This window comes from Indicator indicator, chromosome Z (genome assembly GCF_027791375.1).
Source record: "Indicator indicator isolate 239-I01 chromosome Z, UM_Iind_1.1, whole genome shotgun sequence".
NCBI lineage: Eukaryota > Metazoa > Chordata > Aves > Piciformes > Indicatoridae > Indicator > Indicator indicator.
The window spans coordinates 61,096,289-61,168,377 of record NC_072053.1 but is presented as its reverse complement, the minus strand read 5'-3'; the positions used below and the strand labels follow the sequence as shown (position 1 = coordinate 61,168,377).

The following is a 72,089-nucleotide window of genomic DNA, read 5'->3' as shown; positions in this document are numbered from 1 at the left end:
TGATGCAGCCCAGGATCTGGTTGACTTTCTGGGCTGCAAGTGCACAATGCTGGCTAATGTTGAGCTTCTCATCCACGAGCACCCCCAAGTCCCTCTCTTCAGGGCTGCTTTCCAGCCAGTCCCTGCCCAGTCTGTATTTGTGCTTGGGATTGCCTCGACCCAGATGCAGGACCTTGCACTTGGCCTTGTTGAACCTCATGAGATTGGCTTGTGCCGACCTCTCCAGCCTGTCAAGGTCCCTCTGGATGGCATCCCTTCCATCCAGCATATCTGCTGCACCACACAGCTTGGTGTCATCAGCAAACTTGCTGAGGGTGCACTCAATGCCACTGTCCATGTCACCAACAAAGGTGTTGAAGAAGACTAGTCCTAGGACTGATCCTTGAGGGACTCCACTTGTCACTGGCCTCCACCGGGACCTGTACCCATCAACAGCCACTCTTTGGGTGAGCCCATTAAGCCAGTTCTTTATCCATCTAGTGGTCCACCCATCAAACCCATGTTTCACCAGTTTGGAGACCAGGATGTGGTGTGGGACGGTGTTGAAGGTCCAGGTAAATGACATCAGTTGCTCACCCCTCATCCATTAGAGTTGTCACCTGTTCATAGAAGGCCACCGGGTTTGTCAGGCAGGATTTGCCCTTGGTAAACCCATGCTGACTGTACCCAGTCACCTCTTCACTATTCTTATGTCTCAATAGTGCCTCCACGAGGATCTGCTTCATGGTCTTACTGGGCACAGGTGAGACTTACTGGCCTGTAGTTTCCTGGTTCTTCCTTCTTACCCTTTTTGAAAATCGGGGTTATGTTTTCTCTTTTCCAGACTGTAGGGATTTGACCAGGCTGCCAGGACTTTTGGAACATAATAGAGAGAGGTTTAGCAACCTCATCTGCCAGTTTTCTCAGTACCCCTGGGTGTATCCCATTAGGTCCCATGGACTTGAACACTTTTAGGTTCTTCAGGTGATCACAAATCTGATCTTCACTCACAATGGGCAGTTCTTCCTTCCGGTCCCTGCCATTTTCTTCCATGACTCCAGGACTGTGGCTGCAGTGAAGACTGAGGTAAAGAAGTCATTGAGAACCTCAGCCTTCTCCCTGGCACCTGTCACCAGTTCACCTGTTTCCTTTCTGAGGGGGCCCACACCTTCTCTAGTCTTCTTTTTACCATTAATATACCTGTAGAATTTCTTGGTGTTCCCTTTGACCTCCCTGGCTAGATTCAATTCAAACTGTGCCTTGGCTTTCCTAACCAGATCTCTTGCTGCTCGGGCAGCTTCCTTATATACCCCATTCTAGATGTCCTTTCTTCCACTCCTTGTAGAGTTTCCTTTTAAGTGATAGTGTGTCCAGCAGCTCCTTCCTCATCCAGGCAGGCCTCCTAGCATTCTTCCCTGCTTTACTCTTTGGTGATATATGCTGCTCCTGGACACAGAGGAGTTGATCCTTGAATACTGACCAGCTGTCTTGGGCCCCTCTTCCTTCTAGGGCTTCATCCCATGATACTTTGGCCAGCAGATCCCTGAAGCAATCAAAGTCTGCACGCCTAAAGTCCAGGGTCATAAGCTTAGAATACATCCTCCTGGTTGCCCTGAGGATCTTAAATTCAACTGCTTCATGGTCACTGCAGCCAAGGCTGTCCCTGAACCTCACACTGGTCAGCAGCCTTTCCCTGTTGGTGAGAACAAGGTCCAGCACAGCACCTTTTCTTCTTGGTTCCTCTATAATTTGGAGGAGGAAGTTGTCATCTATACAATTCAGGAACATCCTGGATTGCTGATGCCTTGCTCTGTTGTCTAGGTTATAAAAACAAAAAAAGGGGGAATGTAGGTATTATGTACAAGAAATAATAGCTAAAGCATGTGATGTTCTCAAGTTTTCATTTTATATGTGGTTTTTAGTGTGGTTTAAAGAAATTTATGGAGGATTAAAAATTTTGGAGGCTTTACTTGGGAGAAATTTGAAAGAAGAAAACAAACTTAACATTAGGCCAAGGGTAGGAACAATAAGACTCAGTATCTTTTCTTAGGAGAAACAAATCATCAAGAGCTCAGTATGTTAGGATCAGCAAAATGGATTATTATGTTATGTTTAATTTTACATTGGGCAGAACTATGAATGTTCAGGGTGTCATCTCCGGCAGGGAGGGAATACAGAAACTACAGTGCATGGTGTAATCAGACTGAATTCACACTAGGGAGTCTTCTCACCCTTGCTGTCTGCTTACAGGTATTTTCCTTATTTGTGGAGATAGGGCCTGGCCAGCCTTACCCTCATAGATCAATTCTATGAACTTTAACCATCTTAGGAAAAATCATGCATTTGAAGCAGACTGTAAAGACAATGCTGAAGATTGGGTTTGATGTATTTGTAGGTCTTTTTATCTTAATCCCTGTGTACAATGTCTGCTTTTAGAAATAACACCATGTGGTGTAAGATCACTTTTAGGAAAGGAAAAGGTAAGGGACTGCAAATTATTAACAGGCCTAGATGATTACCCTCAGCAATTTTTCTTCTTGTGAGGATGATATGGATTTGTAGAACAATGGAGAAATAATAGACCAGACCTTTATTTTTGGACTAGAGAACTTCTTTGATGGATGGGGCTTACCAGGGTGGATAAAATCTCTTATCAAAACTGGATTATTGATTTTATTGATTGTTTTTTTTTTATATATTGTTAATTGTGCCTTGCTTGCTTTTATGTATGCAAAAAAATGTGTGGTTTTATTAGAAAAAGAAAAAGGGGGAGATATAGGGGGGTGGTGTATTTTTGAGCAACTTTGAGGAGGTTGTGTTCTGTCTAGGAATGTACACCTTACCAGGAACTGAGAAAGACCAGACAGGATTTGGCTGGCTGTGTTGAGAAATGTTTTAATAGTGTGTTTGTTAGTGTTAACCAATTGTATGCCTTGCTTGAGTGCATGTTAGTAGAAAGGCAATCAATTAGAGTGTGACAACACTGCATTAGAAACATATATAAGTTAACTATGTAACGCCATAAATGTGTTCGCTTGGAACTGTGTTGCAGAGACCATGCCTGTGTCACCACATCGAGGTGCCCAAAACTGGACATGATACTCAAGGTGTAGCCTCACCAGAGCTGAGTACAAAGGGACAGTCACCTCTGTGCTTCTGCTGGACACAGCATTTCTAATCCCAAACAGGATGCCATTTGTTTTCTTAGCCACCTGGGCTCACTGCTGCCTCATATACAGTTGCTTATCCCTGTGTCCCTTTCTGCCAGACAGCTTTCCAGCCACACTTCCCCAAGCCTGTAGCATTGTTACCCAAGCGCAGGACCTGGCATTTGGCCTTGTTGAAGCTTATCTTGTTAATGCTGTCCCATCTATCCAATGCTGAGAAATAGTTTTTCTAAAGGAAGCAGGCATTTCCTTTCTTTCATTCATGATATGAGTTAATTTTAGAATGTTGTGACTGGTTGATTTATTTTTCACCGACAGTTTCCACAGTAGATTATTCTGAGCACAGGTTTGTGAATAAAAGCCTGTATCTCAGATCCTGACCTGCTCATATCCAATATTCAAGCATCTTTTTAGTCCCATCAGTACCACTTTCTTGTCTGTTGGAAAATATTTAATGTTAACTGGTGACTTACACACTGTCCAGATATGTGCTATTCCAGCTAGCAAGGTCTGCTTGGACTTCTCCCACAAAAGTCATCATCCAGCTGTGCTATCACAGAACCATACTGACCTTTTTCTTATTCCTCTGTATGCTAGAGAACTTCTATCCTGTTCTGTGGAGAATGGTTTTTACTCTACATCATGATTGTTACAAATACGTTAGCCAAAAAAATGTCTTTTAAAATTTTATTGGGAATAAAAGCAAGCAAACAGTATGCAGATGGGCTGAGAGGGGACAAAATCACAGCAGCGACTACAAAAGCTTCTACAGTCTTATATAGCTACCTTATCCACATAACAAGCTTATGCTAAATAGAAGGCATGGATATGATAATGAGCTGTCGGAATGGGGTGCTCCTGCACATTCTACTTGGCAGAAGTCTTGGGGGGAGGAAGTGGAGGGTCGAGGAAGAAATCTACCTCACAGTGTCTGATGAATAACCTCCCACCTTAAGCATGCATCGTTCCCAAGGTTTCTTATCTGAAAGCCACGCATTCCAAGGCAGAGCTAGTACAGCTTTTATCTCTGGTCTGTCTGGTTAAAAAGTCTTTGAGCTTTTCAAAAACAGCTTCTTGCGATCTTTCAAAACAAACTCCTTGAACTTTACTCCTAACTCACCCTTTAACACAAATCACTTATTATATTAATAACAATTATTCACTAAAAATAAATATGAATGTACTATAGGTCTTTTCCAAGGAAGTTACTCCATCATGCAATTCTCTTAACAAGATTATAAAATACTTTTTTTCCCACTCAATGGTTCATTGCCTTTCTTGTAAATATTGAGACAAGAAAAATGGAGTAGTGTAAATGAAGAGTTTATGATAAACCCCTTGAGAATACAAGTTTGAAATTAGGGCCAGAGACAACATGGTGTGTGTGTGTGTGTATAAATATTTGCTGAGACACTTTCCATTTTGAAATCACAGAACTAATCCAAGATAAACTGAGAGAAAAAGCCATTCTGTTGTAATTTTACAGTTTAATGGATATTAAACATAACAAATGAGTCTAGGCTTTGTCAGACTTAGTGCTAACACCAACTACTGTCACCTTCTACTAGAACAAGAATGATATGCTACATTTCTCAGATTCTAGAGATAAGTAGAACTGAGTGAACAAATGGTTGGATTCATACTGATATTGAATTAGTTAATTAAATTTCACAGAGAAAGCAAGCAAGTGAAGAAACGGTTGATGCCAACATCTTTTAATCAAAAAAAATCAGAAATTCACATGCAGTTTAATTTAAAATATCCCTGAAATGTCAGATTAACAGACAGTCAGCAGAGCTGCCAAGACATTTCAGAGTGTAGCTGAGACTATCTCAGCTCTGAAAGCAGCATTGAGATCTCTGCCCTTTCCAGTTTTATGCCTCCGGCAGTCTTGGCTTTTCTACAAGCACAGGGTTTTTTTAGGGCTGCAAGGTTTTCTATGCTGAAAAAGAGTCTCCTGCTCATTGCTCTTAGCACTGTTCATATATTGCATGTGGAGAGATTTATTAACTCTTAGTTATCAGGAAATCACACGCTTATGTTATCACATAAATATGATCATATCTGCACCTCAGTACCTGATAAGGAAATGGAGTGCTAAGGTAGCTCTCAAGGTCTTCAGGCAACCAGGTGACATGATTTTTAAGTGGTGGTAGGTCCCTCATGCATACAGGCTGAGAGAGGAGGAAAGTTGGCATAAGCTACTAGAAAAGACTGTTTTCTTCTGCAATAGAAAAATACTGAAACATGGGAATGCCAGTTTTTCTTAGTTCTGTGTGGGCACAAAAGGCCAACAACATTGTTCTTGAAACTTTAAAGTTAGGATTTTAGGTTTTCACCATGGAATACTCAAATATGAGGCAGCACATTTGTTTCCACACATCTGTTCGCCTTTGGGTTGTAATTCAGCAACCTTCACACATAGTTATTTTGGGTAGTTCCCTCATCTCTAAACAGCATGAGCCACAAAGCTGCAAGAAACCCCAAGTACATTGAAGAACAGAAGAAGCATTCTTTGGGGGATGACTGGAAATTTAATATGACATCAAGAACATTTAAAATGCAGATAAATATTTGCAAAGCACATTAGTTGTAGACAATACCTTAAAAATAAATTCTTATCTTCAGGATCTTTCTCAATCATAAACAGAGTGCACATAGACTCAGAACTCTGGGAGAAACAAACACAAACAAAGAAATTAATGTTTTCCTGAGACTGAACAGTTGTCCCATCTCTCTCAATGCTTTTTAAAGTCTCTCTTACAAAATTTACAGATCACATCTGGAACTGGAAATTTTTTACAAAAGAACAACTGAATAGGTCAAAAATATTGGAGTAATAGCAGTAAACAGGAGGGGCACTTTAGCTGGAGCCCTAAAGTCTGAAGAGAAAAAGAGAAATTAGACATGCTGATTCATGAGAAATGCTGATGAGATTTTAGACTGCTACAAGACCTGTGTTTGAATGCAAGCTTCCAAAGGCATTTTGGTTTTGAAATATTACATGAGAGGTTGTGCTGAAGAATTATTTCCCTGTTTATACTGCCACAGTGCATCTCTGAGATATTCTTGTGAAGAAATGATCTCATACACTCGTTTGCATAATTTCTGCAGTTATGTTTGTAATGGATTTCATGAAGAAAAAGTTTTAAAGAAAGTCTTTCTACAGTAAGACATGAATTTCATAAAGTGTACAGCTCATAGATCTGTTCCAGGAAAAAAAAAAAAACCACCAGCATATTATTTATCCCTTTGGTAAGGAGAATAACATTTGTTCTATGGTAGGAAAAGAGAAAGCTTCAAATATCTTTGTCATACATCTCGTAATAATTTGTGGTGCTGTGATGAGGAGTCCCCTTGGCTGGGATTTCAAAGTAGATCCTTCAGTGTTTAGCTCTTAAACTGACCAAGTATTCTGATGCTTCCAAGCTTGACTTTGCCACAACTCAGGCTAGAGAAAACTGCAATTAGTGATACCTTGGAGTGAGATTAGCTAATAAAAAGGAGGATTTGCAGGTGAATCTTCACACTCACACCCTGGGCCCTTGACAAGCAGATGACTCCTTACTCATCTATCTTCATATCCCACAGGGATTTCTTTCCTTTATCACAGGTTATTACTGCTGCCTCCCATGTTTTCACTGCTTTTCTCTGTTCTTTTGTCTGTGGGACAGCAGTGTGAGGAGCTTCTATGGCTTCTCCTCACCAGATTGTGCTGGTTTGGGCACCTCAGTATGCAAAAGACATTGACATGCTGAAATGGGTACGGAGAAAGGCAATGAAGGTGGTGAACAAGTCTTATGAGGAGCAGCTGAGGGAACAGGGGTTACTTAGTCTGAAGAAAAGGAGGCTTATCACTCTCTACAACTACCTGAATGGAGGTTATAGAGAGGTGGGTGTTGGTCTCTTCTCACAAGTAGGACATGAAGAAATGGCATCAAGTTACGCTTTGCTTTCTTCCAGTCATCAGGCACCTCTCCTGTTCTCCAGGACTTTTCAAAGATGATGGAGAGAGGATCAGCAACAGCATCAGCCAGCTCTCTTGTGGTTGCATCACGTCAGGGCCCATGGATTTGTATGTCTTCAATTGGTATAAGAGATCTCTAACCCAGTCCTGACTGACCAGCAGAATGTCCTCCTCCCTCCAGTTCTGCTCCCTTGCTTCTAGAGACTGAGGTTCCTGAGGGCTGGTCTTAGGAGTAAAGACTGAGGCAAAGAAGGCATTCAGCAACTCTGCCATCTCTGCATCATCAATTACCATATCTCCCATCTCGTTCAGCAGTGGGCCCACCTTTTGCCTGCTCTTCCTTTTATCATTGATGTATTTGAAAAAACTCTTCTTGTTCTCTTTAACCCCTCTGGCAAGATACAGTTCCAGGAGGGCCTTGGCTTTCCTTGTTGCATCTCTACATTCTCTGGCTATCTCGCTATAATTCTCCCAATTAACTAGTCCTTTTTCCCACATATTGTAACCCTCCTTTTTATTTTTGAGTTTTACTAAGAATTCCTTGCTTATCCATGCAGGTCTTCTGCCTCCCTTACTTGATTTTTTTTTCCAAGGGAATACATTTCTCTTGAGCTTGGAGGAGGTAATGGTTGAATATTAACCAGCTCTCTTGGGACTGCCTTCCTTCCAGAGCCCTAGTCCATTGGATATTTCTAAGCAGAGTTTAGAAGAGGGCAAAGTTGACTCATTTAAAGTCCAGGGCTGAAACTTTACTTATTACCCTGCTTCTTTGTCTGTTGATATTAACATGTCATGGTCACTGTAACCAACCTTGACATCTACAACCAGTCCTTTTTTGTTTGTTAATATCAGGTCCAGCATTGCACTCTTCCTGGTTGGGTCTTCAACTACCTGTATGAGAAAGTTGTCTTCAATGCACTGCAGAAACCTTTTGGACTGTTTGTGCTTGGCTGTGTGATCTTTCCAACTAATATTCAAGTGGTTGAAGTTGCCCATGTGCACCAGGGCACTTGATCTTGAGGCTACTTCCAGCTGCCTGTAGAAGGCCTCGTCAGTAGCTTCTTCCTGGTTTGGTGGTCTGTAGTAAACACCCACAACCGTATCATCCATGTTTGTACATCCCTTCACTCTTACCCATAAGCTTTCAATGCTTTTATCATTTCCCCCTGGATTGAGCTCAACATATTCCAGTTGCTTATTCACATAGAGAGTAACTCCACCACCTTGCTTTGTTAGCCTGTCCTTCCTGAAAAGAACATAGTTGTCCATAACAGCATTCCAGTCATGGAAGCTATCCCAACATGTCTCTAATTGCAGCAAGATCATAACCCTGTGACTGCACCCAGATTTCCAGTTCATTCTGCTTATTCCCCATGCTTCTTGCATTGGTATGCAGACACTTCAGAGACTTATCAGAGGAGTATCTCTTACCATTGTGGGTGTTGCATAATCCACTATCCCCTACAGCCCCTGTAATAGCAGTGGAGCTGGTACCCTACCTCACAATTATCCCAGGAATGTCCTCAGGGAGGATCATCTTTCCCTCTTCCCTCTTCGAATTTAGTTCAAAGGCCTATCAATCAGCCCTGCCAGTTCTTGTCCCAGAATTCTTTTTGCTCTCAGAGACAAGCTTTTTTCTTCTGTAGTCATCAGGGTTCTCTGAGGACTTTCAAAACCCACCTGGATGCATTCCTGTGCAGACTACCCTAAGTGATCCTGCTTTGGCAGGGGGGTGGACCCGATGATCTCTTGAGGTCCCTTCCAGCCTCTGATATACTGTGATATGCCAGAGAGAGTGTAGGTTGAACATTAGGAAAAACTTTTACACACAAAAAGGTTATCAAAGACTGAAACAGGTTGCCAGGGAATTGGTTGAATTGCCATCCCTGGATATATTTAAAAGCTGTCTACATAGCATGCTCAGGGATACGGTGTAGTAGAGGCCCTGGTAGAGTTAGACAATGGTTAGACTTGTATTTTATTAAGCCAGACAATCTGAGAGCAACTTTCACATTCCCAGAGTCTCTCAAAGCAAGAATCCTCTTCTCCAGGGCTAAGAGTTACAACTACATGAGGAGTGTTTAAAAATGGGTCACTCAAGTTTACTGATCACTTGTTGGATGCAGTACTTGCTAAAATGATAATGAAGGTGGGTTTAAACTGCAGTGTTGTAGTGTGGTGGGTTGAAATTTCCCTCCCACATTATCCACACCAGACTAGCTCAGTTTGGAAGCAAACGAAGCGGTATGTACAAGCACAAACTCCAGTCTACAATGGAATGCAATGAATATATACAAGAGATACAGTATTTACAATATTTACAGACATGTACAATTAACAAAAACAGCACAAAACCCTCCAGGCCAAAGCCAGGAAAGCTGCCTCTCTGCCTCCACTTTCCTTGTCTTCCCCAGACCCCCCTGGCCAAACGAAAGAGAGAGAAGAAGCAGATATTTATGTTAGATTTAGCATTCGAGGTCAGTATGTTTTCTTCTTCAGCGAAGAAAGCAAGAGAAACACAGAAGCACCCTGCTAGACTGCCCACCAGAAATACATACCAGACAGTCTGAACTTTGTTTTTGAGTACTGTTGGTGCTGTCCCTCCAATGGAATAATTTAGAATAATCATTATTTTACTTTTTTACACCCAACAGTAATTTATTTACATTCTTATTACTTTCTGCTCAAGACCTGTGAAAAAATTTAAAGGCATAGCCTTAAAACCTTTAATTTCTTCTTACAGAGTTCGAGCAGAAAAGTGAAAGAATGTAAATAAGCAATAACTATGAGACTCTGCAGGCTGAGGGCAATGTGGATGAGAGTATTGTAGAGGAACCGATCAAGGAGATACCAAAGACGAAGCAGCCCCCCCAAACCTTAAGGACCAGTGCTACAAAGAAAAAGAGAAAGGCTATAGTTATTGGAGACTCTCTCTTGAGGGGAACAGAGGGACCCATATGCCATCCTGACCCATCCCATAGGGAGGTGTGCTGCCTACCTGGGGCCCAGGTGAAGGACATCACCCAGAGGTTACCTAAACTAATCCAGCCCTCTGACTATTACCCATTGATGGTAATTCAGGCTGGAAGTGAAGAAATTGAAAAAAGCAGCACCAGGAAGATTAAAAAGGAAATTAAGGCCCTTGGGAAATCAATTGACGGGGCAGGAGCTCAAGTGGTGTTCTGCTCAGTTCCCTCAGCAGCTGTGGTGTACACTGAGAGGAACAGGAAAACCCACACCATCAACAGTTGGCTTAGGAGATGGTGCCAGCAGCGGAATATTGGCTTCTTTGATCACGGGGCAACTCTTACTGCACCTGACCTGCTGGACCAAGATGGGTTGAATTTATCTAGAAAGGATAAGAGGGTGCTGGCACTGGGGTTGGCAGGACTCATTGGGAGGGCTTTAAACTAGGTCTGAAGGGGGTGGGTGTGGAAACCAGTCTCCCTGGAAAGGAGGGAGGACCACACAAACTGGTGAAATCAGCAGCCCAGCTGAAGTGCATGTACACCAATGCATGCAGTATGGGCAACAAACAAGAGGAACTGGAACTCTTGGTTCACCAGGAGAACTATGATGTAGTTGCCATCACAGAAACATGGTGGGACGATTCTCACAATTGGAGTACTGCACTGGGGGGTTATAAGCTCTTTAGGAGAGACAGGAAAGGGAGAAGAGGAGGAGGGGTGGCCCTGTATATTAGGGAATCTTTTGATGCCTCAGAACTCGAGGTTGCAGATGAAAGGATTGAATGCTTATGGGTTAAAATCAGAGGGAGGCCGTACAAAACTGACATCCTGGTTGGAGTCTGTTATAGACCACCCAACCAGGATGAGGAGGCCGATGAGATATTCTATAAGCAGATGGAAGCTGTCTCAAGATCATCAGACCTTGTCCTTGTGGGGGACTTTAACCTACCAGACATCTGCTGGGAACTTAATTCAGCAGAGAGGATACAGTCCAGAAGGTTCCTAGAGTGCATGGATGACAACTTCCTGATGCAGCTCTTAGGTGAACCTACCAGGGGCAAGGCTCTGCTTGATCTGCTGTTCTCAAATAGAGAAGGGCTGGTGGGAGATGTGATGGTTGGAGGCTGTCTAGGGTGCAGCGACCATGAGATAGTGGAGTTTTCAATATGCAGGGAAATAGGGAGGAGCAGTAACAGAACCCTCACTTTGGACTTTCGGAGGGCAAACTTCAGGTTGTTCAGGCAACTTATTCGGAAAGTTCCCTGGGTAACAGCCCTTAAGAACAAAGGGGTCCAGGATGGTTGGACCTACTTCAAACAGGAGCTCTTAAAGGCACAGGAACTGGCAGTTCCCACATGCCGGAAGACGAGCCGGCGGGGAAGACGACCGGCCTGGATGAGCAAGCAGCTCCTGAAGGATTTAAGGGAAAAAAAGAGGGTTTATCGCCTTTGGAAAGGGGGGGAGGCAACTAGTGACATGTTTAAAGATGTTGTTAGATCATGTAGGAGAAAAATTAGAGAGGCAAAAGCACAGTTAGAAATTAAACTGGCCGCTTCTGTGAAGGACAACAAAAAGCATTTTTATAAATATATTAATGCTAAAAAGAGGGGCATGAGGAGCCTCCACTCTTTATTGGACGTGGAGGGTAACATTGTAACTAAGGATGAGGAGAAGGCTGAGATTCTAAATACCTTCTTTGCCTCCATTTTCAGCAGTAAGGCAGGAGGACTTCAGGATAACTGGCCTCCTGAGCTGGTCGATGGGGTCAGGGAGCAGTGTTGTACTCCTGAAATCCATGTGGAATTACTTCGGGACTTGTTGAGTCACTTGGATATTCACAAGTCCATAGAACCTGATGGGATTCATCCTAGGGTGCTGAAAGAGCTGGCAGATGAGCTGGCCAAGCCTCTCTCCATCATTTTCCACCAGTTCACTGGCTCACTGGAGAGGTCCCAGAAGACTGGAAACTGGCCAATGTGATGCCCATCCACAAGAAGGGACTGACAGAAGAACCTGGAAACTACAGGCCTGTCAGCCTGACCTCAGTGCGAGGGAAAATCATGGAGCAGATTGTCTTGGGGGCAATCACTGCATACCTGAAGGATGGCCAAGGAATCAGGCCCAGCCAACATGGATTTAGGAAGGGCAGGTCCTGCCTCACCAACCTGATCTCCTTCTATGATCAGGTGACCAGCCTGGTGGACGTGGGAAAGGCTGTTGATGTAGTCTACCTGGACTTCAGCAAGGCCTCTGACACTGTCCCCCACAGCAAACTCCTGGCCAAGCTGGCAGCCTGTGGCTTGGACAGCAGCACTCTGTGCTGGGTTAGGAACTGGCTGGAGGGCCGAGCCCAGAGAGTGGTGGTGAATGGTGCCCCTTCTAGCAGGCAGCCTGTCACTAGTGGTGTCCCCCAGGGATCAGTGCTGGGCCCCATCCTATTCAATATCTTTATTGATGATCTGGATGAGGGGATTGAGTCCATCATCAGTAAATTTGCAGATGACACCAAGCTGGGAGCAGGTGTTGATCTGTTAGAGGGTAGAAGGGCTCTGCAGAGGGACCTTGACAGGCTGGACAGATGGGCAGAGTCCAACATGATGGCATTCAACAAATCCAAGTGCCAGGTGCTGCACTTTGGCCACAACAACCCCATGCAGAGCTACAGGCTGGGGTCAGAGTGGCTGGAGAGCAGCCAGGTGGAAAGGGACCTGGGGGTACTGGTTGACAGCCACCTGAACATGAGGCAGCAGTGTGCCCAGGTGGCCAAGAGAGCCAATGGCATCCTGGCCTGCATCAGGAATAGTGTGGCCAGCAGGAGCAGGGAGGTCATTGTACCCCTGTACACAGTACTGGTTAGGCCTCACCTTGAGTCCTGTGTCCAGTTCTGGGCCCCTCAGTTTAGGAAAGATGTTGAATTGCTGGAGCATGTCCAGAGAAGGGCAACGAGGCTGGTGAGAGGCCTTGAGCACAAGCCCTATGAGGAGAGGCTGAGGGAGCTGGGACTGTTTAGCCTGGAGAAGAGGAGGCTCAGGGGAGACCTTATTGCTGTCTACAACTACCTGAAGGGAGGTTGTAGCCAGGAGGGGTTTGGTCTCTTCTGCCAGATAACCAACACCAGAACAAGAGGACATAGTCTCAAGCTGCACCAGGGGAGGTTTAGGCTGGAGGTGAGGAGAAAGTTCTTCACAGAGAGAGTGGTTGGCCATTGGAATGGGCTGCCCAGGGAGGTGGTGGAGTCACCATCCCTGGAGGTGTTCAAGGGGGGATTGGACGTGGCATTTGGTGCCATGGTTTAGATAGGCATGAGGTGTAGGGTGACAGGTTGGACTCGATGACCCTTGAGGTCTCTTCCAACCTTGTTGATTCTTGATTCTTGATTCTTAAATCACAATTGAGAATAAGAAATAAAAATAATGATTATTCTAAACAGTTCCATTGGAGAAAGAGAAATGTTTAAGAGCCAATACTCAAAACAAAATATGAGCAGTCTCTCTGTCTTTCTATTTGGTGTTTCTCTTCTGGGCAGTCTGTGTCTCTATTCTGGCTTTTGGAGATAACACACACCCGCATACTGACCTTGAAAAGCTGAGTTTAACAACCTCTCTGCTTCTTGGCTTTCTTCCCCCTTGCCTGATAGCTCTGGGAAAGGGGGGGAGGAGGGTGGGGGAGGGGGGTGGGGGGGGGGAGAGGGAAATAAGGCAGGGCCCCTCTGGGGCCAGGCAGCTTTGTTGTATTTTTCTGTTGACTGTACATATTTGTAAACATTGTGAATAGTGTATATTTGTACATATTCAGTGCATTTCATTATAGGTTGTAGATTTGCTTGTAAAATATATTGTCATTTGCTTCTGAGCTGAGCTAGTCTGGAGTTGCTAATGTGGGAGGGGAATTTCAGCCCACCACACTACAACAATGAATTTCGTCACTTTCCAACGTGGGGCGATTGCTTGCTTGATTTATTTCTGATGAGATTAGGAAGCAAAATGAAGCTGCTTTGTATCCTGTAGCATGTTATATATTCTGTTCTGACTGTAGTAATTTATAAATGGGCTCTTTCTGCTATGATAGATAAAATTGCAAGATATGTGGCATATAAATTATTTCTTTGTTTTAAAGACAAGTTACAGAAAGTTATTGGATATAGTGTGGGTTTTATTGGAGTAGGGAGTTATGGTAACCCAACTGTAAATCTGCCTGCAGAAACATATGAATTCGCTATTCCTGTTGCAGAAAGTTATGTGAACAAATGGAACCCTAAGTGATTTATATGCTATGCTCGAATCTGCTGTTTGTGATAGTGATTATATCCCTGTTGACAGCACTGTATCAAGAAAGTCATGGAGCTACTCATTCTAGCAGCCTGCACAGATGCAAAAGAAAACACAGAAAAGCTCAGATAGATCCTGAGGTAGGTACAGACTCAGATTACAGCATACAGGAGCTGACAATCAAATGCAGACAGGCGAGAACCACTCTGAATGCTGACAGCAGCAGCCATTTTGACTCTGAGCCAGTAGCTGCATGAACTCTACCAGGACCTAAGATGGCTACTATGGTTACACAGGCAGCCGCAATTAATGAGGCACAGTCTCTTCCTCCCTCTGCTGCTGAAACGGAAACAGCAGTGGCTGCAGGGTCTCAAAGAGTACCTGCTGTCTCTGCACAGAATCTTTTTGTTTCTGCTGATTTTGCTGTGGATTCAAAAGCTAAACCAACAAATTTAATTGCTGCTTTGATCAGAAAGCACAAGGGAGCCACAGGAGGGGGTGCAGAGGCTGCAGGAGGAAGTGCAGAAGGTGCAGAAGGAGGTCAGGATCCTTCTGTTCAGGGACCCTCTGTCAAGAAAGATGCGTTTGATGAGGAAGAGAAGGTTAGCCTTAAAAGGTCTGGCAGACTTCATGAGACCACCCATGGATGGTGGAGATGTTGGACAGGATGTAGTTCTCGTAAATTAGGAATTGCTGGAGGTGCCTCTGAAATCCAGGAAATTGCACAGAGGCTTGCAGTAGGAGCATGGGGACAGCAGGTTCAAGAAGAAGATGATGAGGTTGATGAGGATGTTATACAGTCAGCTAATGCACCCAGACTTGAAATTAGGCATGTAAGGAAAGATTGCATCAGAGGAGACACTGAGCCAGTCCTGAGCTGGTTAGGAAGGTGGTTTCATACAGGAGCTCCAACCTTGGTGGTAGGTGACCAGTCAGCTTCACAGCTTGGGACGCTTTCGAAAATGCAGTCATAGACAGGCATCTAGGCAGGTGCCTTGGTAGAGTTTCTCTGTGGGCACGCCTCCTGTGAGCGGTCCTTATGAGGTACCCTAGTAGAGATCACAATAGATGAGGGAATCAAGCGTTTGAGAGAGTTTGCTGTGAGAAAAGTAATGTATGGAGATCATAATATGCTGAATTCTGATAAGATTCCTGTGGGAACAGGCCTTGTCAAAAAGCTCATTAAGCTTGCTCCTCCTAATTATGCTATCATTTTGGTGAGCAGAATTGTAGCAAGAAGTTATGGTGGAGTGCCTCCTACTGTTGGCCATTTCACTGACTAAATGAGGCAATTGGAGGATAGTCTCACATGTGTTTCTTCAGTTTCAGCCATTGAAACTCTGTCTGGAGAGATAAAGAATTGCATGAAAGAGCTGAAGGAGGAACTTCTAAACTTCCATATCCAACTTAGTGAAGGGGGATGATGCCAGTTCCTCTTCCTCCAGATGGATACAAGTTTCAGCTGTCAGAAAGAGATGTCCTTCAAGAAGGCCATTTCAGAAGAGGTCAAACCAAAACAGATAACAGAGGCAATCACGTGGGAGTATCTGGATAACTCTGCATGATCATTTTGGTGAAAACATGAACAGGTGGGATGGCCAACCAACTTCTGATCTTTTCAGGAGATTACAGGAGCTGCAGAGGGGCAGATCCCGAGGTAGCAATACCAGGAGGGTAGCTGTCACTTCCTCAGTTTCCCAGGACAACTCTAACAGTTCCAACAGAGATTCTAACTCTGGCACCGGACATTGTGCCAGCTGTACATGTGGATGTAATCCCCATAATAAGGGGTGCCCTGCCTTTCGCCAGGGGGAGGTAAGGGATAATGGAGATAACAGAATCTATTGGGATGTGTACATCCAGTGGCCTGGCACTTCAAAATTTCAAAATACAAGGCCTTGTTTGACACAGGAGCTCAGTGCACCATAATACCATCAAATTATCAAGAGGGAGAATCTATATAACTATTCAGGGAGTCACTGGTGCCTCTCAAGAGTTGTCTAAGACAGAGGTTGATATAAGTTTAACTGGGAAACAGTGGAAGAAACATACTATTGTAACAGGACCTAATGTACCTTGTATTTTGGGAACTGATTTTCTGAGAGAAGGGCGTTTCAAAGACCCTAAGGGTTACAAATGGGCTCTTGGAATATCAACTGTAGAAATTGATGGAGGAAATTTGAAGTTGTCCATTAGACCTGAGCTTTCAGATGAATCTGCAGTTGTGGGACATCATGAGATAGAGGATGTGAAGTTGCTGGTTGCTTCTCAAATTGTGCATCACAGACAACACAAAACCAACCGTGACTCTTTGGTGCCCATTCAAAACTTGATTCGTCAGTTGGAGAGTCAGAAGGTCATCAGCAAAACTCATTCACCTTTCAACAGTCTAATCTGGCCTGTGTGAAAGCAAAATGGAGAATGGCGTCTGACAGTTGATTTCCTTGCCTTGAATGAGGTAACTCTGCCCATGAGTGCAGCTGTACCAGACATGATGGAACTCCAATATGAGCTGGAACCCAAGCAGGCCAAATGGTATGCTACCATAGACATTGCTAATGCTTTCTTCTCTATTCCCATAGCAGAGGAATGCAGGCCTCAGTTTGCCTTCACCTGGAGAGGCATACAATACACATTCAATTGTTTGCCCCAGGATTGAATTCACAGTTGAACCATCTGTCATGCAGTGATCCATGATGCTTTGGAGAAAGGTGGAGTTCTGGAACATACTCGGTTCATTGATAATATCATTGTCTGGGGTAAAATTGCTGAAGAAGTCTTTGAGAAAGGTAACAAAATCATTGACATTCTCTTGAAAGCTGGTTTCACTATCAAGCAAGACAAGGTGAAAGGACCTGCCAGAGAAATCCAGTTTCTGGGAGTGCGGTGGCAAAATGGTCACTGTCACATTCCAATGGATGTGAGTCTCCATTATGGCAAATCCCATCAATCAGAAAAAACGTTTCTTAGGTATAATGGGATTTTGGAGACTGCACATTCCTGGATACAGTCAGGGGGGTGCTAAGCAACAAGCAGCCTTAGACCAAATAAAGCAAGAAGTGGTCCAGGCAATGGATTTGGAACCTGTCCGAACTGTTCCAGACATTAAGAACATTCTGTACACAGCTGCAAGTGACGATGGACCAACCTGGTGCTTATAGCAAATTGCTCCAGGTGAGATATGTGGACTGTTCTCTTGGTTTCTGGGGTGGTGGCTACAGTGGCTCAGAAGCAAATTATACCCCAACAGAGAAAGAGATTTTAGCTGCTTATGAAGGAGTAAAAGGTGCTTCTGAAGTGATCAGAACTGAGTCACAACTTCTTCTAGCTCCTATATTGCAAGTTCTGAATTGGATGTTCAATGGCAAAGGTTCTTCACCCATCATGCCACAGATGCTACCTGTTGTAAGTGAATGGCTCTGATAACACAGAGAGCTTGAATGGGAAATCTTGAAAGACCTGGTTTGGTGGAGGTGATCACAAATTGGCCAGAAGGCACTAGCTGTGCAAGACCTCCAGAGGAGAGAATAACTTGTGCAGAGGAAGCTCCTCACTACAGTGATCTGTCTGATGATGAAAAGATATATGCTTTGTTCACAGACGGTTTCTGTCCTCTTGTCGGAAATAAGTGAGGATGGATATCTGCAGTGCGGAATCCAACATGCAGAGTTGCAGAGGCAAGAGATGGAGAAGGATACCATCACACTGCAGCTGACAAGAACTGAACATGTTAGCTCTTCTGCTTTCTCCTCTGTTTTACACAATATATTTGCTTTCCCACCTGGCAGGGACATTGATTTAATGTTTGCTGTGGTAGAAACTGTCTTGGTAGACCAAGTCCTGTGTGAAGACAGGATTGCTTGCTTTGAGGATGTGAATGAAGGTTAGGTACTTTTCTGCTGGCTGAGGACAAGATGTTTCTAGGCCAACAGAAAAATCACATTTTAGGTGGTTTTATAGCAAAATTTGGACTGCTCATGTGCCTCCAGCCTAGTCAGCAAATAAATGTAAGTTTTCTGAACACCAACACTTAGGTGTCTAAAGACTATTTTGGTTCTGAAGGCAACCCATTTGAATTAAATGTTCTCATTAAATTATTTGGAAGAAAACATTTCTCTTGATATACATACCCTAAGATTGATTATCACCCTCAGACTTCTTGCAATCTGAATGCACAAACATCTCTGAAATTAACTGTTTGTTAATAAGAAGTGTTTGTTTGACTATGTCTACAGACGACTTGCAAAAAATATTTGGAAACAGGTGTGGTCGTGAAAAAAATTGGACTTTACAGGTTAAGTAGTAGTTCAGTAGACCAGCAGGTAGCTAGATGGGGGAGCTTTTTTTATTCCTGGCTCCTGTCTGCAAACTGTAGTGATGCTAGTTGAGAGGACTGGTTTTCATCTTATAAGCTATATATATATATATATTTTGGAACAGGTTAATATACTTCACTAAATTGATCTTTTGTTTGGTTTTGGTTTTTTTTTATTCAATTGGAGTGTGGATGGTTAAACTAGATGAGGGTCTGATGTTTTCCAGAGGCCAGCTATTAGCCAAACTACCTAAAAGCCTGATGGGCCTGTCTACTCTCACCCAGTCATGTATTAATACAGTGAGTGTTTACAGAGCATGGGAAAACTGTTCAGTGTCTTTTGTTGGTTCTGCTGACTGTTATTACAGTTTATCAACTTTAAAAAGTTACCATGCAACTAGCCAGTGCTCTGAGGACAGATAATGTGGAGAGCAGCAGAACTGAAAACACCTGGGAGGGGAGGAAGAAGTTTAGAATTACACATACCAGTATGTAGTAACATAACTTTCACAGAACTTAAAAGCTTTTAGTAGCTTGGTTTTTCTCCTCAGCAAATTAGGTTGTAAATAGGATTGCAAAATCTATTCAATGTACTTGGTTAATCATTCTCTTCATTGCACTGCAGGTGTTAAGGATATGACTATTTGACTCATAATCCTCTGCTAACTTTTAAACCAGAGCAGAAATATATATTTTTTCTTGCCCATCAAGTACATAGGTTCACTTTATCATGGCTCCAACACAAAATACAAGTATTGTACATGAAATTTATTTTATGATTCCAGCATGCTAAAATGTTTGGCATAATTGTGTATACTTTCAAATCAAGATCAAAATATTCTTCCAACTGAAGCTTATATCAACTGTAAATGTTTTAGTATTTGATGTTTGGTTGGTTGGTTTGTGTTTAGTTCATATTTGTTAATTCAAATCTAGATAACAATAAACTTTCTCCCACTGAAATTCTCATAACATATGCTGAAAGCATATGCTGATTCTCTTCTTTTATTTGGTTACACTCTTCCAATTCTGGCCTTCATCAGAAGTATCAAAAAAAATTGAAGGAATGTAGGGAACAGTGTACTCTGTGAAATACGAGTTGACTGTGAAAAAAGCAATTGTATTTGACATAAGGGTATAGTTTTTTGAGTTATTTTCATACAGAAAAGTCACCTAAGAGTTTCTGATAATGCATAACACTATTAAGCTCTTTATGCAAGGCTATGTTGCTATAATTAAGAAATAGATGTTATTACAATCTTTATAGTTGTGTGTTGTATAGCTGGGAAGAAAAGGATAGCTTTATCTAGAAAACATAGAATGAATTCACTTCTTCTTGCATGAATTCACTCATCAGTAAGATCTGATACCCAGACTTTGGTTTATAAGTGTTGATGTTTACAATTCAGGTTGTTTTAAAAAAGAGAAATAGCTAAAGATGGCTTGGTTACAGGTCTGTAATCCTATTTTTAATCTGTGTAGACTTTAGTTTCAAAGGGAGTTTAATGAGACATACTTATTTTTCACTCCACATCTTATGCAAAATGCAAGTTTGAAGAAAACTGTGTCAAAATCTGTGGGTTTTCTTTCAGACTTAAGATCATGGATGAAGTTTGTTAGTGCTAAAACTATCCAGCATACCTCCCAATTTTGTACAGAAAGTGTAATGTAATGGTTTATGAAGAGTATGACTTAAGGGCTGAAGTATGAAATATCTTCTCACAAAATGCTCTACTCCTGTCCTTGCTAGGAAACTGGATAGTAACAACTGCTCCAAAATCATCAGTAAAAGTAACTTGCACCTAAGGTGTAAGAAGGGAAAAAAAAAAAAAAAAAGAAAGAGAGAGAATTGGATAAAAGCAACCAAACATCCATGTTCTGTCCAAAAATTTAAGTATCTCTTTCAATTAAGATAAACAAATGATCTGAGCATTTGATAATAACACATCTAGGTGAGTTTATTTTTTGACATGATGAAGATAAAACAATCCACATCAGACTCTTTCATGTGTTGAATGACTACCTTTAAAGTGAATGCTAACATTCATGAGGTCCTAGAAGGAAACTTTCTTGCTGCATGGTCAAAGAGAGAAACAGGTTGTAAACTCATCTGGAAACAGCCCTTGGCAACCTGCTGTAGCTGCACTGGGGAGGTTGTACCTGCTGATCAACAGAGGTCCCTGACAACCTTATCCACTAATTCTGTAATTCTGTAATAATGAGGAAGAAAATATGATTGTAGCACCAAAAGTGACACTGACTTTGACAGGAAAATTGTAACTTTGTTGACTCTTGACTGGTTTCTTCTTCTCGTGAACCTTAATAGACATGAGAAAATAAGCACAGTGCTTCTTTTGTACAGCTTTCCTCCCCACTTATTCCATATTCATATCAATTCCTCTATTCTTTGGACTGCTCCATCAGCACACAATGATTCTCTATATTTTATCAATGATGTAGTGCATCTTATCTCTACTTAGCTTCTGTGTGGAAACTTTTCATTTTTAATCTGGCAGAAGTGTTTATGTGATTCAAATGTGCAGACAGCACCACCTAGGACTTAGGGTTGCAATTTTAACCAAAATCGTTATTGATAAAATGTGACAAGGGGATTAAAGTTGTGGAAAAGTTTTGTTAAAGGTATGATGGAATAGACATTAACAATTCAGTCCTGAAAATGATAATTTAAGAGCACAGATAGAGATGTGTAGAATCGTGCTGTGCAGAGAGAAAGGGAATAAAGATCACCTCACTGACTGGTCTTGTCCAAGGAGCTATCAAATGAAGTCATTAGGAGTTAAGTTTAAAACAAATAAAAGGAGGGTAGTTCTTCATACAATGGAGGCTGCTACCTGTGATATTCTTTGTCAAAGGATTGCGTGAAAAAATTACAAAAAAATAAAATCTTGTAGGTTTAAAGGCAGATAGAACAAGTACAGGCAGGAAAAATCCATTTTGTATTGCTTAATCATAGGAAACCTTTCTAATTCAGGTAATAGTAGCAATGTATTTCTTCTCTGCTTGATGAGTTTTTATGTTTCTCTTTTCAATCAGGAGACATTGTGTCTCAAGATAAATGAATCTTTTGTTTGAACCAAAGAAGATGAAGAAGATGTCATTCTTGTTGGCTTGTGCTGTCCTCCCTGGAGGAGGGGAGGGAGAGATCCCCAAATCCAAATCCTTCTCTGAGCAGCCTCTTCAGCTCCATGAGTTGCAGCAGACAGAACTTTGGACACAGAGAGAGGGTTCCTCCTGTTCAGCTGCCTCGAGGCTACATGGTGATGTCTTTTCTCCTGTGTCAGTCCTTTTCTCTCCTTGTATTTTCTTCTCCGTTATTCTTCTCCTGAGCAGGCATTGCTCAGGTCTTTTACAAAGTTACAGGTTTTTTTAGATACGTGTCCAGGAGGTGAGTCCATTGTAATTTTCACCATCCTCCCTTTCTGGGGTAGCTTACGGGTAGAGAAGATCTTGTCTACGCACATTCCAGAGAGTCATTATCTAGTGGGTAATCTGGAAGCAAAGATGATTTTATCTTTTTTGATTCACATCAAGAGAGAAAAGATTTAGTCTCTTACAACAACCACCATCAGTGAAATGAAAACAAGTCTTCTGAACACTAGAGATACCATATACTAGCCAATATGAGCCAGGACATTCAAAATCTACTACACTGAAATGACATCTGTAGCAAATTGCAGGGACTCCTTTTGCTGTAAACAACATAAATACTTCTTTGATTTGACTCCTGTTATTATTTCTAGGCAGTTAGTCCATTAAAGAAAAAAAAAACAACAAACAACCCCAGTGATGCCTACTTCATGCTGTATGTTATCAAACAAAGAATATGAACCTGCCTATAGTGACATGAAATTTTCCTTGGATGATAATGTTCTTCATCTCTGCAGAAGGTCATTTGATGTTATCTCCTCCCTTCAAACTGGAATTCACCTGTAAGCATAAATACATCTCCTATCTATGTAACAGCATCTCCCAGATCTGCTTTCTGCCCCCATTGCCTTTTGTTCTCAGCTAAATTCTTGTCCTGTTTCTGTGATGACTCCCTCTGGATAACCAGCTACCACCTTAAATTAACTAATAGAAATCCACTGAGACTGTGTCTCCTCAATGCCATCTTTCTCACAGCTGGAAATGTCAGCAACTGACACTTGACATCACGGCTCTGTCACTCCCTCTGTCCTCAGCCTCTCTGTAGGGCCTCCTATCTGCACTGTGTTTAACATTTGCCAACCCTTTCTTACCAATACTGAAGCAATCCTCATCATGATCCATGTGACATGGTGCCAGATGGAGCTACCTCAGCTGGTTATAAGTTCTGGTTGTATTTGAGTCAGTCTGCCAGAAGTCCTTCACAAACTGCTGCTTATTTGTGGAAACTGGACTGGAGACTTACATGCTGCCATGGTTAAACTGTGGTCAGTGCTCTACACCATCATATAACGTGCAATCTAATTGTAAGTATAATCTGATGGACTAGAAATGTTTGCAAAACCCTGTTTCATTGCTCATGTTCACATGGGTTTAGATGTGTATTTTTGTCCCTAACAGTTACTTTTTAGTGGAGTGGTTATTAAATGAAGTCTTAGCATTTACCTGATGACTATCAGCTTCATATCAACTAATTTATTTTCCATTACAGAAATGTTTATGCAAATGGAAACATGCTTATGTTTTATTTTGTTGTTGACAAATTTAATCTGACAACATTTTTTCGTCTGTTCCAAACTATTATAGCTGTTCACAACAAGATCACACTTCTAAAACTTATCTAATGATTTTTTTTTTACAAGCTTGTGTAATGACTTCTCCGAGAGACTTACAGAAATAATGTTAGACAGGACTTGTTACAGCAGCTCATTCAAGGGTGGAAAAGTCATCAAATCTTTTTAGTCATATTAATATTTTAAGAAAATGAAATCAAGGATGGAGAAGACCTCTCCTGTGGGGGGAAAAATAGCTCTATCATGTAATAAAGAAAGATTAGATACCCCAGTAAACTAAGATACAAATCGAATCAATTAAATCTTTGCTTATGAGGCTAAAGCCAGAAAACATCACTGTAGATACAAGGATGATGCTACAGTAATATATTTTGGATCAAATTGTGGAGAATTTACCTGCGCAACTGTGTAAAGTTACCTTTAGAACATTGAGACAAGAATGTTAGAACTATACTTCTTACTGCCTTCCTGAAGAGGAATATTTCTTTTAAAACATCAGGAGAGATTATCGAGGGAGGTTGTGTTTCACATATAATTTGATGCTCCTTGAAAGGACTCTGTATCTGTAGGCATTTCCCAAAACATTATTTTTTAAAAATCTAACTCAAAAACAAACAAAAACCCAAAACACATCATTGAATTTAGAGTCTGGAAAACTACACTACCACTATTTAAAAAGTGTCCCTAAGAACCCCTAACAGGATGGGAAAAATGAAACCAAGGTTGCCCTAACACAAGATTTTGGGCTCTGCTCTGGAAAGCTGTGAGATCATCACTGCCTGAGTGCTATCTTGCAACACCCTCTCCAGCTTCACCTGGTTTCCTTCTCGACCTCAGTGAAACGGTGAAATGTAGCCTGGAGCCTTCCATGTCTAGGGGTTTCCTGGTGAGAGTTTAGTGCACACTGATGATATTTTATGGTGTTTTCCTTTCAAAGAGGCACAGGTGTGTGTTTTGTGTTTATTGAAGTTTTCTCTGCTGTAGCAGAAGTGTGGTATCCCTATCTCTCTCTCTGATGGACTCATAGTCTAAAAGAAAGGAGTATGCATCACGGGCTACATTTTCACAGTCAGAATTTACACTGGGACAAATGACAAAAGGTTTTCTCAACATACCAAGATATTTTCTTATATTCAGACATATTTTGAGCAAAATACATGTTTGTGTTTTTCTGAATCAAACTCAGACTATGCTGGCACTCCTGCTGTGTTTCTTTGACATGGAATTTTAATCATGTTGGAATTTTTCTCTTTGGTTCAAGGCAAACCTTTACTTTCTCATAGTTGTACCCTTTATTACTGTACCCGTTATTACTAATAGCAAAAAACCTGGGAGACCTAAGAAAGACTGAAACTTTTCTTATTCCTGGTTGCATTCTGTACACCCACAACATGAATGCGTCACTTGTGATAACTTTGCATTAAGCAATACTTCCAAACTGCAAGACCAAGATGATGGTCATCTATTAGGAGGACCAGCAGGAAAACAGAACAAATTTCACAGAATTGCAGATAGTCTGCCTCTGAGGAACTTGCCACTTTATCCCAGACTCAAAATCCAAAGGTAATTATTTGCCCTGCAGGCCAACAGCTTGCAATTGCCTACGGCCTAGCAACAAAATCTGACTATGCCGTGGGTGCCTCCCATGTGACTGCTCCCTGCTTTGCCCCTTCTCTGCCTGTAGTCCTTCTGATGACCACTCCAGGTTTTGTATTCTTCTGCCTCCCAAGCCTGCCTGTAAAATCCTAGTCACTATACCTGAAGCAACGGTGGGAAAACAGCTTTACAGGTCATTCGTATCTCCACTCTTTGTCGGGCTTCCTGTTCGGAAAACAGAGGTGGGAAACAGAGTGACATTTCAGCTTTATTTCACAATGGCATAACACAAAGCTGTTGGGCCTCTCCAGTCTCTCTTGAACTTGTGGAATAGTATCAACATTTTATGTCCCTATCCTTTCACACTAACAGGCAGAGAGAAGGGACAAGTAAGAAAACGGATGTCCTACACCTTCAAATAACTTCAGACTTTCCAACAAACATGCAGCTCTCAAAAACTGGCCTCTTCCATACCTTGAATTCTCCCTATTTTCAACATCAGATTTTTTTTTCTCTTAGTCAGTGCTGCAGATTAACAGATTATAGACATCAAGTTTAAATTCATGTGATATTGATGTCCTATCGGAAGCTTCATTAGCTACTCTTGCTGCCATAAAACTTCACTCTCAGTCTTCCTTCTCAAATATATGTATGAAATCCCTGCAGAACAGCCAGTGATAATAATGTAGTTATTAAGACAAAAGCCTTGTAAAGCCCTCTTAGAGGTATGTGTACATATGATGCACATCTATGCAATTGCACACACATGCATGTCCTTGTCTATATATACACATAAAAAGTCAATCTCTGGATGTGATGCTGAGAAAGCAGTACGTTTCATTTCACCAAAACTATGGTGCTTCTGACATGGCTGAAAAAAAGCATGTATGAATTTTGAAAGGATCTAACCAGTGTGACAGCCTGATGAAACCCATGTGGAGCTGCTGCCCAGCCTTTTGGTACAGAAGAAGGTTCAAATTCTGAATTTGCCTTCTTTTGCTCTGAAAAATGACTCAACAAAACCACACCAACAGCTGAAAAAGGTATTATCTGAGTCCAAAACCTAAACCTAACAGTATTTTTCTCTTGTTTTCTTCTCACATCGCAATTGTTTCCTGGTGTGATGACAGAAGCACCAACCACGATCACAGTATCACAGGATGTTAGGGGTTGGAAGAGACCTCCAAAGATCATCAAGTCCAAACCCCCCCTGCCAGAGCAGGACCATATAACCATAGAATCTAGCACAGGTTGCACAGGAACACATCCAGATGGGTCTTGAAAATCTCCAGAGAAGGAGACTCCACAACATCCCTGGGGGGCCTGTTCCAGTGCTCTCTGACCCTCACAGTGAAGAAGTTCCTCCTCATATTGAGGTGGAACTTTCTGTGTTGTAGTTTATATCCATTGCCCCTTGTCCTGTCACAGTGTGCAACTGAGCAGAGCCTGTCCACTCCCTCTTGACACCCAGCCCTCAGATATTTATAAACATTTATTAAATCCCCTCTCAGTCTTCTCTTCTCCAGACTAAAAAGCCCCAGGTCTCTCAGCCTCTCCTCATAAGGCAGCGCTCCAGTCCCTTAATCATCCTCGTAGCCCTCCGATGGACACTCTCCAGCAGGTCCCTGTCTCTCTTAAACTGGGGAGCCCAAAACTGAATGCAGTCCTCAAGATGAGGTCTCACCAGGGCAGAGTAGAGGGGGAGGAGAGCCTTCCTTGATCTGCTGGACACACTCTTGTAAATGCATCCCAGGATCCCATTGGCCTTCTTGGCCACAAGGGCACATTGCTGACCCATGGCTAACTTATCCACCAGGGCTCCCAGCTCCTTCTCCACAGGGCTGCTCTCCAGTTGTATGATAAGATTGTGGCAGACTGAAAAGGAAACCCCATATTTACTCCACTTACTCTGTAATAGATCATGACTGCTTTATGACAAAGAAAAAACATACATTCCCTAAGGGTATGTATCATAGAATCAAAGACATATTCAGGTCAGATCTCTTCAGAGATCTGGCTCTAGCAAATTCCGAGAGCAGATACTGAGACAGAATAGAACAAAGGGAAGGATGTGTTGGAGATCTGAGTGTTTGATAGTGCTGCCTAGTCTTTTTGCACTGAGAGGAGTTTCATTTCTTAAAAGTATAGAAGTCTAAACTCCTTGGATGGAAGATGCCATGCCATTACAAAGGTTCTTTGTTGTAACATACCGAAGTTTTGCCTTTCAATGGTTGCATTAGAACTTTGCAATGCTGCTGTTTCACAGCACATTTAGCAAAACAGGAATGGAATTAAAAATAATTTAAAATACTTTTAAAAATGGGGCTGAGAGTGAACATACTGAGGAGAAATTATTCATTGTCATTACATTCTCCAGGGGTCCATGATGCTGGTGCCATGGCAACTTGTGCTGCACCCAGATCCTGATTGGTATCTCCTTTAGCTGTACTTCTTGAGAATTTGATAAGATTTTGAATTGTACTGAGTCTTGATTGTAGTATTAGTTATAGGCATGATTCAAAGAATTCAAAATTTTCATATGCACATGAAATTGGTAAAAGACTTTTCCTTATTTTTAATATGACTTTTTCATAGCTTTTTCACAAGGTTATCTTACTTGTTCCTGAATTTATCTTGATGACACAAGGTCCCTCTTCCCCATGTGTTATATTTCATGTACATTTTGTAAGCTGTTCTGAAGACATTAGTTCCCACTTGTGCTCTTCCAGGTGTTCATCACTGTGGAGAGATGGGTTGCAGATCACATATATTTCAGTTCAGCACATGATTTTTCACACAGCTTCCATCAGACTAATTTCTTAACAAATTTACTACTACTTGTCTTTAGGTGTTTGTGCGGGGGTTTTGGTTTTGTTTTGTTTTCACTTGGTTTTGGTTTTGCTTGGTTTTTTTTTCAATACAAATTTAAGGCCTCCATTGAATCTCTTGGGTAATTTGCTTGTCTCTGCCAGGAGCGAAAAATGTTCCAGCTTCTGCACACATGCTTTTGCATGTTTTCTGTAGAATTTTCATGAACTTGACTTTCTCTCTTACAATATTAATCAAGCAGACCTGCCCTGCTCTGTAAAATGTAAAACGAGGGTGCCTATGTTACCCTCTGTATTTCACTCAGTAATAACTTTCAGATTCTGTGCTGTGAAATCAGTACTTAAAACATTAAACTTCCACTTAATGTTTGTAGTTCTGACTAGATCTTTTAAGCAAAGGGGAATTAAATAGCATAGGAAAGCTCATAGATTTGATAGGCTGCTTCTTTCCACTCATTTCTAGAAAGTAAGTGGTTTCTACCCGACTTCCTGTTTTTCAGACTTCATGATGTATAATAACTTTTCTCTTGTTACTCTCTGTGATGTGAACTTTGTATTATCTGTTCATATGTTTTATATAATTTTGCATTTAAGTTTCCATAGAAACCATATACTCCACAGAAACTGTAAGAAACACAGTAGAGAGAGGTTAAGAAAGGCAAAAGAAACATGATGAAAGCAGCTGATGTCGGAGCGTGATGCTCTAGGCACTCTTGTACCTACCTTTATCATTTCATGATAACTCTACTCCTTAATTAGATTTGCTGAAATCCCAAGGTTTTCCATATCCTCTTTGAAACTGTAATTCATCCACATCAGATTGTAGATAAACCAGAAAGTCAGAGGAGGTTATAGTAGGTCACTTATTGAATGACTTCTCGTGAAGTCTCATTGAGAAAACACCCTAGTGGGATACTTCAGTTATTCCTGTACCACTATATGAACAATGGAAATATTGCATTAGATTATGATGCAGGGAATGAAATTTTAGACACTGTAAATTGCTACCTCTTGATTCAATTTGTCAGAGAACTCACAATAAGAGAGGCAAAATTGGATTAGCGACAAAAAAATCTGAGCAACCTGACTCAATATATGTCTTAGACTCTCACAGAACATAACACAGGATGCTGAAGTACAGTATTACAGGAGAGGAAAAAAATCTGCTGAATTGACATTTCATTTAAATTGTCTGTGGGTAGGTACATTGACTAGTATGAAAGTAATTAACATGTTACAGGGAAATTGGAAAAAACAAGGTGAAATACAACACACTTGCAAGCATCATGGATATATGTTATTTACTAAACCAAGTAAATGTGTATGGCAGAAGAAGGACTGTGAAGACAACACATGCATACATACACAAAAGCATCAGGGCTCAAAAGCTGAAGGACAATTATCAGTTGTAATATTGTAAGTTGTAAGACAAGGAAAGGCATCTATCTAAAGACATAAAAGGAAATAACAAATGTATTTAACAGAAAAAAGAAAGAAAAAGAGAGAAAGAAAGAGAGAAAGAGAGAAAAAAGGAAGGAAGGAAGGGAGGAAGGAAGGGAGGAAGGAAGAGAGGAAGGAAGGGAGGAAGATAGGAAGGAAGGAAGGAAGGAAGGAAGGAAGGAAGGAAGGAAGGAAGGAAGGAAGGAAGGAAGGAAGGAAGGAAGGAAGGAAGGAAGGAAGGAAGGAAGGAAGGAAGGAAGGAAGGAAGGAAGGAAGGAAGGAAGGAAGGAAGGAAGGAAGGAAGGAAGGAAGGAAGGAAGGGAAATAAAAGGAGTGCTTTAGTAAAAAAACCCACAGCAGTTGAACATTGTGTTATTGTTGAATGAAGATTCATATGCCAGAGCCATTTTTGACAAAGGAAATGTCTGAAGACTTGGATCAACAGAAAACTTCATTTTTCTCAAAAAAATACTTTGAATGAGAAACTGAACAGCAACAAACTGTCAGTTCTATTAGGTATTCACCCAAAGGAAAAGAACTGAAAACAAAATAAAAATATGGTTCTGTAGTTGTGTAGGTTCACAAACTGCATTATGAATACAAAATTCTCATCTTTTGAGAATTTTTAATATTTTTGGGATGTTCAAGCCATCATGCTTTTGTTCCTGTGTCTTCTGAATATATCCTAGGTCTTGTTTAGAGTTTTCAAAAATACCACCCAGAGAGCCATCCCAAGGCTGGTGTGTGAGACAGTATAGACAAGTGCCCAGGACAGTGGTGACTGCCAATGTTTTGAAATTTCACACCCAAGCAAGTACGGAATGCTGACAATATTTGGAAAAAATATGTTGTCAACTCGGCAGTACCTGAGAAACACAAATCACTGCAAAGTGCTGGAGCCTGCCCATACCTACCAAGCCCATCTCAACACCATTCAGTGCCCTCATGGGGAAGAGAAGATCTCTGGACTTAAAAACAGACCACCCTGCACTTCAGCTGGACTAGAGAACAAGCCTGTTCACTTATCAGTCACCTCTCTACAGAAGAAATACACTTTAAAAATCAGTTCACTTCGTAAGGGATGAAGATGGATCAGGGAGAAAGAGAAGAACCAAAGGCAATCACCTGATCTCTATGTCTGCGTGAGCTATTAGATATATGAAAGAATTTCATCTCCCATCCAGGTGAGCACATTATCATCTGGCTGCTCTGATGGAGGGATTATAGTGCCATTATATGGAACTAGAGGGCAAGGAAAACAAACAGCTGGCATCGCTTTCTAGAGAAAAGAACACTTGCAAAGCAATTGGAAAATGGACACAAGCCCCCAGGCTATGGAGGCAACATCTGTCAGGTGTGACAAGGAAGATGTTAAATGTCACCTAGGCAAGTAGGCCACTGTAGTGGTTTGAACCACATAATATTCCCCACTATCAGAATCATGAATTTACAGCTAACTGCATTTATGGCTGTACTGTTTTATGACTGTTTAAAAAAAAAAAAAAAAAGAGTCTCAGTCTTCCTCTTTCTTTCACCTTTCCAGGTCTTGAGCAGGCAGTTGCATTCTTCACTTGTACAGGATTCAGATGGGTATTCCTTTCCCTTCTGTTCTATGTATAGAGAGATGTAAACTGATATTTTTGTAGCAGGAGTAAAATATTCTGTGTTAATCAACTGAAAAATCTCCCCCTTTTTTTTTCCCCTTCGTTCCTTATCTCCTAGCAGGAGAGAGGAGACAGGAGGAGGAGTGGGAGTGGGGTTGTTTAGCCTTTGTGCTAAACAATTATATTTATTGGCACCCAACATGGGGCAGCAAAAGCAGCTGTATTAGTTAAGCAGTCAAATTTAGCAGGAGAGTGCTGAGTTGAAGTACACAAAGAATATGTTTCCCTTCATTCACTTTCCTGGCTCAAATACCTTTTCTGGTGGCGTTATATAAGCTTTCTTACAGGCTGTCATGCATTTTTTGGTTTTGCATGCCCTTTGATAACCATGGTTTCTTTTATGATTTATTTGTATTTGTCACCCCAATGAAATGGCTTAAGGTTACCCTGTTACAGTGTCTTCCACTTGCTGTTTTGATTTGTTATAAGTGGATTATTGCACTAATTGTTTGGTTAGTCCAGTATTGATGAATGGAACAGAAGAGGGCATTTATTCACCTCCAGAGTGTTTTGATTATCCTTGGGATGCCAACACCAGACTGTTTCTGACATTGTGTTTCTTAAACATGTGCTTGGTCTTGGTCAGAATATTGCAAATTTCTTCCAAGAATGCTGTTTGGGGACCTACTCCAAGACTGAATAACAATGAGTGGCAGGATATGTGGGTGTTCCAGTGAGCTCTTTTCAATGAGGAATTAATTACACATACCACAGGTGCCGATAGGTACGTCTTTATTTAATATAAAGGCAAACGAGGCTGCGCTGGAGCGTTGTGAAGTACAGAAACCAAAAGCAAGGCACAACCCTGTAAGCTACCCAGTAAACCCGAAAGCAGAGCCCAATCCCAAGCAAAGTGCAGTTGACTTACCCTTAACACCTTATAAGAAACACAGCAGTACCAAAGATCACTAAAGGGCGGAGCTGACTGTCTCCCATCCAGGCAGGTGTCCCCACAAGACCAAATCTTGTCTTGCTGGATTGGAGAAAACGGCAGCTGCACCCAACAGCGATCTTAAGATTCCTGCATCCTGTGACATCGGGCCAGGGCAATCACAGGAGGCTGGGTCTTGGAGCAAAAGCCCCACCCATATTTCCACAATCATGTTATGCAACTTCTCATCCTACTGCTCATGCATGCAGCCTGCTCAGGGGGTTGCATGCCCCTGCCCAGCAATAGCTTTTCTCATCTTCATCTTCCTTAGGTTCATTAGCAGTCAAACAGAGCTTGAAGGTCTTTTTTGGTCAGCTTGGGATGTCAACACATTCAATATATTCCCATCCCCGCTCAGTTTCCTAAATAAAGGGGCCTACAGATACATGTTATCCATTACTCTTATCATGCACCTGGGAGCTTCTGATCAAACACCAAGCATTTCCAGACACCCTCAGGAGCTGGGCACAAACACCAATTATTCCCAGGCAGGCCTTGGCAGCTGTTTACTTCTAATCAAACTCCGATTAACTCTCCCCTGCTACAGTGGGAAAGCCTTGGCCAGTGTTTGACCCACTATTCACCTCCAGTGTTTTGGAACATCACTCACAAGCAATTTCAAAACCCTCATGAGCTGATGCAATGTTTGATGAAAGGAGGTTGTCAGCCTGAAAATTCCCAGGAGACACAAATCACTGCAATGTGTTGGGGTCTGGCCCATGTATATTAAGTCTTTTCAGCGCTGAGCAAGAGGAAGAGGCACTTTGCTAGAGTGAAGCCCCAGGATTTTAGGGATATCTTGTAAACAACTCTAAGATGGCAACTGTCAAAATCAGTCAAAAAGACATAAGCTACTATGTTAAAAATAAAAAAGAGAAGTCACCTTTTCAGAGTGTGCAGAGTTTCAAAATCACCGGATCACAGAATGTTTGGAGCAGACAAGGATCTCTGAATGTCATGTTGCCATCTGGTGCAATTTTCCTGTTCCAGCTTCACCACCTAATGCTTGTTGCCCAGGACTATGTCTGTACGCCTTGTAAGTATCTTCAGGTACCTGGAGGCCCAGGTTAAATATGTAATGAGAAAACTTCCTACCCTGCTGTGACCCTCAGAGACTTCAGGACCTTGGGAATACTGGTATTCCCTAATGGCATCAGGAGCACAACAGTGTTCTCCTCTAACCTTTCAGTTGAACGGAATGACAAGGGAAGAAACAAGAAGACTCATCAAATCAATATCTGGCTCTGATCCTAGTGTCACTGGCAGAATTTGGGGAGATTTGATCATGGGTCAATTTACACAACATGAGACCTGCTGCCAACAGATAGGGTATGCTTTTGCAAAGTTGAAAAGGATGTTTGCGTAGGAGTCAGTGGAGCTCATTGAAAAGCTTTAAACTAGATTTGAAGAGCAAGGGATTAGTCTCACTAAAGAGGATAGCACGTCAATGTTTGAACAGTGATGTACAGAGTACACTGGAGGTCATTTGAAATGTCTTGGTATTAATTCACACAGCACTCTAGCCATCTCCATGGAGGCAGAGGATGAAGATCCATACCACAGAAAAGGCCTAAGGATTGTCAGTACATTAGAAACCAGAGAAACACCTGGAAACAGTCACATATGCATTGGGGTTTCTCCTGCCAGAAGGATCAACAGCTCAACTAAAGTGCATCTATGTCACTACACACAGCGTGGGCAGCAATCAGGATGAATTGGAAACCACTGTGCAGCTGGGAAACTGTAATGTTATTGCAATTGCAGAAACGTGATGGGATAACTCGCACAACTAGAGTGTTGCAGTGGATGGCTGCAGAAGGGACAGGCAAAGGCAAGAGATGTGGTGGTCTAGGCCTGTAAGGGAGTGTTTTGAATGCCTAGAACTTGATGATGGTGATGAAATAATCAAGTGTTTATTGATAATAATAAAGGACAAGTCCAACAAGCCAGATATCATGGGAGGAGTCTGTTACAGACTACTCAGCCAAGATGAAGAGACAGAAGTATTATATAAGCAGCTGAATCTCACAAATGCTAGCCCTTGTTCTTATGGAAAGCTTCACCTTAGTAGATGCCTGCTGAAATTACAATACAGTAAAGAGGAAACAGCCCAGGACTTTCCTGGAATGTGTGGAAGATAACTTTCTGTCAGAGGTGGTGGGTGACTCAACGAAGGAAAGTACCTCACTGGACCTGTTGTTTGCAAACAGAGACAGACTTGTGGTTTATGTGAAGCCTAGAGTATATCTTGGGCATAGCAATCATGGAACAAGTGGATTTTCAGTTCTCAGAGAAAGAGGACGGTCAACTACTTTGCACTCTGGAGAGCAGACTTTGGCCTATTCAAAGATCTGGTGGACAGAGTCCCTTGGGAAACAGATCAAAGAAGTCCAGAAAGACTGGACTCTGGCTGGATGGCTGGGTTCAAAAACTGGTGGTGAATGGAGTTAAATCCAGTTGGCAGCTGGTCACAAGTTGTGTTCCCAAGGGCTTGGTATTGGGGTCGGTTTTCCTTAATATTGTTTTCAATAATCTGGACAAGGAGATCAAGTGCAGTCTCAGTAAGTTTACAGACAACGCTAAATTGGGAGAAGTGTTGATCTGTTTGAAGATAGGAAGGCTCCACAGAGAGATCTGGACAGGCTGGATCAATTGGCCAAGGCTAGTTGTATGAGCTTCAACAAGGCCAAGTGCACTTGGGTCACAATAACTCCATGTAGTACATGCTTGGGCAGAGTGGCCAGAAAGTTGCCTGGCAGAAAAGGACCTGTGGGTGTTGGTCAATAGCTGACTGGACATGAGCCAGCGCTGTGCCCAGGTGGCTGCCTTGGGTTTAAAGAGCAGACAGATGCTCTTTACCCCTCCCCAAAGGAGTAACAGAAAATGCTTCACACAGAATAGAATAGGAAATTTACATGGAAGTACTATTCACAACTAAATACAACAGTACCATGCAAAATACACCAATTCATACCGAGATCTCACTAGGCTAGAACCTTCCCAAAACCACACCTAAGTCCTGCTGATATGTTGATGGTCTAGTCAACCAAAAGAAAACCTTTCTCCCACAGTACTGCAAGTCTTCCTGGGCTTCCCTAATGACTCGTGCAGGAGAAACATTCCCCGAAGACGAACACAAGGTTTTTCTGAAACTGAGCTGAGACCAGACTTAAGCTTCCTTTGACGTGCCCGCGGCAGGATGGGAGGTACCACTCAGTGAGGCTCAGCTGCGGCCAGCTCAGCTGGGCTCGGCACAACCCTGCAGCATGAACCGTGTGCCCCTGTCCCACCCCGCTGGGGTTCCGCAGCAGCTCCCGCAGCATTTTCCTTGAACCACTTTAGCCGAAGTGTGGCAGAGGTGTCAGTGCTGGCCACTCTCGGAGAGAGGGCTCTGGGGTCTCCTCGGGGCGAAGGAGGGAGCAGGGCTATGCATACTTCTCACTAGCCTGGCCCTCGACATCCTGGGCATCCCAGATGACAGTGCCCAGGCTGTCCTATTAGCGAGGCTGTACCCACAGCAGACCAACTGCCCCTCGGCTGCAACTCTCGCAAGCATGTGCAAACGAAGAGGCCATCCGATGAAAAGGGGTTTGTGAGGTAAAAAGTTTGACTTCTAGAGAAATAAAATAAAACCTGCAGGTGGCACAGAAAGATGACCCTCTACCTACTTCTGCGCTAGTATGTTACAGAGATACACTAGAGACATGTCCCTGCCGTGATGCGAGAGACGGGATGCTGCTTGATGCAAGCAAGGTCTCACTTCATTGTACAAAGCTTTTTCTTTATGTAGGTTAACATAATATCAGAAGGCAGCTTGTAATTGGTCATTAGTATGTCCAAGCTGCAGTTGTAAATTCATGATTGGCTACAGAGAGAAAGTAGCAGGCGAATGCATATATTTTTCAAAGGCTTAAGCAAGCGTCAGGCAAGAGATAAAGGATTCCATAATTCTACATTCCTCTATCCTAGCTTTTGCTTTGTTCTTGTTATCAGGTAACTGCATAATCCCCCCAGGTCACAGTGACCACTGGGGAGTCAACCTATCTATGTTTTCCTTTCTACACAGCTGCACTCTGTTCCCAGGGTTTGCCACCCATCAGAGACATGTCTCCGGTGTCTGGGGTGCTGGTCCCTAAATCAATTCCTTCATGCCCCCTGTGTCTTCAGGTTGGAGGACGTGAGCATCACCCCTGAGTAATCCATCTGCAGGTGCCTTGGAGTGCTTCATCTCACCTTTGAGAGAAAATCGCATGTTACTGTGCCGGTACACACTGATGATGGACCCCACGCAGCAAACAGGGAGGGCTAGTTACACTTGTTTCATGCAAGATCGGCTGTTCTGGAAGCTTTTTTTTCCTTTTGGGTTTGGATGCTGCGTTCCATTATTACTCATTATTATGGTTTTCTTTTCAAATTAGTGACACAACTCCAAATCTGAATAATTGTTATTTATAGTTCTGCAAATAGGTGCATGAGATATCCAAATAAACCCCTGCTATGGAATTGGAAACCTTTGTTTTCGTGGGTGTACAGGTAAATCTATGAAGCCAGCAATGCTCTGAAGCCCATCAGGATGTATGTAAAGACACCATGGATAATCACAGGGGTAACCAACCAGTGCTCTTGAAGCACCAGCATCCCTCTCTTCAGATCTGTCCTCTGTGCCTTGCCAGGACATGTAGCAGCACACGAGAATTAACCTTTGACTTTTTCTAACACAGTCTTTTGTGGCTCGATCATCTTTAGATCACCAACTTAACACGAAGATCTACCTACAATTTCAGACTCTGTAACCATGACGAGATACAAGAGGATCTCCTAAATATTTTGGATCCACTCACCACCTTTAAAAAAGAGGTTGGTGGTTTCTCTGGTGGCATAGGAGGGAAACTGTCAGGAACGGCACTGCCTCCACAATTTTACCCTTGCTCGCCAGCAGCTACTTTCTGAAAATCTTGCTTAACGAGCTGGGAGTTGGTTAGTTTAGTAAACCAGTACCTGAGAAACAGGATGGGCAAATTATCTCCTACTCTACTCCAGTGACCTTCCTAAAATGTGCTTTGCTGAAGAGGGGCAGAGAACAGGAGCCCAGGTGGCTGCTGCCAGAGGGCTACCCATCTTTTCCCAGTGTCTTAAAGACCCGTGGAACTGAATGTCGCTTGTGTAATGCTTCACCGATGCTGATGACGGCGTCACGATTGCAAAGGTGGTAAACAGTTTAGAAGCTATGCAGATGGTTCACAGGCATAGCCAATGCTTAGCGGAAAGATCAGGTGTCGGCTCTGGGGCTGGTGAACCACGCAACCAACTGTGGCTGTTCTGCATCGCTGCGACCCGACTGCTGCAGCCACCCTCACCCTGCGTGACCTGGGACGGGGAGGAGCCGTCGGAGCACCAGGGCGGTGGGATGGTCTCTAGTGAGGGCTGACAGCCAGCCACAGCGATGGCATGGGTCGTGACTTTAACGGACATCTCCTGTTGTTATTTTTCTCCAGGAGCTACAACTCAATTTTCACATGGATGCACCCTCCCTGCCGGTGGGCCTGCAGAAGTCCGACGTTTGCCCGGGTACACGCATCTCCCGGCAGCTAGGTGGCATCCCCTTCCCATGAAAGAAAACAAAAAAAGGGTGGAGGGAAAGGAATAAATAATGGCGGAAACTGCAGAAAGAGAGGAAAAAGAGGGGGAAGGGAAGGAAGAAGGGGAAATGAAAGAGGAAAAAGGGGGGGAAAGAGGGGAGGGAGAAGGGGAAAATCGAGAAAGAGGGGGAGGAGAAAAAGGGGGAAAAGCAGGAAGTAAGGAAATGGGGATGGAGAGTGAGGGGGCAGAATGGACGAGCGGGCAACTTTTTAAAAGCATTTGTGGGGAGGCGGTGAAGAGAAAAGGGGAGGTGAGTTGACCACTCCGACAGGCTAGCAGCCGCGGCCCGGAGGCGTGACCACTCATTTACTCGCAGAGCTCCCACCGGGCGGAAGGGGCAAGCCGACTGCTGGAATGCCGCCCCAGAGGGCGCCGGCAGCCGCTGTGCCGCAGCGGCGTCTCGCTCGTGCAGCGACACTGCCCTGGCTATCGGCCGGGACTGGGGAGGCGCGGGGGCAGCGCGTGGGCAGCGCTGGGAGCTCCGCCGCGCGTAGCTGTGACACGGTGACGCGTGAGGTGGCAGGGCGACGCCGGCTGGAAGGCGAGCCGAGGCCCCTGCGACGACAGCAAGGGTCGTGAGCTGATGGCGGTGTGGAGAAGCTACTTGGGATAGGCAGCTTTTAGTGGATGGCTTTCTAATGCTTTCCTTCCACTGGCCTTTGAGTATTTGTGGTCCACCGTGCAGTCATCGCCATGAAATCATCCTGCCCGTTGTTTTTTTATATACAATTTACTGAAACTATAAAACCCCAAACAAACTCTCCAAAAACCAACCAAACAAAACCCAAACAAATACTAACCCCGCCAGCCATCACCTTCATAACTACAGCGGTATTAGCACAGGTGGCCGGGGCGCCCCGCGGCCCCACAGCCCGCAGGGAGACACTGTTCGAGGCCAGTTCACCGAACATTCTGCCTTGCTGCGTGCCTCTGTCGCTGCGCTATCACTGAGCCCGTCAGCTTGTCGGAGCGGACACACCCCTCGGCGTGACGCAGAACAAGCCTGCGTCCGGATCGGAACTGAGATGCTGAGGCCTCACGGTTGCGTGTCGCACCGCAACGGTGGGCTGCCCGGATAGTGGAACCTGGGCCGCTGCCGGAACCTGTTTCGGCGGCGCACGCCGGGGTGTGGCGGTAAGGAGAGCCGGACTGCTAGGCCGGAAGCAGGATGGGGGACACTTCCTGCGAGAGGACAGCTCCCGCGTGGTGCAGCGATGGCTCGTGAGGGTGGTGGGTTGTTCGCTGGGTTCCGCGTGCTTGGGCTGTTCAGCAGCCACGTCCCGCATGTCCTGCGTTACCACGGCCGCCACCGAGAGTTCTACCTGGCCACCGCCGTCGGGCGCAGCATCCACACCTACAACGTGAGTACAAGGCTAATGGTCCCCTTCTTTTTTCTCCCAGCCTCCCGACCACTGGGGGATCAGGCCGCCCCGCCGCTGGCCGACATTAGGCTTTGGGAGGGCCGGAGCCGCGCTCGTCCGCGTACGGAGCAGGGCCGAGCTTTTTTCCTTCCTTCTATTCGAGCCCCCGCCAAAACCTAACATCATGGCTATCATAAAGCGGGAGGCGGAAGCCTGTGTGGAAGGCCGCGGCGCCCTAGTAGTGGGTCTCGGTGGCATGCGGGGTTGATAGATGCTGAAGCTTTTCCTTCGTTGCTTGATAAACCAAGATCATCTCCAGTTTGGACAGCTGCACTTTAGCGGTTGAGGGCTACAGTTTGGGGGACAAACTGTAGTGATCGTATTAGATTTTTTTGTACGGAAAAAGATGAGCATAATTCGGTTCTGTAAGTTGAAAGCTAGTAACACCGACTCATTTTGTGCTGTATAATAAAAGCATTTTCGGTATAGGGAAACAGTAACAAAGCAGAAATTAATTGAGTGATTATAGTGAACAGTAGAGTGCAGACTGCATAGAACTTCTGTGCATGTATGGTCTTTCAGCATTCTGACAATCTTCAAAGACTTTGATCTAAAATAGTAATGAACGTCCCTGGAAAAAGATGACTAACTGAAAAAAAAAGTATGTGAATGGAGATGACAATATAGTGTGGTTGTAGTGGAAATGAAGTAGAAGCAGAGACAATGTGAAACAAATTTGCTCAGTTTCCTGTGCATTAGGGTGAAGTATATCAAGAAGCACAACTTACTGTTGCTGAATGGTTGTCTTTTAGAAAATGTATTGTCTTAGTCCTTTTGATCTATTTGTGGCCTTTTCTGAAGATACTGATGTAAACTAAAATGAATGATTTTTCTTGTGGGGCATATAAATTCCTTATCTAGGTTGGTTGCTAGAATTTTGAATTTCTATTTATAGAAAATTCATTGCAACTAATCAATAAAAGGCCATTTTATTGTTTTTGCTGCAGGTGAAGAAACTTGGTATTGTTGCTGTGAGTAAGTATGCACAGATCGTTCCTTTTTTTTTAAACACATCTGACATAAAATGGAAAATTAATTGTATGTACTAATATTTACACTGAAATATATTGAAAGTAGTCTAAGAAATAACACATAGCAATATGGAAATAAGACTGGTGTTGGCAGTGCAACTTACTCCTCTTAGGGATACATCTTGTGAATCTTCTTCTTCCAAGAATACTCCCTAGGCCTTAAGGAGTAAGCAATGAATAAAGCTGTTAATACCAGTCCCTATTTTTAGTTTGTTTGTTTTGGGGGTTTGTTTGGTTTTGTGGTTACTAGAAGGCTGTGTTATAGGAGGACAATAATTACAGGAACAGAACAGGTGTGGATGAGATTCGAGGTCTTCAGAAAGTGTTACAAATTGGCTGGACTGCTGAATACAAAGCTTATGGATCAGTGTCTTGACAGCCAGTGGGTAACAAAGCATAGCATCTTCAACAGCACCTTCACCAGCAATCTGGGTGATGAAGCGGTATACACTCTTAGCAAAAAATCACAGATCATGCTTTGCCAAGGAGTAGCTGACAGCCAAAATGGCAGGTGTTCAGTTAAGGGGAGTGTTGCAGAATGCTGCAGCTGGGCCAACAGAAAACTTGCCAAGTTCAGTGAGAGTAAATGCAGAACACTACACCTGGGCAGAACAAAATGGGAATTGACTGGGTGCATGGCATCCTGCTGAAAAGGAGCTGGGGCTGTGCTGGTGCCAAGTTGAATGTGGATCAAATAACTGGATATGGCAAGCCATGTACTGAGCTACGTTGGGAATGTGGCTCAGGGAAGGCTGTTAACTCTCCTGTACTTCATGCTGGTGAGGTGATACCTGGGCTGTGATAAACAGTGTGGTTGCCCACCTCCCAGGACTTTATTTTCTTTCAGGAGGGAAGCTGAGGAGTGTCAGAGACCTACAGCACATAGTATGAGGAGAGGCATTGAAGTAACTGGATTTATTTAGTCTTGTGAAGGAAAGAATACGGGGCAACCTAGAGGTAGCCTGTTACCTGAAGGACAGTTAAAAAGATGACAAAATTTGTGGTGGTGTGGTAGACAGGGTAACAGGTAGGCAACAGCCACAAATTGCATCTTGAGAGGGTCACAGCAGAGGTTAGGAAAAATGACCCTGACTAAGACAGAAGGGTAGTACAGTATAGAGCTGTAGTGATCTCTTTCCCTAGAAGTTCTAAAGGCTGCTGGGCATAGATGTAGTTAACACTGTGTAGTACTGGTAATAATCCAGCTGTGGGAGAAGCTGAGCAAAAAGTTGAACTAGGTGATTTATAACTGGTGTTTACATGGTTTAGTGAGATGCATGCTGCCTTGAAAAACTTTACTTTTGTATATGATGTTCTTACAGACCTCATAAAGCAAAATACTTTTCATTAGCAGAACACCTACAATCTGCAGAATAAAAGTCACACAATCAGGACTAGATTTAAAAGGTTTGCAGTTAATAGTTACGGTTGTAAACACATTAATGTTAATTCTCTTTTTGGCTTACAAAATCATAAAAATGTTGCATGTCCCATGAAATCCTTTTCATAGACTACATCTTACATAGATAAGGGAAGACTTTACTGCAGCCTTTAAATATGTCAAGAGGACATGAAAAAGATAGGAGACTTTTTTTTTAACAGAGCCTGTTGCAATAGGACAAGGGACAATGGTTTTAAACTAAAAGAGGGTACATTTAGACTAGATGAAAAGAAGACATTTTTTAACATGAGGGTTGTGAAACACTGACATGGGTAACATGGAGAGATAGTGAAAACCTGTCCCTGGAAACTTTCAAGATCAGATTGTACAGCCATTTAAGCAATTTGGTCTGGTTAAGTATGTCTGTGCTAATTTCAGAGGAGTTGGACTAGATGACCCTTAAAGCTCAATTACAGCCCAACCTATGCTATGATTCTATAACCATGTAAGGGTTTTTGATAAATTGAGATGCTTACGTGCAAAACTGTAATGGAAAAAGATGCTACTCATCAGTGTTATTGATGTTATGTGGTTGGTACTCTAGGAGTGTGCTGTCTTGACCTAAGCAAACTTGTATACTGCTCATGTGAAATACTAGTTATCTGCCTGTAGAAATGATTAGGGGACTAAAACATACCATTTACAACTGAGAGAATTGGGTCTTTTTAGTCTGGAAAAGAAGAGATTGAGGGAGGATCTCACAAGTGTTGCTAAATACCTAAAAGGTGAGCGTCAGGAGGATGGGACCAGTCTTCTTCAGTGGTGCCCAGTTACAGGACAAGGGGCATCAGAGACAAATGAAGATAAGTTCTATCTAAACATGAGAAAGCACTTGCTTAATTTAAGTGTGACAGAGCACTGAAACAGTCTGCTCAGAAAGGTTTGTTGTTGTTTTTTTTTTTAACATCTGGAGATGTTAAAGGTTTGTTGGTTTTTCTTTTTAACATCTGGAGATGTTCAAAACCCACCTGCATGGGTTTCTCTGTGACCTTTAAGTGAACCTGCCTTGGACTTGATCTCTGGTGGTCCCTCCCAGCTCCTACCATTCTATGATTTTGTAGTCTGAGTTGCTTCAGTGGCATTATGGGAAGATGTCTTTACACATTTGGACAATTGAAACCTCTCATAAAGTGCAAGCTTTTTTATTTCCTAGTTCATTCTTTTCATTGAAGCTGTGCTTCAGCTTGGCAAAGAATACAGGGTTCTTTGTGTCTGCTAATATTTTATAATACAAAGAAACTGTGGGGAAGGCTGCATGCGATCATGCAAGTTTGTGTGGTAGGTGCACTCCCTATTGTGACTGATGATGGATTTTTGATCTGGTGTTTCTTTGTACAATCATTAAGTGCTGTGATTTGCATTTTTTAAATTTCTTCTAGATTGAGATTACTTTCCCTAGAGCATTTTTTTCAGTTTTCTTCCATTTGGGACCACAGCAGCAGATTATCAGTGTGGTTTGTAGCTTTGTCTCTTTCACCATTTGAGCTAGTGAAGTAGCAGACTTCTGCTACTCTGTGTGAACCAGTCACAAGGTAGGGAGCGTGATGTTTTCTTATAGCATAAATTCCCAGTGCCTGCAGCCATAATCAGGGAAACAGCTGCATGAGGGAGTCCCTAGCTTCCAGTTAGCTTAACTTGATAAGCATTGCATTATCTGTTTCCAGTCCAGTAGACTATGGTGCCCATACAATCTGCAGAAGCGTTGTCATGGGATAACTTCTTTAGATAAAGCTGAAGTGTGCCTTTACCTAAAGTGATAATTTGGTATTTTAAGTGTTTCAAAAGATTGTGGTCTGTCATTCTTATTCATGATATTGCTATTCATGATAATAGCATTCATCTGAAATATGTGCATTGCTCTACAAAATTCAACAGGAGAGCTTTCTTGGTCAGCACAATAAATACATTGCCAGGCTTGCTTTTTTTTATGAACCTGAAACTTGTTAAACTTTTCTTCTGTTTGCTTAACAGGTAATGCTTTGCCACAGGACATTACATGTTTGGCAGCAGACCGCATGTTGATATTTGCTTCATACGACAATATTCTCCATGCTTTTGCCAGGAACAAGGAGGTTTTTATTAGTTTACTTACTGCTTTGTAGTACCAAACAGTTGTGTAGCATTTGTGTTTTCAAGACAGTTAATTTTCTACAAATATCTATTTCCATAGATTTTTTAGTACCTTCAATTTTAGGGAAACAAAAACAGCAGAAGGAGGAATAAAAAACATACTGACTTTGCTCTCGTTCTCCTGTTTTAATGGCTTACCTGTGTTTTATGTATTAGTTAAAATAACTAAGTAGTTACTTGAAGGTAAAAAAGAAATTAACCGCCATAAATTAAATGAATTAATTTAAGTAGTTAAAAATACTTGGTTAAAATATTTTTGCTAACAGTTTTAAATGTTTAATAGTTTCTATGGGTGGATGCTTTGCTGGGAAAAAACTGGCTGTATGGCCAGTCCAGAGAGTTGTGGTGAACAGAGTTAAATCCAGTTGGCAGCTAGTCGCAAGCAGTGTTCCCCAGGGCTCAGTTTTGCGACCAGTCTTGTTTAATATCTATCAGTTATCTGGATGACGGGATTGAGTTCACCCTTAGTAAGCTTGCAGACAACACCAAACTGGGTGGGAGTGCTGATACACTCAAAGGTAGGAACACTCTGCAGAAGGATCTGGACAGGCTGGATTGATGGGCTGAGGTCAGTTGTATGAGGTTTAACAAGGCCAAGTGTTGGGTCCTGCACTTGGGACACAACACCTCTATGCATTCCACAGGCTTAGGGCAGAGTGGCTGAAAAGCTGCCTGGCAGAAAAGGACCTGGGGGTGCTGGCTGACAGCTAGCTGAACGTGAGCCAGCAGTGTGCCCAGGTGGCATGTATCAGAAGTAGTGTGGCCAGTAGGAGTGGAGAAGTGATTGTGCTCTTGTATACTGGTGAGGCTGCACCTTGAATACTGTGTTCAGTTTTGAGACCCTCACTACAAGGACACTTGAGTTCTGGACCTTGTCCAGAGAAGGGCAACAAAGCTGGGGAAGGGTCTGGAGAACAAGTCTTATGAGGAGTGGCTGAGGTATCGTTTAGTGTGGAGGAGGCCTTATTGCTCTCTGCAACTACCTGGAGGGGGGTTGTAGTGAGGTTGGTGTTGGTCTCTTCTGCCCAGGAACAAGTGATAGACTGAGAGGAAAAGGCCTCAAGTTGCACCAGGGAGTTTTAGACTGGATATTAGGAAAAAATTCTTTACTGAAGGAGTGGTCAGGCATTGGAACAGACTGCTTGGGGAGGGTAGAGTTATTATCCTTGGAGGTATTCAAAAAGTGTGTTGGACATGGCAGTTCAGGACATGGTTTAATGGCCACAGTGGTGTCAAGTTAGCTGTTGGACTTGATGATCTTAGAGTTTTTTTCCAACCAAGACAACTCTATAGGAAGTATCAGATAAAATAATTTACTTTGACTTTCAGTTGTGTGGTCTTTCCATGTGTTTTATTTAAACTTGCTTCTATCATGTGTTAGCTGTCTTCAAGTTGTATGTTAACATGATTAGCTACCTGAACAGCTTCTATTGAAAACGTTTTTATTTTGAATTTGCAGGTGGTTCATACTTATGAAGGTCACAAGGCAAGGATACACCTTCTGCAGCCTTTTGGTGACCATGTCATCTCTGTGGATGTTGATAATGTTCTTATTGTTTGGAATATACAGTCAGAAGGTGAAAGACACTTTACTTTTGTTAGTGTTTTATAGGATAGCATTGTTAAATGTTGAACAATTACGTGGTTGATCTTTTTTTTTAATGTGCATATTCAGAAGCAGTTTATTCTTTAAAAAAAATCTTAAATGGTAATGCTACTAGTAGAAGTCCTAGGCCTGCAATAATTTTTTCACAAATGGGTCCTACACCACATTCAGAGACTCAGTAAAGTTCTATATAGGTGTAAAGAGATATGCTTATATGGAAACTGCATTTTAGTGTTCCATTTTCTGGTAAAGACTGCAGTACACCAGTTTTGGGACTATCTCTGAAATCCTGTAGTTCCATGGTTAATTACAGGTCTGTGTAAGACTAAATTCTTAAAAACAATCTTTTAATTGTGTCCACTTCTCCTTATGTCACTGTAAAGTGCCTTACAAAGTCCTGTTTGAGTGCCCTGAGTTTTTTTCCTTTAGTAAACATTCTTACTGATGTAAGCAGTGTCATTTCCTGCTTGGATGCTGGGTCTTGAAAGTGACTGCAGGCAGGCTTTAGAAATTTTAAGTTGCTATAACAAACAAAAGGCTAATCAGTTGAGGTGCTTTGCTCACACAGAAGCAGGAATCTTTCAGAAAGATATAAATCACTAGAGTTTTGCCAGCATTGTTGTGCTAGATAGGTTTATAGGGAAAAGCCAACAGATACTATGATATAAACAACTTTAGCCTGTCCTGCTATGCATTAGCTAATACTTTAATGCAAAAAACACCAGTTATGGGATTTATATGGGGTAAACATTGGTTCTACCTTTACATCTGCCAAGGGATGACAAGCCTGCAGATTTGTAGGGATAGCTACACTAATATTGTTTCTTTTGTGTTTTTTTTCAGAGGAGTATCTTCAAGTGGATTTTGATAATGCCACATTTGCTGTTTCTGCACTTCTACATCCCAGCACCTATTTGAATAAAGTTCTCCTTGCAAGTGAGCAAGGGAGCTTGCAGCTGTGGAATATAAGCTCCAAGTAAGATCCGTAATAACTTGGATATGCTTCATGCTCCAAGTTCATGCACAACAAATAATGCCAAGTCCTTTGGTACAAGTTTTCATTTGATCTGTCTCCAGGAACAAAGAATGCTGCTGCTTCCTGAATGCTGGCACCTTTCAAGTTGCATGTTGTTTACTCTCCCTGCAAAATGTCAAGGATTGTTCTTTACAGCAAGAGTGGTGAGACACTGGAATAGGTTGTCCAGGAAAGCTGTGGAGGTCTTCAGGGCCAGGGTGAATGAGGCCTTGATCAATGTGGTCTAGCAGTGTCCCTGCCAATGCCACATGGGGTTGGAACTAGATGATCTTAAAGGTCTCTTCCAACCCAAATCATTCTATGATTTTATTTTTTATTTTCTTTTTTTAAGTACAGTTTTGTTTTATTTTTTGGAATCACATAGATTTCTTATGAAAATAATTAAAATTAGAGTAAATACCTGTTCAGGCCTTCTCCCACCCTTCTTCCAAGCTTAATTTTGTTGGTTTTTGTGGGTCCAAGGAACTGCTGGCAGTTAGTATGGAGGTAATTAGTAGCATTTGATACTTAAACTGAATGTGTAGATGTGTAGCTGTCTCTGAGAACATTGTAGTAGAGCAGCATCCATAATGGGAGTGTTTCATGCCTACCATAATCAGATACGTTTGTAACTTGTGAACATTACAGCTACAGTGAACTACACTGCATGTTAATGTATGGGTGTTAACTTGCATAGTCCAGTGTTTTATTTTCAAAACTACTGTATACTTTCAGTGATATCAGTGCTGATTTTATCTTTCGTATTTCTATGCTTTGGAGATGCTGTATATGCTATAAAAATTAGGAAATAGGAACAAGCTAAAAAAGCAGACAAATGTCTCTGCTTGTAGTACTCTTATGGCTCTTCAATGCCTTTAGCTGCATCTGAGATGACAGAGAGTCTTCCCTAGGTGGCTTAGTTTCTTTTTGAAATGTGTAAAGACTTATGGAACTGTCTTTTAGCAGTGTTGCCGAGTTAAGGAGCTTCTGGTTTTCACTGTTTCCTACGTAGATATCTTGTATGTAGGTATGGGCACAGTTAGACAAAAAAATACATTGTAAAAACTGAAGGGAAAGTTTTGTCATCATGATCATCATAGAATGGCTTATGTCAGAAGGGAACTTAGAGATCATCCACTCCAACCTCCCTGCCGTGGACAGGGATACCTCTTAACTAGACTCAGTTGCTCAAGGCCGTATCCAACCTGGCCTTGAACACTTCCAGGGTGTGGGCATCCACAACTTCTCTAAGCAACCTGTTCCAGTGTCTCTCCACCCTCAGAGTAAATAATTTCTTTCTAGTGTCTAGTTAAATTTACCCTTTTTCAGTTTGAAACCATTACGCATAGTCCCTCCCCGTCTTTCCTCTGGGCCCCTTTAAGTACTGGAAAGCTTCTGCAAGGTCTCCGTGGAGCCTTCTCTTCTTCGGGCCAAGCAGCCCCAGCTCTCTCAGCCTGTCCTCATAGAGGAGGTGCTCCATTACCCTGATCGTTTTTGTGGCCCTGCTCGACTTGCTTGAGCAGTTACTTTGCAGATGAAGGATTTTTTTTTTTCTTAGAAGTTGGACTGTCTTTTTATGTTGATGTTAAGAATTCTGAAGAAGTGTGTTAAGATCAGAAGCACATAGGGATTGGCTGGCATAGAAGGGGTGTTCTGCCCTATTTTGTGTTTTGTAATTATGTCACCTTTGAGGTATTAATGCATGACACTACCTTTTTCAGTAAAATTTAACCACGTTTTATTCTTAACCTTACTGTACTTAGGTTTTTTTCCTTTTAACTGATTTATAGGGACAGAAGCTGACATACTTTTCCATGTAAGCATATAGAAAGCATCCCTTTTGTTGTGAAAAATCCAGAAGGGTTAATCAATTTATGGGATTTTGTTTGTTTGTTTTCCAGCAAACTGTTATACTCATTTCCAGGATGGCACTCAGCAGTCACAACTCTTGAGCAAGTTAGTATTTTTTATATCTTATTTTCTTACATAACTGGTCAGGAATAGCAGGAAAATATAATTGTTTAAAATCACATTAATAAACATTACTTGTGTTCTCTCAGGTAGTTTTTTAATAACCCTTGAACAGTTTAGGTATTGAAGAGAGGTGAATGTAAACGTTTTATTATCTGCCCTTCCTCTAATCCTAGTTCTGTTGCATTTAGTGTCTTATCTGTTTTGGGTTCGATGCAACAAATTCACAGAAATGTTCTGTTTGCAAGATGTGTATCATATAATTGTTTCAGCTAGTAGCTTTTTGCTGAATTTATTTTCCTTTGGAGGTTAATAAAATGTAGATTTTGCCAATTCAAGGAAAGATTCTGTAAGTACATTTGCTGTATTTTTGTAGAAGCAAAATAATTAAAACTTGCTGGTAGCATTGATAGCAGCTTCGAACATGGTCTGCAGCTTTCTTTTTAAATCGGGGTTTGTGACGGGTGTATACAGTCTACCAGAACTACAGAAAATTCACTGAAGTGTTTTTGAACAATTCTGGAAACAGAATTGTTTTCATCCAGTGGAGACTTAAGTATAAAATCTTGCACCTCTTATCTTTTATTTAGATGTATCGGATGTTCAGTCATGTGGTAAGGTAATGCAGATAGAACATCTCATGCAAGATGCCTTCTTTCTTTACTGGGCTTAGATACATTGTCTTGTATGTATTGATATTAGTAGTGTAGCAAGAAACTGTTTCATTTTGGTTGCTGTTGCAATTCTTCTTGCAGGCTCCAGCAGTGGATGTTGTTGCTATTGGTCTTGTGTCTGGTCATATCATTGTACATAATATTAAATTTGATGAAACTCTGATGAAATTTCAACAGGACTGGGGTCCCATCACAGCAATATCTTTCCGTATGGGTAAGTCTTAGCACTTTTAACAAAAATGTGTATAAAATCGCTCCAGCTAATTGGAATGTAGGAACATATGTTCTTATAAAGCATTTCAGAATCAAAATTTTGGTTGAGAGCTTTTAGTTTTCAGAGACTGCAAATGATCTAGACAAGTTGCCAGTAAGTAAGGGAAATAGTGCATCTTCATTGTATTGTTTTATAGCATTTTCTTCAGTACTGACTCGGAGCACTGGAGATGTGACATACTCTGCCCCTTTTGCGAAGAAAAGTAAGACAGTGTTTACAAACTACCAAGAGTTAGTACAGTTATCTGAATTAGTGCAGAGTACTGGGTACACTCTTTTGTTAACATCCAAACCTATTTTTCAGTAATGACTTTCCCATCCAAAACAAAGTTAGAATATCAATAGCTGGGCTACTACTGAATGTAGTACAAGGGAATATGGTTTACATTTATAGCTTTTTTTGTCTAATGATGAGCAGATAGTAGTTACTAAAGCTTTAATGTTGATCCTGTCTACAAAGCTGCTGAATTTAATTTCATTTGTGTAGACAAACTTGCAAAACTAAACAGAATATAGATTGATGCAGACACTGTTGAGGAAGAATGCTACTGGTGGGACTTGTGAAAAGACTTGTGAGAAGTAGAAAGAGTGCCTTTTTGTGTCATCCATTTAACTCAAAATGTTAATAACATTAAATAACTTTCCTTGACTGCTTGAATGAGTGGCTTTCAGAAGTTTTCTAATCTCTCTCCCTTCCTGTCTTTGTAGTCAGGAAATTTAGTGTAAGTATAACCAGGTTGTTTTGAACTCATGTACTCATTTCAGTCTTTGAGTAAAATGCTCTTCTTTTAAATTAAAATTAACTTGGCAGATTTCTGTATCTTTGAAGCTTTTGTGAAAAACAGAACCCTAAGCCTGTCTGGTTTAGTCATCTATAATGTGCCAGTTGGAAACCGGTTTTTGTTTTGTTTGTTTGGGGGTTTGGTCTGGTTTTGTTGGAGATACGCAGGATATTTGGTGGAATTCCATCTTGATATAAGGTTTAAAACTTACTTGGATGTGTAGTGTCTTTTTACAAGTTAGTATGATGTGTTTATCTCCTTAATATTACACAATCAGGAATTCTACAAATTGAGATTTTAATTATTGCTTACAGTGATTGAAAAAACCTGTGATAAACTTCTGGAATTTATTTTCGCTATTGAACCAAAACCTTAAGAGTGTTTAAAAGACTGGTAACTTCAGTATTTGAAGGGAATGGACTTTCTACAAGGATTTGTAGTAATAGGACAAGCGGGAATGGTTTGAGCTTGAGTAGTAGATTTAGTAGATTTAGACTGTATATTAGAAAGAAATTCTTTACAGTAAGGGTAGTGATACACTGGACTAGATTGTTCAAGGAGGTCATGAATGCCCCTTCCCTGAAGCTGTTCAAGACTAGGTTGGATGAGGCCTTGAGCAATCTGGTCTAGAGGAGGTTGTCCCTGCCCATGGCAGGGGGCTGGGACTACATTATCTTTAAGGTCCCTTCCAACACAAACCATTCTATGAATGAATCTATGAATAACATCTGGTGTGGTGATACGGTAGCTCTTCCATCCAGAAATATGAAGGCTGGTAAGTTTGGGGAAGAAACTGTAATACAAAGTAACTTTAAAAAATGGTACAGGTAAAAAATCTTTTGTGTTTTTCAGCAAAACCTTTAGGCATTGGCTGCTTGTTTTTTAGATACATTGGTTACATGCTATGAAAAAAAATCCTGGTGTTATGATCAGTGAACTTTGTTTCTTTTCTCTTTGAATTACTGTAACATTTCAATCAATATTTTGAGAATCGGTGTGAGAATATTTTCTTGTAACAAGTCAACAAACCTCTTGTTTGTTCTTGTTTGGTTGGGTGTTTGTTTTTTTGTTTGGTTATTTGTTTATTTGCTTTTTCTGGAGCAGATGGACACCCAGTAATGGCAGCTGGTAGTCCAATTGGACACATTGCTTTGTGGGATCTAGAAGAGAATAAATTGATGTGTCAGATGCAAGATGCCCATTCCACAGCAATAGCTGGTATGTCGTTTGTCCCTGGAGAGCCTCTTCTTATTACTAATGGTGCTGATAACGCTATACGGGTAAGTTACAACAGCTGCTGCTGTTTGCTGTTAATTTTTTTTGTAGTCCTCCAAAGTGTAAATTTTTTGTTTGGATTAAAGTAGCAGTTCAAATACAGCAAAGCTCAAGTTACTGAAGTTGCTGGCTCTCACCTGATCTTTAGCAGGGCTGTTTAAGGATTTGCTGTTGTGATGTCATTGCTTCCTGATAGCCTTGAAGAACAAAGCATTGGATCCACTTTTCCAGAAGCACTCTTTATATCCTTGTGGAATATTTTAAATATTCATCTGTTTTTATAGTGTTCTGGGTCATGAACTGTTGCTGTTGATAAATGTCTCCTGTGCTGTGTGTCCTGTGATGTTATTAGGCCTTGGTGGATTGGCATAATAGACCACAGGAAATAATCAGCTGCTGTGTGTAGTGAAAACATGTAGTGTTCTAGGGTCAAGGATGAAAGTCAATGTGTGAAGTTTGCTGTGGTAGTTCCCAGCTAAGCCTGTTCCACTGCCAAGAGATGTAGTTATAGGTAGCATGGTGTTAATCAGTTTCATTTTTCTGCTTTCTTTTGGGAAGCAGGTGTGGATTTTTGACGGACCTGGTGGTGTAGGGCGTGTGTTGAGAAGCCGAATGGGACATAGTGCGCCACCAACAAAAATCAGATACCATGGGCAAAATGGACAGCAGATTCTTAGTGCAGGTATGAATTCTCATTCTTTGGTCTGATTTCATACTGTGATAAAGAAAACATGCATAGCAAATGGCTTTGTTTTATTAATACAATAGATTGTATGTTAAGTGTTAGGTGTATGCCTTTATGAAATGTAGTAAATTACTACTGTAGACAGTATCATCTATCACTGTTACAGTTTCACAGTTTTTTTAGGAGGGTGTGTCATCAGGTAAGCTGGAATGTTGTTACAACCAGAACAGCTTTTGTTATCCATATTTACAAGCTTGAATAAAAATTATTTTGTCCTAAGGAACTGTCAGCTAGTCAAAATGATAATCTGTAACAAGTAGGGAAATTCTGTCATGATAAAGAAAAAATAAGCAGCATAATGCATTTAATTACTTAAAGGAGGCAATCCACTTTTTCTACTAGTTTGAGCAAGCTTTGTGGGTTGCATTGTCTTTGTAATTTGTTACAGCTCAATTGTGTCTGTAATACATGTTCCCAAGGTCACTTGCTATTGAGACACTAATCCGAAAACGTAAAAATATGTGATTCTTCCTCCTTAGAAGCTACCATATTTAAAATGTTATATGTAGGTCCCTTAGGAAGTGAAGATCATACTGGTTTGTGGCCAGAATGTTTCAGTAATGGAATAATAGAGACACTGATTGTTTAGCCTGTAGAAAAGGAGGCTTAGGGGAGATCTTATCACTCTTAGAGCCATCTGAGAGAAGGTTGTAGCAAGGTGGAAGTCAGTCCTTTCTTCCATGTCACAAGTGATAGGATGAGAGGAGATGGCTTCAAATTACATTGGGGGAAGTTTATGTCGGCTATTAGAAAAAATTTCTTCACCAAGAGGGTTGTCCAAGAGTATTGGAACCGGCTGCCCAGGAAATTGATGCACCATCCCTGGAGGTATTTGAATGTGTATTTAGATATGTATATGTAGCGCTTAGGCTTATGGTTTAGTGGTAGACTTGGGAGTGCTAAGTTAAACAGTCAGACTTCTGAAACAATTCTGTGACTCTTCACCTGATCCTTAGTTACTCTGAAGTAATGAAATTGTTGACATGGACAATGTTTCAAAACATTACACTACATTTTTATGAAGGTTGCACCCAATACAGCACAGCAGTATGCTGTGCTTAAAATCCCTTGCTGGTCGTCTGACTACTGATTTGAAATCACGTAGCTAGTTACTTGACAGTAATTCAGCTCACACCAGATGAACCATGGTAACAATCAATAGTTGCTTGACAAATCCTCACATTTGCCTTTACAGTTTACTGCCTTAGCTGTTCTTAAACATGGATAGGGCACACAAGCGACCACTATAGTGAAAAGGATCTCAAGCTTTGAGAGTTCCTGTACCTGCAGTGAAAGGAGACTAACTCTCAGCATTTCATTCTGAACCAGTGGTAAAATTTTGTGCAAGAGAAATGATTTTCCATTTCCTTACTTGTTTGGCCTGGTAAAAATATTTTGTGATTCTTCTGATTTTTAAATATAATCTCAGTGCCTTTAATTTTACATGCATTGTACAGTTTTGTTTCCTGTTAGTTTCTGGTTCTGCCTTGTCCATGTCCTCCCCACACAGTGGACATGTCTGTTAATTTCAGGTTTGAGCATTCTGTCCCTCAGTTAAATTCCTATGAATTCCATGAACACTGGTCACTGGGTAGAGGAGGGAATTCCTATTAATGTCCTGGTTTACAGGAAAGATGGACAGTTCTGCTTTTACGGGTTTTGTTTGTGCTAGCTTCCTGAGTAATCTAGACAAAGTTCTTATCCAGCAACTGTATGTCTTGGTTAGATAAAACATGAAACAAAGAACTATTGCAGTTGTTGAGAGCATAGCATCATGGGGAAGCTTTGGAACTATTTACGGAGGTATTTGAAGGGTATAACAGTTCATTGAAGGTTTTACTCATAGAAAGCTGGGAACAGCTAGATATTGTGGTGGAAGAAGGACGTAGGACAAGGAACTGCATATGCAGAAGACATCTGTAGTAGAGGTGTCATTCTGGTCATGTGTGGGGCAAAGTAGCAGGGTATGGGATATAGGCTGTAGAAAATTTGGCTTCATTAGTTCCACCGCTTTTAGTGTATCTGTATTTTCTCTTAGTAAATACTTTATTATGGTGTTTGAGGTTTCTTAGTGCATATCTTCTACTTTTCTTGCTCGGATAGCTTACAAATAAACATCAAGTTGATTTTTGCCTCTCAATACTTTCTCCCAATATTTTGTCAGGTCAAGATGGAACATTGCAGTCTTTTTCAACAGTGCATGAAAAGTTCAATAAAAATTTAGGACGTGGTAAGTATTTCAGTGAAAGTACAAATAATGTCAAAAAAAGTCCAGAAAGGTGTTTATGCAAGCAGGGGCCAGGGAGGCCTTACTTCAGCTGTTGTATGAAAACTATTCACTGCAGTTGTTCAGCAAACTCAGTCCTTCCTCAGATGTATATAAAGTGTACTTTTCGATTTGATTGTATTCAAGTATTTTCTGTAGCCTAGCAGTGTATGTTATTTCAGTGTGGCAAATATTGGTCATGATTTAATCGTTGTGTTAAAAATGCATAAAGCAGTATCTGGCATTTCAGCACATGTAAAAATAACTTTCTACCTCAGTTTCTTTCCATTCAGTTGACCATTACTAGTTAATTTGTATTTCTTTACTTTAGTTCCTTTCATTTAATGTAGAAGTTAATTTAAAAAACTGGTCTTCCACATAATACCATGGTAAAGGGACACTTCCTTGTACAGTTCAGAGATCAGGGCTTAGGAAGACTTTAAATGGTTCTTAGTTTTAAGTATCTATATTCATGTATGTATATATCTATTTAGATACATTTAGATGCACAGATATAGATTAACTGATGATATATATCCTTTGGACTTAAATTTCAAAATTCTGGCTCTTTGATTGTTGAAAGGACCGGATGATATGTATTGCTTTATAGTCACATGTGTGGTTTTAGCTGTAATGGGGGACCTCTGCCTGAGGATGTCGGCACATGATCCTGCAACAAATGGATTGTGCACTGTATCTGTGAATGTAATAGGCTGGTGATATACTCAGCATCACGTGAGTTTTGACAGGAATTCTATTAATATTAGTGCTTCCTAGGTTACAGCAATGTTGCATCAATGTAAGCTAATTTTTTTCTACATTTAATAGGAACTTGACATTTAGTAATTCTTTTTTACACCATTATTCTCATATCTAGCCATGGGATTGAGATACTTAACTTGGGTTTTTTTTTTAAGGTTCGATTAACAAAAAGAAATCAAAAAAGAAAGGTCTTAAGCTTGATACGATGGCACTGCCACCAATTACAGTCTTTGCTTCAGGTAAGTAATTTTTGAGGTATATTAGACAGCTCATCATGTCTTCATTTTATCTTTTAACCCTGAAGACACTTGAAAGTGGCATTTTACTCGGTATACCAACTTGTCTATTATTTGCAAAAAAAAAAGATAATTTTGTCTTAAATGTCTTGTGTAACTGACTCTGGGAACCTCATTCTGGTGTACATATTGTTCTAGCCTGGAGAACCAGTAAAATCTAAGGAAATCTGAAGAAATCTTAGTTATAGAGGTTGATTTTGATTTCCCATTTCCTTTATTTGACTCACTTTTTGAAGTAAGTTTTAATTATGCTATTCATTTGTAATTCAGTGTGCAAATAGTGAACATAACTTTCTGAAGCAGAATTGCAATTACCTTAATTTCATCAAATTGTGTTTATTTAATGTCTTTCTCTTCAGATTTGGAAATCTGTTTTGTATTAAGTGTAGCTGTCCCTTTATCTTCTGAGGCTGGTTGACTGTTTCATAGGTTAAAAGGTTTGAATTTGCAGTGTTTTGTAGCCCTTTTACTACATATGTGTCATGCAAGATAGGTCTTCTCCTACCTTATCCCACTCCTGCCTCCTCTTTATCCCCCTACGAGGAGATAAGAAAGAGAGGGGGAAAAAAAGGTAGAGAGAGAGTTTTAGTTGATTCACACATAACAGTTTGCTCCCCTGCTACTAAGTATATGTAGAGAGAACAGAGGGAAAAGGGAAAAAAGAATACCTCGCTAAGATCCCATAACAGGCAAAGTGCAGCAGCCCAAAAAGAGAACTGGAAGAGCGAGAGAGTGACTAGCCCCACCTCCTGGGGTCTTAAGTAAAGCACAGTTGTAATGCAAGTTGTAATTCATTATCTAATAGTGGTGAATGTGTGTGTGTATATATATATATATGTATGTGTATATATATATATATATATACGCTATGTGGTTCAAACCACTACAGTTTGGTATGTATAGTTTCAGACTTCAGTGATGCAGACTGCCTGTACATAGTTGTCGCAAATGCGTGTGTGTGTGTCTCTGTGTGTGCATATACGTGCACTTTAAAAGTTAATATTAGACCTGCCTGAGTGATTTAAGACACAGAACTACTTTGAATGTGTCTGCAGACATGAGAAAACGTTTATTTAACCACATTTTAATTAGATTTGTTTCTTTTTTGCTATATTGCCTTTGTTTGGTGAGGTGAACCAGTTTGTATCTGATATTTTTAGTCTTCGAATATCTAGAGCTACCCAATTTCATGCTATTTTCTTTAATGTATGAATTCCTGGAAAGAATGCAAACCTTTTCATTATTTGGGTCACCACATGTCGTATTTGTCTATGAAGTTTGGATACTGAGTATTTGAGGAATGATTTTCCTGTAAATGCAGAGAAGTCTTTTGTGATGTGAAGCAGATTCGTCTCTTAAATACTGCTTTAATCTACTGGGTTCTGCTGCTGGAAATTCCAGAGTCAGCTGAAAATGTTTATAAATCAAGCAGTTTAAACCATTTAAGTTCAAATACGCTTCTCTAAATCAGAGGTTCCAATATGTGACATAACAACCACAAGTGGTTTTTTTGGTATTTTGTAGCATTTTAGTTAAACTAGCATATGCACAGCAGTTTGCCAGCTGTTTTTTCTGAGTGATAGCCTTCTGACTCTCTAATAAGAACACTAAATATGAACTTGTTCTACGTAAAGGTACTTCAGAGTATTGTTTCTTATCATATTGGAAGAGCTTCTTTAATTTAAGAATGATTGTTTCTAAAAGAGTATCTTACATTGCAGAAGTGGCACATCAGAGTGACTGGGATAGTATTGTTGCATGCCATCAAGGGTATATAACCTGTACAACTTGGAACTATCAGAAAAGTTGCATAGGAACTCATAAACTGAAGCCAGAAGAATTCAGCAAACACAAACCTATCGATATATATGCAACAGTAAGTTTATTTAGGATAATCTTTCTTCACTATTACAGTATATGATATTTTGCTTTCTCTTTATACAGAACTAACATTTAGAATGAAAAAGCACTTTTGGACATGTTTTAGTTGCTTTGCAAAGGGCTTTCTGCCAGCTCAGTGTGTCCTGCTAGCCATTTTCTAATGTATGTGGTCTTAAGTGCTACGTATGTGTTTTTCCCTTAAACATCCAGGTTAAGTGCAAATTTTATTTTCTGATTCAAATGGGTGGTTGGTGCTTACCTTTAATCTGTCACAGTTATGTCATATTGACTATGGTGATCAGTTTGCTTTATGAGTGCAAATTGCTTAATATAACTTAATTTATGGTAATCATAGATTTCCAAATTGCAGGCAAGATATGTACTTTAAAATGCTTTACAGCTTGAGCTGAACACAATAAAAGCCAAGCACTCAATGAAAAGAGATCGATGAAGCTTTTGAACTTGCAAGATAAATAGTCATTGTGGCATATTTGATGTGCTAGACATACTACTACTGAACTTTGTTTTTCTGACCTTACGCTTAATAGCTAAGCAGTAGACAAGTTCAATTCAATTGTAAATACCTCTTTGGATTTTTTTGAACAAGTAGATCCTTTGCACTATATCTTTCCAAACCATTGTTTCTTAGTTTCTTACTATTTAAACTCCATGTGAAATTAACCTAGTGCCATTGGTGATAGGGGCACTGAAACTGACATGCAGTTAGTGTGCTTGGACTTTATTTTGGGGGTTGAATTTGTAGTGTTGATATTATTAGGTATTACATTTGCTTGATGTCTCTAAGTCAGTATTTCATTATCCTTCATGAGAATGCACTGCCATACTTACTACTTTTTGACTGTTTATTTTGGGAGCTCCTTTCTCTACAGTTTTTTGGTGATGTGGTTTGTTGTTTGTTCTGTGCAGTTTTCTGTGAAGAAGTCTAATAAAAACATAGTAATATTTTGTATTCCTGATATGTTTTATATCTTCTAACAACTTTGCTAATTAGGTATCACTTAAAGAATTGTCTTCATTGGTGTTTTGGGTTTTTTTTCCTGTGAAAGGCAGTTGACATTACCTCATGTGGGAACTTTGCTGTAATTGGGCTGTCAACTGGACAAGTAGATATGTACAACATGCAATCTGGCATTCATAGAGGGTGTTTCGGCAAAGAAAGAGGTAAGAACTGCTACATTTCTAAAATACTGACTCAACAGCAAGAACTTGGTGCTCTGACATTAGGAAATTTGACATGGCTTCTGAATTAAATTGGGAAATCTTCGGTTTTTCTAATTACCCTACACTGTCTTATCTTGCACTGTAGTCAGAAGTAATTTGAAACCTACTCTGAAGGACAGGATCCCTGCTAGTTTTAATAGCTCTGATGTTAGCATGTATTTAGTTTCAGCTAACAAAAAATTGTCAGTTGTGTGACAGTGTAAGAGCAGAAATCCCTGTCCCACACCGACAATGACCAGGCTAGCTCAGTCTGGAAGCAAATGAAAGCTGTATTTACAAGCAAAACTACAATCTATGATGAAATGTAATGAATATGTACAAATATACACTATTCACAACATTTACAAATATCTGCAATCAACAGAAAAGCACAACCAAGCCCCCTTTGCTCCCCCAAGGGGCCTATCCCAAGGGGCAGCCAGAAAAAATCCCCCTAGACCCTCTGGCAGAAGGCAGAGAGTCAAGAAGCAGAGAGGCTGTTAGACTTAGCTTGTCATGGTCAGTGAGTTATCTTCAGCCAGAAAAAAAGAAGCAGGCAGACAGAAGCCGAGCAAGCTGAGACTCAGACTGCCCAACTCCCCAGCCTTGTCTTGAGTAGAGATTCTTAAATATTTCTACCTCTCTAATGGAAGTGTTTAGAATAATTATTTTGCTTTCTTACACCCAATAGTGATTTATTTACATTCTTCTACTTTCTCTGCTTGAACTTTTTGAAGAAAAATTAAAAAGAGAGTCTTAAAACCATCGCAAGTTGCCAAAATGGTTAGCACTAAAAAGAGATCCTCTAGCCTCAACTCTTTTTTAGATAAGCACATTTGCACTACTTGGCTTCTTGCTACAGGGTTCTGTCTCTTGGGAAAGTTTTCTCATCTGTTTGTGCTCCCTGCTTAGTAGTCAAAGAATAGTTTACATGCATGGAAAAATGAAATCCTAAGGATGTCCTCTTCTTTGCATATGCTAATCTTTTCAATTATCTATCTGCAAACTTAGGACTTAATGACAGTGTTCAGAATTTTCCTTTTAATGGCTGTGTACATACTTCTTGTCATTCATCTTCATTTATGTTTGCTGTTGTTTTGTAAGTGTGCGATTTGTAATAGGGCTCTCATGATCTGAATTCTTTCGTGGTAGAAATAAAGGAGACCTGATGAACCTTTAAACCTTACTGGATTTCTCAAAGCTATCTAGCATAGCAAACATCATTGCTTGATAGTGGGATGAATACTGTAAGTGGGTTGCTGTCCAGTTGCCCTAGATATACAAACACCAGAGCAGCTATGCCTTATCTTTGCACAAAAACATAAAGTATCCTAGGAAAGCTCCCGTGGTTTTTGCTGGAATTGAAGCTGTAAATTTTGTCTGGAGTGGTTAGGCTCCCTGGGAACATTACATGAGTGCTTCAAAAAGTCCCACAAATCTCACATTCAGAAAAACTGAAGGCAAAAATAAAAGCTATTATTATCTTCAATTCCTGGCAACTTTTGTGTTATATTCTAGGTACTTATTTGAAAACAATTTCAATTATGTACTGATAAACTTGTAATATTGGAACAGCCTTGTCAGATAGCTTTAAAATTGTTTGTCACATGCTTGCTGTGCATTTAGTGTAGTTAGGTGAAGACATACTGAATTCTGCTGCCATTCTGCTGATTTCTGTGCTGTGTTTAAATTCGGTACCACAACTTTAATTTCTCTTGATTTGCAGCGCATAAGGGGGCCATTAGAGGGGTAGTAGTGGATGGATTAAACCAGTTGATAATCACAGCTGGTAGTGAAGCATTAATTAAATTTTGGAAATTCAAAACAAAAGATCTGGTTTACACTGCTGAGCTTTCTTCTTCTCCAAGTGGCATTCTGCTTCACAGAGACAGGTAAGAAACTGAAGCTATTTCATGTGCATTTTGTTTTCTGTAAGTACGTGTCTATGGTGGCAACCAAATATTCTAATGAAGTCTAAATTTTTGATGCTTTGAAATACAACTGACTACTAGTTGCCTCTCCCCACCCCCCACCCCCCAAAACAAAAACCAAACTATAAAACATTTTATTGGATTGATGGAGTGTAATGCTGTTTATCTGAAATTTTCTCAGGGTAAAAGATTTTTGGAGCAATGTTAGATTCTTGTTTTTATTTTGTCTCTTGAATATTCACTGTCGTATGTGCTCACGGTTCTTGGCAGTGGTATTCTGGGAGTTGCCTTTGATGACTTCAGTATTAGTGCATTTGATATCGAAACCAGGAAGATTGTCAGAACATTCTCAGGACACCATGGACAAATTAATGACATGGTAATTTTTAATTCATTTACTGTAGCAAGTAACATAACACAAATACGTAATTCATTTTAAAGATAGTGGATTTCTCTATGTATATTAAGTCACTAAGTATTATGTTCATCTGTGAATAGTGAAATTGTATTTTAGCACTACAGCAGTTTTGGCCATGTTTTCAAATTAAAATGTTACTATTTGATGGCCTTGTATTTTTAGTCTGCTGTGGGATTTTACTATAATTTACAGTTTTGGACGTAACAAAATTAGGCATTAGGAATAAGGAAAACCACACTGAGGAGCAAAATTGTGCAGCAGTCTAAACTGTATATAGAACAGATAAGATAGGTATGTAACAGGTGTAAACAGAGCTGAGTATACAATGCTCTGGGAATTCCTTGGTTTAAGTCTTGTGTAATAGTGATATGTAGTGTTTGTTGAAGTAGTTTTTAGCTTCTGGTTTAATTCTAAGTGCTAATAAGTAAGTATTTGATTTCTTCAGTTTTATGCTCAGTGGTTTTCATCATTAACATAAAAGCAAGGACCAAAGTAATTTTACTAACAACTGGAGGAATTCTGTGTGTTTTATTTAAACGTATGGTGAAATAGCTTCCACTTTTGTCCTTACCTTGTTTTCAGTTAATTGGTGTCAGTTTGGTTTTATTGCTAGGCATTTCATCTTGGTGTTACGGAGCAGTCTAATCTTGAGCCATAAATCAAGACCTGCCATTCATTTTACTATTTACAATTATTTTTAGACTTTCAGTCCTGATGGTCGTTGGCTAATAACTTCATCAATGGACTGTACCATTAAGACTTGGGACCTTCCCTCTGGATGGTGAGTCAGTGTGAAAATATGTAGTAGAAATTTATTATAATTGCCTTTCTGGCTATTATATGGCAAAAGGCTTTCTCTGGCTTGATTGTCTGTCACCAGCCTGTATTGTGTAGTATTCAAAGTTGTACATGGCATTACAACTCAGTACACCCAGTATTTTAGTTGTAAGAGATGCTATCATTATGTTCCTTTTTCTGGGTTTACAGAATAGCAATATGCTGAAGATCTAATGATGAAACCTGGAGTTTTCATGTATTGTGAATGAGTGAATTTGTTCTTTGTCTGTAAGCAACACTATAATCTAAATGACAAGAGACTGCTTAAGTTGAATTGCTTTGTGGTATGCTGAAGTATTCAAAGAATCACAGATCCCCTTGCCCTGGGCCAGGACATCTTTCACCAGATCAAGTGAAGACATGGTTTGTTAAACCAGGACAGGAGTGCTCAGTACATAAGAAAACACATGCCCACAAGATTCTACATTTTAAACTGCTTTGTTACATTGGTATTTTTCCTATAATTAGTGAACACAGCAAAGCAGCTAATAAAACTAGCTCAACTATTAACAGCTAGTAGAATGAGCTGCTGTCATCACTTGCCACTCTGCTTGTGTTTTGGTCTGTAAACAAGTACTAAGTATTCAAATTGTCCGTTGGTTCTTTCTGTTTCTCTAAATGAACTACTTGTTAAACTGCTTCTTACAAGTAACAAATTTATACCTTAAAAAGGACGGGATTGAGTGAAAGTCTACTACTCTGTACAAGAGGCTTATTTAAATAATCACATACTACTGAGTATTTTCATGTATTTGGGTTTTTTTCAAATTTCTTCAGTACTGAAAGGAGTGATCAGTATAGTACATCAGGCTGAAGATAATGGTAATGTCAAAACCAGCTCTTGCAGATAATAATATTGTACAGTGTGCAGTTCATTCTTTCCTCTAGGAACATCAGGTTCTAGTGTTAACCAGGTGTGTATGAAGAAACTTGAGAGAGGGAATTGATCATTAATGGCATGCTGTTGAAAGGTGAGGTCAGAGCAGCATAGAGCTGATTTGAAGTACATAATTTATGACCACTAAAAATGTTAGTGATAAGCATAAAGACTTGAATGTGGAGAGATGTTTCATCCTTTTTCCATAGAACTTGAAGGTCTCAGGAGGTAGTGTGAATGTACCAACTTCAGTTGATTTTAGAAAATTTTGTAGAGATGAGTGGTTTGTTGCACAGTGCTATTAATTTGTTAAGTTTTTTACGTTATATTGGAATAGTTCTATGCTAGTTTATATACATACTTCTAGTGTCCTCTTTGCATTCAGTCATATTTGTGCTGTAATTCACGTATGCATGGATAATTAAGTTAATTCTGAGGAGAATTTCTCTGTTGTGTTTTCTCTCCGTAGCCTCATAGACTGTTTTTTAGTAGACTCTGCAGCTGTAAGCCTTACTATGTCTCCTACAGGAGATTTTCTAGCTTCAACACATGTAGATGATCTTGGCATTTATTTGTGGTGAGTATGTAATATATAATTATCTGCAGGGTTTTGTCTTCTCTGGTTTGTAGACAGGTAGCTGTGTTGTTGTGGTTTGTAAATGTTGAAATCTCTTGCAATTAAGATACTTGCTCTGATAATTAAATGACCTCATGTTTCAAAATGTTTCTTTCTTACTTGCTCTAAAGAATTCCTGATACACCTTACCTAATTTTTTTCTTTGATTCTGCTGTGTTTTGTTTCTACCCTTTTTGAAATGTCAGTGCTCATCTGGTGCTTTTTGTCTTATCCCAGTAAACAGTGTTAGCTGCAACTTCTGATATTTTCTGTTTATAGATTAGCACAGATGTAAAATGTATTCAACTTCCATGTCCTACTGATATGGCTTTAAAGCAAATAAATAGTTATTTTCAGTACTGAAGTAACAAATATTTCAAGTGATTTGTTGGGGGTTTTTTTGTGTTTTGATAGATCTTTTGTGTTATGTTTGTTGCTTGTAGTTTTCCCTGAGGAGTGTTGCATTGTTAGACCTTTCTGTGCTTAAGTAGAAGTGTTTTATTGTGAATCATGACAAATGTTTTTACTACCACTAGTTTATATTGATGAAAATCATAATTTTCCATAGTGACTTGCATACATGTTCCAAACCTCAAGAAAATGTGCTAAGAGTACTACTCTGAAATTCTGTGAATGTAGGATGAATAATTTTTTTTTTTTGCATAATATTTTTTGTACATATTAGGTGCAAAGCAGGTTTTTTAGATAGGCAATTTTGCAATTTCAGGTAAACAGAATTACTCAAAATTATTGAAATAATCCTATTAATGATGCCATATATATTAAACGTTCATGGCAGTAAATGCTTAGCATAACTTTTATGTTTCGCACTTTGCAATGATGTATATCATTGCATTGAATGGCAGATGAGGTAGATCTTAAACAGAACCTGGTGAATTGCAGTAGTAGTAGGCTGCAGCAAATGTTATCTAAAATACTGGTTCTGTTCACTTGAAATTTGTTTTTTAAATGCCTGTGTTATTTTTTAGGTCAAACCGTTCTTTGTATTCACTTGTCTCTTTGCGGCCCCTTCCATCAGATTATGAACCTTCTATGGTGACACGCCCTAGCACCTGCCCTGTGCAAGGTAATCTTTGGATGAAAGGGTATTTGATTTTCTGTTTGCTATTGTATTTCTAACAGAAAACAGTTTGCTTCCTCAGTTAAAATCTTACTGTGTCTTAACAATATTTCTCTGAACTGTTCCTATTGCTTCTACCATTTTTAGCATACTTAGTCATATGCTAGTACTATTTACTAAAATCTAGTCATGTTTCTATGATCAGACATAAAGAATTACATTTTAGTGATCTCCACATCTTCAGCTGTTTTAGGTAATGAAAACATCTGTACTATTTGCTGGTTTTCTTTAATGTCAGACTTAAGTAAATACCCTCTGTTTTCACAGAATACATTTGGTTGGAAGAGACCTTTAAAGGTTATCTGGTCCAACCCCCCTGCAGTATCAGGGACATCCTCAACTAGATCAGGTTGCTCAGACCACCATCAAGCCTGACCTTTAATGTCTGCAGGGATGGAGCCTCCATCGCCTTCCTGGGCAACCTATTCCAGTGTCTCGCCATCCTCATAGCACTGAATTCATTCCTAAAGTCCAATCTAAGTCTATCCTGTTCTCCTTTAAAACCTTTTCCTATCAGCCTTTTATGACATGCCTTTGCAAACAGTCCCTCCCAAGTTTTTTCATAGGCCCAGCCCCCTTTAGGTAGTGGAAGGCTGAACAGCCTTGCTTAATATGTATGAGGTCAGTTTGAAATTAGCATTGATGGGAAGGGGACTGTTTTCTTCATGCCACTTCCCTCCAAGTTTTTTCTGTGCCTGTGTATCATGGTAACTTCACTGCTGTATATCATCCTGTTGACAAGAGATCTGGGTTTGGCTGGCCTGCCATGTACCTGTGCTAGATTCCCAGTGAAAGAAAAGCCCAAATTGCATTTTTGATACATTTAATAGAAATGGTTGTGTTTCTTCTTCAGGTGGAGATCCAATAGTAAGCACTGCTAAACTTGGGAAGACCAAATCCCCATCTAGGGTCTTCAGAAGCACAACCGTTTTCTATAGACTGTAAAAGAGAGGGATATAGTTGGTGATAACTGCTTCATTAAACATGTATTTATTTTAGATACTGAAATTAATGAGTCAGGATTTCATTCCAGAACTTGGTGTTTTATCCAGAATCAGTTTATAGGACTGAAAATGATTTAATTCACTTTCTGTCTTCATCAAATCTTCCTGTTTAGACACTCGGAGCTTTTAATGGTATACATTCCTTTGTTGTTTTAGCCTTTTATGTGACATTCATGGTTTTAACCATGTTATATTTTGCAAAAAAGAAAGGAAAATAGACTTTTTTTGGTCAAGACCACATAGGAAGTCTAGAGGAAACCTAATGACAGGCTGCCTATCTTTTGTTGTGTGATCTTGTGCTTTAATGTTAAGATTTTCTTCATTTTTATGTGCAATTTCACTCATCCCTATGAATGGGTGGTGAATTGTTCCTATTTAAATGCAAAGATTTTACCAATTTGTAACTCAGAACTAAAATTGCTCTATATATATTTTAAAACAACAAAATTTTAAAGTAATCCATTTTTCTTCCTTTACGACTCCTATAAATTACTTTTATAAAATTTCACCGAAAGAATATGGATAAACCTTGTTAGTTCTTAAAATATTACCTAATTCTATGTTGTTCACAAATTTTATAGGGTTAATAAATATTGTTTCTGTAGTTTTTTATCTATACATTATGCTTGTACCATATATATAGCTGTTATGCATGTGGGTCATTTTAAATATTGTGAATGAAATAGTTTATTGTTTTGCTTTTCTTTAAAAAATGTGATGTATGCTCATAAAAGATATATTCTTGATAGACATGGATGTGGTAGATGAAGAAACTTGTGGTGAAATGATAGAGTATGTCTCATCTGAGCAACTGGAAAAGCAGTTGGTGACCCTTTCCTTATTACCAGAATCAAGGTGGAAAAGTCTCCTCAGTCTTGATGTTATCAAGGTAATGAGATTAGGCATACCACTGCTTACCTACTGTAGTATTTGAATTGTATTTTTAAGAAGGTGGCTCTTTCTCCTGTAATGTGAGACATACAGTTGTCTTTAACCATTCTATTGGATGTTCAAGAGATCTTGAAAAGGAGGAAATGTTTCATAACTTTTGCTATTGCTATTTCTGCAACATACAAAATAGCTGTCTGAAGGCAGATATTTCCATGTTAGTGCAGCTAGTAAGAGCCTGTGATGCTGTTCTAGGTTAAGCCTCAAAAATCTGTCAGGCATTTCCATAACTGGAAGAGGAAGGGATGCATGAAAAAACAGTATACAGCCAGCATATATCATATTGCCTTTGTTCTATGAGCTGCATTTACCTAATCACAAAATTTGATCGAACTTTTCAGATATTTTTCAAGGTTTGTGCTGTAACAGAGTATGTTACTTTTCCTTCTACCTGAGATTTGGGAGAGGGGCTGTTTTTTCTTTTAAATAGTAGCTTTGTATTTAGTGGTGGAACATTTTACTCGTTTAGCTTCTTTTCACTTACTGCTGAAGTTTTTCATAGTATTTTATAAAATAAGACTATTGACAAAAAAAATCCTATGTATCCTTCCTATGATGATGATTTTAATTCAAATATCTAATTAACAGAAAAAAAATAAACCAAGAGAACCACCAAAAGTTCCCAAGTCAGCCCCTTTCTTCATTCCAACAGTTCCTGGTCTTATACCTCGATACGTTGCTCCAGAGGAAGAAAAAGAAACACAGGTAAAACCAACAATTAGTATAATGGTGTTTATCTAATGCTGAGTGAAATCTTGCTAAAGGCTTTAAAGTAACAGTTTTAAGACATTTAGATTAATGTTTCTTTTTCATTAAGTCTTCTATCATTACAAAAAAAATAATTGAAATATAAAAATACGTTGACATATTCTTGTACACTCTTATATTTTCATGGTCTAGTCAAAGGTAGTAAAACTTGGAGTACTGGTGCAGAAATCTGATTTCTACAATCTTCTTGAAGATGCCCTGAGCACTAATGAATGTAAGTTAATAAAATATTTCACTAAAAATGTAATTATTGATAATATTTTGATAAATGTTTGATTTCTAATGCCTTACAGAACATGTGATACAAAACATAGGCATAATAGAGTATCAAAGGCAAATTTGATAGATTTAATTTTAAATATAAACTAATATGTAAGTAACCAATCTAGATGAAACATGCATTGGTACTCCAACTTGCCTGCAGCATAAAGCCTACTTTGGACTAAAACCCATGTAGAGAAAGAAAGCAAGGTTCCTAAGGTAACGGAATCAGAGTATATCTCGTTGGGTCAGCCATGTCCTTAAGCTCCGTGTGCACACACCATTTAAAACATCTCCAGGGATGCTGTCTCTACCAATCTATTCTGCCCTGGGCAAACCATTCCAATGCTTGGCAACACTTCCAGTGAAGAAGTTTCCTAATACCCAGCCTAAATCTTCCCCAGTGCAGCTTGTATCCATTTTCTCTAGTCCTGTCGCTTGCCACCAAGGAGAAGAGACTGGCAACCTCCTTGTATCAGCCCTTCAGGCAGTTATAGAGAGCGATAAGGTCTTTCCTCAGGCTCCTCTTCTCCGGACTGAACGACCCCAGCCCCCTCAGACACTCATCATAGGCCACCAGTCTCATTACCCTTCTCTGAACATGCTCTAGCACCTCAATATCCTTCTATAGTGAAGGACCCAGAACTGAACATAGTTCAGTGTGGCCTCACCAGTGCTGAGTACAGCGGGATGATCACTTCCCTTTTCCTGCTGGACACAGTGTTTCTGATACAAGCTAGGATGCCATTGGCCTGCTTTGGCTGTTCAGGCACACTGCTAACTCATATTCTAGTCAACTATCAACCAATAACCACCGTGCCCCTCTCCCAAGTTATAGCTTTGCAACATACCCCCAATTCTGTAGTTTACCACGGGGTTGTGGCCCAAGTGCAGGACCTGGCACTTGGCCTTGTTGAACATCATACAATTAACCTTGGCCCTGTCCAGATCCTCCTGTAAAGCTTCCTTACCTTCTAGCGGACCAACACAGTCACCCAGCATGGTGTCATCTGCAAACTTACTGAGGGGCACTCAATCTCCTCATCCAGGTCATTAATAAAGGTATTAAAGGGGACAGGCCTCAATACTGAACCTTGGGGAACACCACTCGTTACCAGATGCCAGCCAGATTTAAGTCCATTCACCACCACTCTTTGGCCCCAGCCTTCCAGCCATTCAGTGCTGTACGAAGGAGGAAGTGCAGTCCATGATGCTTTGCAGTAGTGGTCCCCAGGGCCTCTCCTGAGGCTGCCTCCCTGTAAGGCAGGTGTGTTCCAGGGTCTGTGCTGTAATCCTAGTCCAGGGGCCTTGTTGATCCTGACTCAGGATATGTAACATGGCTCTGTGCTTGCTAGTTTATAAATAACTCTTCTAAAGGTGAATAGGCCATGCAGATAAATACTGTATTAGAAGCCATCTTGGCTTGCCATTGGAATGGAGGCAGAGTTTCATACCTCCGATTAGGACCGTGGAACATAGATTGATCTGGGCACCTTTTCCATATTGTATGTGTACCAGCTTTGTATTATGTCCCATGATTTGTTTTTTAATGTCACAGCACAAAAATGAGTCAATGCATCTGTTTATATCACACTGAAAACTAGGTAATGATTTTCATAGAAATGAAGTGCAGATGATAACAGATTGATACCACATAAGGAATAATAGCCAGTGCCTGATACCATTAATTACCAGGATATAGGATTATGGGAAACCTCTTAGCAAAAGAAATAGTAATTAGAAGACATTTTTTAAAAAGTTTTTACCAACAGCTGTGTTTGCAACCATATTTTTATTTCTGCATTTTAAAGGCAAGCGTATGAAATTCTCAAAGATCAAAGATCAGTATTGTAGAAATTCTGATGTGTAACATTTATGAAGAGGGAAAAAGAGTTTGTAAATTGCATGTATTTGTATGAGGGAAAAGATTTTCCCCAGGTCCCAGTAAAACAGGAGTTCACTTAACAAAAGTAATAATTGCCTTGGCTGTACCAGCTGATCCTTCAGTTTAGCTTAATGTCAATAACAATAAACACTAAAGATTCCTAGAAAAGGCAGTAGTAACCAATCTCTTCTAGAATATATTTGCTTGGAGTCTGAAGTTTATATATATTATATTCTTTATGCCAAGTGATGTAAAATTACTATGCATATGGCTAATGTGAAATTTTATTCAGCTTAAAAGACATAAAATGGGGGGAAAAGTGATACATGTACAAAGAAGTTACTTGTATTTTTTCAAGATGAACTTACAAATAAGATGCAACTGTTTTGTTACAGTGGTGCTTCTCTGTAGTACATGATAGGACAGCAAACTGAAGACATGAATGGTATTTTGTGGAAAACAGAAAAGTGAGGAAACAGTAGAAACTGGAAACATAGCTTAATAATTTTGGAATAAATCTGTCCACATAAAGGATTTTTGAGATTCTTTTCTGCAGATGTTGCTGATGATGTCTCTTTCAATGCTTTAACACAGATACAGCTCCACTTAATTTACTGAAAAGTTTGGGACCATCTAATATAGAGATAGAACTAAGGGGCTTGGCCCCTGAATCTGGTGGCTCAGTGGAGGTGATGCTAAGCTTTTTGAGAATGATTGGGATGATGCTGAGCAAGAAGTACAACTTTGAACTTGCACAAGCATATCTTGCACTATTTCTAAAGGTAACAATTTTCTTACAAATTTTTATTTTAATTTTTATGTTAAAATGATAGTTGACCACTAAAAGGATGTAATTTGTCTTTGGTGATTGTTGTTAGGGATAATTTTTAAATGACTAACTGAATGTATTGGGTAGCTTGACAGCTCATCTGGTCAGAGTCAAGAAAAACTTCCCAAAACCCAGATACTGTGAAGAGGACTGTGCCAGACAGATTTTATTCCAGTATTCATCACTTAGAACAGATTTTTTTTTTTTTGTAACTTCTTAATAGTTGTATCTTAAGTAAGAAAAGAATTCTATGCATAATGTTTGGGGGGAGTAAAATAGGCATTTTCTTGGACTTACTACTAGACACTGTAAGCCTGAATTTTAATTTCCATGTCAATGGACTTTCTTCTATTACCTGTTAAGCATCACAGAGGTAATGGAATTATTCCCAGGTGTGTGGAGAATAGAAAGTTACTATAATAAAATATAGTTGCAGTTGTTGTTAGAATGAAAGTAGTTCTGCAGAAGATTTAAACTCTTGTACAAATGCTTATCTTGTCAATATACTCTGATTTATGAAACTGGGGGAAATCAAGTTAATTACAGTTTACAAGGAAAAGGTTGTTCTAATCGTTCAGACACTGTAAAGCTGTCAGTTGACTCTTTCTTAAGAGTAATATTGCAGATGCTGGTTTTATAGATAGAATGTAATGGTGAACAAATATGACTTACTCTTTTAATTTTGTTGGGATTAAGACAGAAGTTGTAGGGCAGCTTCCACAAGAACAAGTAGTGCAGACGTATAGATCTGTAGAGTGAATCAAAACACCTAGAGCTGAGGTCTTGATATTCATTCACCAGTCTATTATTAGACTGATCCATGGACTGGATATGATTAATAGTTGCAATATCACATGTTAGAATTTATCTTTCTGTTTATTTTCATAGAAAAGAAGCTTAGGTCTTGCAGGCTAAATTAGGGACAACTGGGTAATTTGCCTCAGAAATACACTTCTGATCTGAACCACAGTATAGTAATATAAACTTACCATGTGACATATAAATTCCTATTACAGGTTCCAAGTAAAACAGCTCTGAGTTTAGCAAAACTAAATTTAAGTAGTAGCCAGGAAAATCTCTGTTTCATCCATTAAGAGGTAATAATGTATTGCCTCTCAGCAAGACTTAAAGGTTTCTTTTCTTTATGCTTTAGCAAGGTTACTGATTATTACATAGTGATGTCACCTCTCTGTATCTGCATAGGGTGTGCTGGCATCTTTATACAAAACTGATACTTAAAATAATAATCGTGATTGACCTCAGAGCATCTGTTTAGCATTTCTACCCTGAAGAGGAATTTGTGATGCAGTTTGGAAAGAGAAAGTTGCCCTCTAGAGAACTGTGTGATTAGGATGGGTTCAGCAGCATCAAAAAAAAGGTCTAGTAGAGCAATAATATATTTAAGATGTTTTGCTGCCTTGTCTCCTCTAATATATATGTGGGAGTAAAGTGGCATGTAAAAGACTGAGAGAGGCAGCATTAAATGGACGGAAATACGTGAGGAAAAGAGTGCTTCCCTTACCTGGGACATTGCTGAAAGCAAAGTATTGGAATTGAATGAGGAAACTGAACCTTCAAAGGTTGTTACTATCTGTATTTGTTTCTCTAACTGCTTGTTTTTATTTTCAGTTGCATCTTAAGTTTCTTTCATCAGAGCCAAACCTATCAGAAGAGGTTTCCAGACTGTCAGTGCAACTTGAGGAAACTTGGATTAATTTACAGGTTCTTTTCAATCAGAGTCTGTGTGTGTTAACATACATGAAAAGTGCTTTGCTGTAAAATACTCAAGGGTTTTACCTGTATAAAATTCCCCTTGGAATAACAGTACAATTTATTACCAAAAATACTAGATTACAAGAATTATACGGGGACTTGTGATGCTGTATTCTGTGCATTTGCATATAGCAAAATTTTAGAACATACATAACTGAGGATTTTTATACAGTTCAGTCAGAGCCAAAATTAGTATGTGCAGCTTGTGCTGTCAGCAAACAAACAGTTTAACTGCTGTAGGTAATGTGGCTATTTACCTTATGAATTCATAAGAATGAAGAAGTAACCTGCAAAATAAAACAAAAAATAGGAATGTAATTTCTGTGCAGAAACCCAAAATCTGTATTATGCTTAATAAACAATTATTGTTGAGTCAATTGTTTTTCTGGACTTCTTGATATAATCGAGAGGAAAAAACACATACTTTTTGCTAGCCAGACCATTCTTCTAAAAGCAGAACCAGCAAGTAAATTTTGCAAACAACTTATATATGATACTGTTGACATAA

At 40.4% G+C, this 72,089-nt stretch overlaps 1 protein-coding gene across 1 annotated transcript; it reads left to right on the top strand.

The window, feature by feature from the left end:
* The first annotated feature begins 38,717 nt into the window (after positions 1 to 38,717).
* Positions 38,718 to 71,867, top strand: WDR36 (WD repeat domain 36). Its single transcript, XM_054397476.1, has 23 exons — positions 38,718 to 38,864; positions 39,872 to 39,899; positions 43,368 to 43,468; positions 44,986 to 45,103; positions 45,976 to 46,108; positions 48,049 to 48,103; positions 48,874 to 49,006; positions 50,952 to 51,127; positions 51,684 to 51,804; positions 54,032 to 54,097; positions 55,051 to 55,134; positions 56,913 to 57,067; positions 58,140 to 58,254; positions 60,020 to 60,185; positions 60,495 to 60,603; positions 61,344 to 61,423; positions 62,826 to 62,933; positions 63,962 to 64,059; positions 65,867 to 66,006; positions 66,654 to 66,770; positions 66,966 to 67,047; positions 69,574 to 69,761; positions 71,438 to 71,867. Exons 1-23 carry the CDS (start codon positions 38,718 to 38,720, stop codon positions 71,585 to 71,587), a joined length of 2,670 nt encoding a protein of 889 aa, XP_054253451.1. The 3' UTR covers positions 71,588 to 71,867.
* Positions 71,868 to 72,089: the final 222 nt, after the last annotated feature.

Excerpts from the sequence above, each read along its gene's own strand:
- WDR36 (XM_054397476.1), top strand. The coding sequence starts at position 38,718 with ATGGCTCGTGAGGGTGGTGGGTTGTTCGCTGGGTTCCGCGTGCTTGGG. Across the intron at positions 45,104-45,975 it reads TTGGAATATACAGTCAGAAG|AGGAGTATCTTCAAGTGGAT; the intron begins GTGAAAGACACT and ends GTTTTTTTTCAG. Across the intron at positions 58,255-60,019 it reads GTGTTTCGGCAAAGAAAGAG|CGCATAAGGGGGCCATTAGA; the intron begins GTAAGAACTGCT and ends CTTGATTTGCAG.